Here is a 72,089-nt window from a genome sequence, read left to right as displayed (position 1 = left end):
GTGGTGGTGGCGTTGGTAGCTGTAGTAGGGGTGGTGGTAGCAGTAGAAGTAGCAGTAGTAGTACAGTGTAGTAGTAGTAGTGGTAGTGGTAGTGGTAGTAGCAGTAGAAGTAGTACATGTAGTAATAGTAGTGGTAGTGGTGGTGATAGTATAGGAGATGAGTTGGAGAGTGAGAAAGGGTTGTAGTGGAGTACCTCGATATTACGAACAGAGATACGACGAGTAGATGCCAAACGTTCCGATGAAATTTCTGCTATCCCGATTTTTCTTCCAGTTTGCTCTGGGTAAAATACAAATACAAAAGTGTACTCTACTCATGGTACAATTATGTCAACGAAAACAACCCATCCAAATATAGTCTTGCGAAATGTTCTATTCAATACTGCTATGGGGGGGGGGGGTCGATCACGCACAAATATGTTCACATCGGAAAAACTGATATCAATCGAGCTTTGCCGCATTATGTGAAATCGACAAGGCATAAAACCAAACCATTTGTGATTTCTGTAGAGCATTATGTGTGTGCATACACCATGGACAGGTATAAAGGGCTTTGTTTTGGGACTGCATGAAGAATATTCATTACATGTGAGCTATGGGAATTTACCTGCGGTATAGTCGTCGAGTTGCTAAAATTATATTTTCACCCCAGTAATGTGTATCTACTACACTGACGGACAAATAAAATGCACTGAGTGTTGGTAGAGTTGTATGCGGTTCAAAATCTTGAAAAAAAGAAGAAAAAAAGCGAACCAGTGGTAAACAACGGACCGAAATGTTGCCCGCTCTGCCAGCTAAAGCCTGTCTTGCCACCATGGTGCTATACCTGTGTGCTACGGTCAAAGGTAATGTACTGTATAGATTGTGTCTTGCCAGAGTGCCTTCAGTTATGCAGCAAATAACTTCAATATGTCAGTTTTTATTCGCCATTTCAGTTGCTGCGTATTCCATTGCAATTATTTGTAGAAAAGAAAAGAGAAATGTAGGAGAGTGGACGTAATAACTACTAGTAGACGAATAATGTCGCCGGATTTACAGCAACCCAAACAACACCGTGCAATTGCGGAAGTAGATGGAAAAAACAAAAACATTTTGACAATTTCAACAGCATGCCTTGCTGATTAAAATAACAAAATCCTATATTACACTTTATATATTAAAGATAATTATGCTAGCATTATAGAATAATGTAATTTGCTGTTTATTTGTATGTTTGTTTGTTTGTTATCTATACATGCGCGCAGGATTCACTTATATCGGTTGCTTCAGGGATAGCGTCCCGAATCGTTTACTGCCAGATCTGATCCACTGTGATCCCGCGCGATCTCCCTTGTATCGAGTCTGCCAGAGCCAGGGATGCGAACAAGATCAGATAAACTACTGCCAGTCCGTTGCCATGACAACGGAGATGTGTGGGAACATGTGTGCACATCAGAACATGAGATACTTCGGGCTGGAGGCGGGAAAGCAGTGCTTCTGCGGGGGAGATTTTGCTCCTGTCGAGGCAGCCGTGGCCACTGCATCACCGATATCTGACGTCGAGTTTTGCTCCACACCATGTCTGGGAAATTCCAGCCAGATTTGTGGAAGCGACTTGTACATCAGTGTTTATGAACTCATTCGTAAGTGGTATACATCTCTCGGCTTTCTGATCATTAAAACTGTTTTCACCCAACTACCCCCTCCCTGCGCCTCCACCCGTCCCTAAAATGCCGTATCTCTGTCCATTGATTACGCTACCGCTGCAGCCATTACAGAACTTATCCGCTGGTGACATACATTACCAAAAACTAACGACTTATTCATTTCGGCAACTGCTATAGCCAATCTATCTGCGTCATATAAAATCAACGCAGTATTTTCCATGAGTTTACACATAATGAAGACAAGAGGAAAATCAGACTTCTGAATTCTCGCACTAGGCTATCATGACCATTGTCGTTGTTTGCTTTCTGTGTTCTGCACTCGGCAAGAATTTACATGTTTATAATTAAACACTAACAGCTTTTTGGTGCGCATTCCGCTTATTGGTTCAAAATCAATCTTGGAAACAAGGTGAAGATCGCGAGAAAATATCTTCGCCACTATGACATTATTTTTACCTTTCGGGTTTTTTTTTTTCTAATTTAGCTCTAACCGCACTTTTGACGATAATGGACCAATTATGCTTCTACGTAACTTCATTTGAAAAACCAAGAATAGGTACAACCATTATATCATGCACGAAGTTACCAATCTTGTGCAGTTTGGAAAATAATATATGATTATTTCCCCCCTGGAGGAAAACATAATTATGTTTTAGAACATAAATGGTGTCTAAATTTATGACGACTGCCTTGGGGATCTGGGATTACTTTTGCATTTCATCCTCACTGTTGAGCATCGGGTCATATAACTTGTGGCAAGCGTGTTTGTGTGTATTATGAAGAGTTTTATCTAAAGAGTTTTAGCAGAACGAGCTATCTCCATTCTTGCTAATTTGAGATATATGTGATTAAAGCTGCTAAAAAAAGAAAAGATGAAATAATATAATATTTTTAACCATAACTTCTATAATATTTTTTGCTATGTTTTACAGATGAGGTCTCATTGGAACGATTTTATTTTGCTCTCTCTGACGATGGACACACTTCAAAATCTTGAAAGTGGCGCTTAACCCATTTTTTTTAAAATGAAACTCGTCATTTTTTAGTTCATTCGAAATCAACATGACAAGGTGAAAAAGAAAACAGCAACAACAGCAACAACAAAATACAGATGAAAACGAAGAAACTGCACATCCTAAATAAAGCCTCTTCTGTCTGCAGGTCCAGCCAGTACCGATTGCTTCAACCCGGGGTACGTTCCACACGGCGGACTGACCGAGCTGACTGGGTTCTACAATGTCACAGACATTGTCGATTTCTCCTCCGTCTGTCTCCCCCCGAGTATCAGGCAAGGTTCGCCAACCATTGTCTGCACACCGGCTGGCAATTGGACGGACCCACCGCCGACTTGCTCCGTGCGCTGCCCCAGACCCGAACCGCCGTCGGGGTCGTCGTTCAGTTCGAACGAGACCATTGCAGACACGTACGGCGAAAGCGAGACCGTGCTCTACGACTGCCTCCACGACTCGAACAAGACGGACCAAGTGCTTAGATGCGGTTACTATGGCAACTGGCGCGCATCAGTTTACTGTCCTGAAGCCGGTATGATATCTAGGGGCCTACTTTGTTTTTTGTTTTTTTTTTTTGCAATGACAAGTTAATATTCATATCACTCCGACAGAATCATAATTATTGTTGGTCTACAACGCTAGTCAGTGATTGGTGATGAAAAAGTGACTAATGCAGCAAGGATCCAAATCGTTATATTACGTGTATAGTGACATCACGTCAGGTGATATAATATCCCAGAATTTGACCGCCAACCGACAGGGCCAGAATGAAATAATGTGTATTCATGTAGACCATTGAACGTTACATTACTTTGACTATCGTTGTATATAGACTTGACAAAACTATTGTCCCTCGAGACAATATTTTCCCAGAGCGCTGCACGCTACGGGAGTGTACAGCTCACACTGGGGCATTAAGCATGGGCGTCACCAGGGGGGGTGCGTTGGGTGCGAACGCACCCCCCTTCAGATCCTAAAAAAAAAAAAAAAAAAAAAAAAAAAAAAAAAAAAAAAAAAAAACAGTCTGCGAGCGACCTCAACGCCGGACGCTAAATAATTATTCTTTTCTATTTTTTTTTTATATTTTGCACCAGGGACACAAACACACACACACACACACACACAAGAAAATCGTCGGCAAAAACAATTCGCACCCCTGGTTCTGGCAGCACTGATTTTATACATATCTATTAGTATTCTACAGTGTTTACTATTTATCGACCGTACTGTACATCGGTACGATACGGACCACTTCACGTTTGCATGTACGTGTGCTACTTACAAATATGTAGGGTCTATGTACGTTACTTCTGACCAATCCATATTGCCAGCCCAAGAGCGAACCTTAGCCTCATTTAAAAAAAAAGAAAAAAATGGAGGGGCAAGCATATTTTAGTTCCCCCCCCCCCATAATTAATAATTCCCGAAATGAGAAGATTTTCTCGCTTTTGAAAGAACACAAAAATGTTGCCCTCATAAAAATATTGGAAGGCAAGCGCACCATTTGCTCCACCCCACATAATCATAATTCCCGCGATGAAAGGATTTTCTTACTTTTTTGTTAGAATTCAAGAAATCTGTCCAATTATTTCACCCAAAAGCAGTGGCGTAACTACGGGGGGGGGGGGGGGGGGGGGGGTGCGCCCCACTCCCAATCCGCTGGTTAAAAAAAAATAAAAAAAAAGATTTACCGAAATAGTAGTTCAAGTGTTAGTAAACTGCTTTTGAATGAAAGGGTGATCCAGAAATAAGATATTTTTCTATGATTTCTTTTAACCATGATTAAGTAGGTATATAGTGTGAAACATTGTTCAAAAAGCCCGGACCCGACAAAAGATTGTGATTCCTGGATGGCATTCTGCATATACAAGCAGGATGTGCGCAGTGTACTCAGTACATCCGAACGAAGAGTCGCTACAATGTTGCGCAATGTGATGTAGAGTGTACACCTTTGCACCTTACGCTTCGTTATATCAAAGCTAGATCATTGCATTTTGCAGTGTTTCTTTACGTACTAGTCTATATAAAGATGTCTTGCATTGCCAATAAAAAGACTTGACCTGGGCTAATTCCTAACTTTTCCTTGTATATGATACACACACACAAACAAACACGCACAATTAGTTTAGGGGATGCTCTAAAGTGCAGATTTTGGACATCCTTTCCCCGCTTGGTCACTTCGACGCCACCTCGCTGGTCATACCTCCCCCAGTCATGAACATAAACCCACACCCTGGACTACCAGTGGCGGATCCAGGGGGAGGGGCGCACCGGGCGCCCCCCCCCCCCCCCATTTGATTTCCAAAGCGAAAAAAAATAATAAAATAGCTGCAAACGGCAGTTTTGGGACAGTAAAATGTCAATTTTTTCAAGCTCGCTCACTCCTCTCGCTCGCATTTAGTCGTAATGCCATTCTCCTGAAGTTGCTGCCAGTAATTGCCGGCAGTTGCGCTTGGTGCGCCCCCCTTAATTTCCAAAGCGAAAAAATATAGCTATACAAACGGCAGTTTGGGGACTGTAAAATGTCAAAATTTTCAAGCTCGCTCGCTCCGTTCGCTCGCATTTAATCTTTATGCCATTCTTCTGATGTTGCTGCCAGTAATTGCCTGCAGTTGCGCCCGGTGCGCCCCCCTAAATTTCCAAAGCGAAAAAATATGGCTAAGAACGGCAGTTTTTTGACTGTAAAATGTAAAATTTTCAAGCTCGCTCTCTTCGCTAGCTCGCATTAGTTGTTATGCAATTCACCTGATGTTGCTGCCAGTAATTGCCAGCAGTTCCTTCCGGTGCCCCTCCCCCTTAATTTCCAAAGCGAAAAAATGTGGCTAAGAACGGCAGTTTTTGGACTGCAAAATGTAAAATTTTCAAGCTCGCTCGTTCCGCTCGCTCGAATGCAATCATTATGCTCTCCTGATATTGCTGCCAGTATTTGCCAGCAGTTGCGCCCGATGCGCCCCGCTAGATTCTAAAGCGAAGAAATATAGCTATACAAACGGCAGTTTGTTTGTTTTTTACTGTAAAATGTCAAAATTTTCAAGCTCGCTCGCTCGCTCGCTCGCATTTCATTGTTATGCCGTTCACCTGATGTTGCTGCCAGTCATTGCCAGCAGTTGCGCCCGATACGCCCCCACCCCCCTCCTTCCTCCTTTATTTCCAAAGCGAAAAAACATGGCTCCAAATGGCAGTTTTTGGACTGTAAAATGTCAAAATTTTCAAGCTCGCTCTCTTCGCTCGCTCGCATTTAATTGTTATGCCATTCACCTGATGTTGCTGCCAGTAAGTGCCAGCAGTTGCGCCCGGTGCGCCCCCTTAATTTCCAAAGCAAAAAAAATATGGCTACAAATGGCAGTTTTTGGACTGTAAAATGTCAAAATTTTCAAGCTCGCTCGCTCGTTCGCTCGAATGTAATCATTATGCTCTCCTGATATTGCTGCCAGTATTTGCCAGCAGTTGCGCCCGATGCGCCCCCTTAGATTCTAAAGCGAAGAAATATAGCTATACAAACGGCAGTTTGTTTGTTTTTTACTGTAAAATGTCAAAATTTTCAAACTCGCTCGCTCGCTCGCTCGCATTTAATTGTTATGCAATTCTCCTGATGTTGCTGCTAGTAATTACCGGCAGTTGCGCCCGTTGCGCCCCCCACCCCTCCTTTATTTCCAAAGCGAAAAAATATGGCACCAAATGGCAGTTTTTGGACTGTAAAATGTCAAAATTTTCAAGCTCGCTCTCTTCGCTTACTCGCATTTATACATATAATTGCTATGCCATTCACCTGATGTTGCTGCCAGTAATTCCCAGCAGTTGGGCCCGGTGTGCCCCCCTTAATTTCCAAAGCAAATAAATATGGCTACAAACGGCAGTTTTTGGACTGTAAAATGTCAAAATTTTCAAGCTCGCTCGCTCGCTCGCTCGCTCGCATTCAGTTGTTATGCAATTCTCCTGATGTTGCTACCAGTAATTACCGGCAGTTGCGCCCGTTGCGCCCCCACCCCTCCTTTATTTCCAAAGCGAAAAAGTATGACTCCAAAGGGCATTTTAGGGACTGTAAGATGTCAAATTTTTCAAGCTCGCTCACTTCGCTCGCTCGCATGTAATTATTATGCCATTCACCTGATGTTGCTGCCAGTAACTGCCAGCAGTTGCGCCCGGTGCCCCCCTCCCTTAATTTACAAAGCACTAAAATATGGCTATATAACGGCAGTTTTTGGACTGTAAAATGTCAAAATTTTCAAGCTCGCTCTCATTTAATTGTTATGCAATTCTCCTGATGTTGCTACCAGTAATTACCGGCAGTTGCGCCCGTTGCGCCCCCCACCCCTCCTTTATTTCCAAAGCGAAAAAGTATGGCTCCAAATGGCATTTTGGGGACTGTAAAATGTAAAATGTTTCAAGCTCGCTCTCTTCGCTCGCTCGCATTTAATTATTATGCCATTCACCTGATGTTGCTGCCAGTAATTGCCAGCAGTTGCGCCCGGTGCGCCCCCCCCCCCTTAATTTACAAAGCACTAAAATATGGCTATATAACGGCAGTTTTTGGACTGTAAAATGTCAAAATTTTCAAGCTCGCTCGCATGTAGTCGTTATGCCATTCTCCTGATATCGCTGCCAGTAATTTGGTCGTTTCACACCGTCATTCCATAATCCATTTATAGGGGGTACAACCCCCTCCGGCACTTCCACACGCTCCCCCCACCCTTGCTCGCTCCCTCGCATACTAACCCCCCCCCCCCCCAAAAAAAAAAAAAAAAAAAAAAAAGAATGAAATCCTAGCTACGCCGGTGCCCCTTCCCCGCTTGGTTTCCCTCAAAAAACAGTAAAAGTCTAGGGATTGAGAGCTTCCTATATTCCAAATGTCTGTCAAAAAAATCTCGTAAACATTTAGTGTCAAAACGCACCCCCCTTGAAAAAAAGCTGGTGACGCCCCTGGCTACGAATGAAGAGGGAGATTAATGTGCGAACAAAACAGAACAAGGACAATAATCTATATCACTAATTTAGCAGCTACATCCTTTTCCCTCTCAACAGTCGTCGCTGTTAGGTTTTGAGAACATTAAAGAATAGATGCGGAGGATGCAGTTTCTTTCCTTTTGACTTCATGTCAAAAGAGGAAGATCTAATCGAAGACAGCAACGTCCATGATAGTGCGAGACTTGTCAAGCAGACGTCATGATCTCTTCCATTCATTTGCACATTATGGAGTTGTTATACTGATATTACTGCTTTAATAGTAAAAGTTTTGTGAAAGTTCAAACTTTCAATACTTTCTTATTTCAGATCAGAATTTGAAGACTCATCCTACCATTCTGTTTGTTTGATGTAGCTCTATTATTGATTCTAACATAGGCGCCGGAAGTGGGGGGGCAGGGGGGGCGGCCGCCCCCCCAATCCAAAAAGTGGGGGGGCAAAACGCATTTTTGCCCCCCCAAAAAGCCCCCCCCCCAAAAAAAAAAAAAAAATAATAATAGTAATAATGATAATAAAGATAAATGAATAAACAAAGAAAATAAAATAAATAATGTATATATATATGAATAAAAGGGAAAAAATATGGCTACAAACGGCAGCTTTTGGACTGTAAAATGTCAAAATTTTCAAGCTCGCTCGCTTCGCTCGCTCGCATCCAGCAGTTGAGTCCGGTGCGCCTCCCCTTAATTTCTAAAGCGAAAAGCATAGCTACGACGGCAGTTGTTGGACTCTAGAATGTCAAAATTTTCAAGCTCGCTCGCTTTGAATCGTTATGCCATTCTCCTAATGTTGCTGACAGTAATAGCCAGTAGTTGCGCCCGATGCCCCCACCCCTTAATTTCCAAAGCGAAAGATAAATATAGCTATAAACGGGAGTTTGGGGACTGTAAAATGTCAAAATTTTCAAGGTCGCTCGCTTCGCTCGCTCGCATTGAATCGTTATGCCGCTCTCCTAATGTTGCTGCCAGTAACTGCCAGCAGTTGCGTCCGATGCCCCCCCCCCTTAATTTCCAAAGCGAAAGATATAGCTACAAACTGGAGTTTTTGGACTGTATAAAATGTCAAAATTCTCAAGCTCGCTCGCTTTACTCGCTCGCATTGAATCGTTATGCCATTCTCCTAATGTTGCTGCCAGTAATTGCCAGCAGTTGCGCCCGATGCGCCGCCCCATTAATTTCCAAAGTGAAAGATAAAGCTACAAACCCCAGTTTTGGGACTGTAGAATGTCAAAATCTTCAAGCTTGCTCGCTTCGCTCGCTCGCATTGAATCGTTCTGCCATTCTCCTAATGTTGCTGCCAATAATTGCCAGCAGTTGCGCCCGATGCGCCCCCATTTATTTCAAAGCGAAATATGTAGCTAAAATTAAAACTCCAGTTTTGGAACTGTAGAATATCAAAATTTTCAAGCTCGCTCGCTTCGCTCGCTCGCATTTTATTGTTATGCCATTCACCTTATGTTGCTTACAGTATATAATTTGTCAATCGTTTCACACCGTCATTCCATAATCCATGTAAGGAAAACTTACAATATACCTCAATGACTGCGTTGTTGAATGTATCACATTCCGTAATGTATTGTAGTCTCATTATTGCTCACGCACACACGCACAAGCATACAGACCGTCAAAATTACTTTATGGTTCCCCCCATGTTTCGACCCACCGTACGCCACTTTACATATATCTATATCTATATCTATATCTATATCTATATATATATATTATATATTATATATATATATATATATATATTATATATATATATATATATATAATATATATGTTATATATATATATATATATATATATATATAATTATATTATATATATATGAATAATAGATGTGTGTGCGTGAGTGTGTGTGTGCGTGTGTATGTGTATATTGTGTAACATATGCATGGTCTAATCTTGAGCCCCCTCCAATGTTTGCCCCCCCAATCCAAAACTGCTTCCGGCGCGCCTGGATTCTAACGTAAAGATAACATTGAATTGCTCTGTAACTTTAATGGCGAAAATTCGATCGAGTCACAAACTGTTTCATAACAGGTGAGGAGTGAGATTAGTGCCTGGTAAAGTCGTTTGACCGTATAATACCCAACTTCTGCTTTCTGTCCCAAACAGCCTGCTGCACATCAGCAAAATCATGAGAGAGAGAGAGAGAGAGAGAGAGAGAGAGAGAGAGAGAGAGCTCTTGTCTCAGGATTTATGTTTATCGAACACTTTATTTAACAATCACTTCTCTCAAGTGGCTCATTTTCTCGTCCTTAAATAACTCCCCTCACATGTCCAGTCTTTGTACAGTTACATAATGACCCCCGTCCCCCTCCCCCCCCCCCCCCTTTTCAAGCACCTTTAACATTGAGGGTACAATTGTCATGTCGTTTGTAGCTCCATGATGAGACTGAAGACCTTGCTACTTCGTGGTAGAGCAATTATTATATCAGGCGCATTTGTCTGCGGTCACATTCGCATTGAATGTTGTTATGGCGACAAATCTGCTACGCTTGGGTGCTCCCGGTAGTCTGCTGTATTACGGCTGTACCATCGACTTATGTATCGAAAAACACAGACTCCCTGGCCTGTGTTCTGTAATAGCGGGCTCATGTGCGTGCGTGCGTGTGTTCGGTGAGGAATTAACATTCAGACGTTCAGTTTATGCAGTGCGTTTAATATCATTGTTTTAGCTGGTGCCTTATGCCACTGAAAATAGAATTTTTCATCAGAAAGATGTATTACAGAGAAAATGGGACAGTGTTTAATTGTGATCAATACGGATTTGGCAGCATTTGTATGTGAGAAGAATACGTCAAACAGCACACCACGGGAGTCTGACAAGTTTATATCTTTGGCAGGATATTCGAAAATGATTATGTGTTGGTGATTATTCGCTAACAAAGACAAAGGAAAACATTGGCCTCGACGCAAGTTGGTTATCCAATCAATGGAGTAGCTGAGCACATCAAAGTCAGGCACGGGTCAACGACTTCGCTTTTGTTTCATCGCAGCTTCAGTGTTTGTTCAGGGGCGATGGAGTTGTCACTAACTCTTTTACGCTAGCTCTCCAATGTTTACCATCATTCTGTGCTCACTACAGACAAACAAGCTTTAGATGGGCGATAGTGCGGAATATCATATCCTTTCCGTTGTAATGTCCTCATCATTTGGGATGTGCAGGTGGTAAGTGCATATACAGCCTTGTCTCATTTTTGTGCATAGATTTGTTCAAATTATACTTGATTGAAGAGTCAATTCTACGACATGAACAAGGAGACTGAAAAGCTAGGATAATGCAAATATGTTTACATAGTAAAAGTAAACATACTAGTAGCACATGATAATATAATTGTATAATTAACAGCTCCTTGCTTGCTCCTTGCTTGTTTGCTTCTAATTACTTGTCGTCAAAGATATGCGAACGTTTAAATCCATAACTAATAGGCCCTACTTCTTGTCCGATTTTGACGAAACTCTAGGCCTATATACCATTCTGTCAGTCCTATTTTTTGTCTCATGAAAGCTATCTTCAGCATGAAGAGGAATTGCGCTTTAAGTTGGCATATTGATATATTTTTTAATTGACTGATCTCTCTTTCCATTGAACTCTATTATATCTGTCCAGACGGAAGAAATGAAGGAGCGATCGAGCATCGCCTAAAAATAGCGAGTTTCGCCGCCATGAGCTTCCAAAAGGAAAGCAAGAAGACGAGGAAGCGGACTGGCAAGTTTGGAAAAGCGGGTAAGGTTTCCCCGCTCAACACGACCGCGGAACAAAATATGGAAACGAAGCCCTCGAGTGGCAACGGCAACGGGACGGACGTTGACGTCGAGAATGGTTTCACGAACTTATTGACGGAGGACCCGTCGCGGGCGAGCAGTGATGGCGGCGACAAATTCAAGGACGTGAAACGAAACAAGCGACTGTCTACCGCAGGAGGAACAGGTGATTATGCGAGTGTCGTGCAAGCTCTTTTTTTTTTTTTTAGATTGTTGGCTCCTGGTTTGAGTATAATACCCGGGATCTTTTTTTTTTTTTTTTTTTTTTTTTTTTTTTTTTTTTTTTTTTTTTTTGACGCTGTTTCGAGATTTGGTAGCTACCGAGACGTAAAATGTAGTACTTTAACTCCCTAGCAACGATACGTTTACTTTGCCCAATACTCGCCAAAATTCAAACTTTCCATCACGTACAATAACAAACATCAGATAAGCACTACTCAGGGAACTTCAAAAAACAGACAGACAGACAAACAAACAAACAAACAAACAAACAACAGAATAAATCGGATTAAGAAAATGGGACTTCTCAAGTGGTTTTCGGCACAATTTGTTTTCCTTGAGAGCACGTAAATACTAAGGGCAGCGGAGTACTACCTGTACATAGGCTTGTCCGTTCATCGCATTGATGCCATGGGAGTAAGGAAACACCCTGGTCGGAGGGTATCCGATGGGGGTACAAAATTCTCCACATTAACTTTAGTCAGGAAAGGCTGGGACGATGATCCGCTTGCTAAAACACAAATCTCCCCTATTGGACCTAATAGCCACGCCAACAAAATGGGTAGCACACGTGTCTGTCAACTACAATGTATATTGTGATTACCAAAACCGATCTAAGAATCGATCTTGTTATTGTCTTCTTTGTATGAGACCACCGCATACAATTCTCGCTATCGCCAATGACGTAAAAAGTACCCGGATGTGGCTTTCTCGTCAAGATTTAGTTCACTTGGTAGCAAGGGCACTTCCGGCGCGGGGCATAATTTGCACAACGCTAGCGTGCGCGTACGTGTACCTTACCTATAGCGCAGCGCCGACCACGGATACTAGTACATGTACTAGTACAGCAGGCCGCTGTACTGCCCGAGCCAGCGAGTGGCCAGGCCTGTCATACTCGTACACTGTAGTCCCCGCCGCCGGCGGCCGGCCTTTCTTGCTATAGCTAGCATGCATGCACCACTCACTGCACGCAGCGCATAAGCTAACACATACCGGTACGGCGTACATCACAGATCAGTCATCTCTGCATACGCTGAAAATATGCTGGAAAATATTCACCCACCTGGATATACAGTATATCGTCATGGAATGCCCATCTTTTTTCTTTATTTGTTCTCTGTCGAAATGTCGCGAACACAATCGGGAACGAACAGTTATCTCGAACTTATCCTGTCTCCAAAGCAATTTCTTCCAAGTAAGTACGTACAATGCACGTACGTAGGCACTGTGCTAGGCCTACTACCTAATGCTACTACCACTACTAGTAAGTCGCGCGTGCACGTACTGCGCTGTGGAGTCACCCGCAAACTTCACCCACGCTGCCACGTCACGTCTCGCATGCCAGTAAGGGTCCTATTTCTGCAGATTTTTTTCATTTATTGTCGTGCGAACAACACATGGCAGCTTCGCAGCAACAACCAATAGTTGTAGTAACAGCAATTTCTTAAGAATGGAGAAATTTCAAATCATATTAAAGCTGTAATTCAAGTCGAGAAAACCGGAAGTACACGTAGAATACAGTCGGTTGTGTGTGTAAATCGCATTAGTCACGTATCACGCGCGTACGAACGGAAGTGACTTTGCTACCGGACTATCCCATAATGCACCGTAAATGACGCTTAAATCAACATCCGGGTACTTTTTACGTCATTGGCGATAGCGAGAATTGATCTTTGTGACAGTCTGAACAATATTATTTGAACGCCTATGCGGTCTGCTTCTTTTTCCTCCCTTCCTCTAATTGTTGGCAGTTCAAGCCCCTGTCACACTTTGCTGGATAGGTCAGCCGTAAAAGAAAGATTTTGCTCATCCGTTGTTCAAATCGTCAATCCGGTGGACAAAGTGTAAATTTTCCTTTTTAGAGGAGCGTACATACACGGTCTAGCCGCCGAACAAAACACACCTTGGGCGATTGTGCACAGGACAGTGGAACGCGTGCAAATGCATGAGAAACGAATAAGAGCCGCATGCTCACAGGACAGAACGCACGAGGAACAAAAAATGGGTGACGCATGAACCGTGCGTACGCGTTTAATGTGCTGTACATAGCCGTTCCATCCGTCCCATTTCTTGCGGCAACGGACTCTACAGGAGGCCTAGCGGATGGAAACGCGTGGAAAACGACAGAATACGGTACCAGATACAGGAGAAAACGTACAACTATCGGACAAGGGTCAGATCGCGCTATCCGTTTTTGGCGAGAGAGAGAGAAAAAAAAAACATTTGCCTGTGCATGCACAAAGTTTTCTGGCCGCTTTGACGGAAATCAGCGGAAGATAAACCTACCTCCAAAGAATAAAAAGGAAATGAAACGCATTTTAACGGATATCAACGTATGCCAAAAATTTACATTCGTTTGAATGCGTTTGCCATATCCGGCAAAGTGTGACAGGGGCATTAGCAATCGGTTACCATTAGAGGACTGTTCATTAGTACAAGATCATACTTTAATGAGACCATTGAAGGGGCATTCCAGACGATTTTCATAATTACACATCCCATAGTACATAAATCATTGGCTCCATAGATTTTTGGAATTCATTGTGGCCCTTGAGCGGAGAAATTGATACTCTGAAAACCACATGCAAATTACACTGAACAAAGATGATGACATAGGAGCCTGACGTAATATTTTATAATTTGTAGTAATGCAATTCTATTCCATTATCACTTGCTTAACAAGTTCACCTGCGTATAGAACCATGGAGGTACAATGTTTGTTTGTACCTCCATATAGAACTTGCTTTCTCCTTTTATTGTGCTTCCATGAGCCCCTACTCATGCATTATTGTTGTGAGGCTGCCATGTCGTCATCCTTGTTCATTGTAATTTGATGAATACATTTTAAAGACACTCATATTCCTCATCCCAATCACCACAAATTCTGAAACTCGGCACTTAGTGTAACCAATTTATAGTTGTTCATGATATGAAAACTCTGGAAATCATCCGGAAGTCTCTTTTATTTAAAGGAGCTTTCCGTGAGAAATATTTTAAACCGTCATTGATATCTCAAATGCTCCACTCCTGACTGTCCACTGATATACATTGTATGAGGTCGCGTAGCGGCATGTCAGAATTTTCCAAGCGACAAACCCCTTTGTCCCAACTTTTTCTGTATCCGCCTGCAATGTCACGCAAATATGCTAGTGAATACGACATCTCGGACTTGTTTACTTGCCTACTTGTGTATGATAATGTGCCTGCTTTTGCTTCACCGAACACAGTGACTGATTGAAACATGTCTGTTAAAACCCGTTGAAGACTAAATAATAGTCCCAAGTATACTCGGGCAGCACGGTGTCTATGGATGGCAAATGCGTATTGTAGCAAAATCAGCCCGTCCTCGACGGGTTGATATTTTTTTATTTAGATATGAACCTTGCCAAGGTATGATCAATTAAATCTCTGTTGCACTTTCCCCTCCCCCTTCATCCCCCTCCCCCTCCCCCGACATCACCCTGCCCACTTCTTCAATCATTTCCGTCCTCGTATTATAGGCCTATACCTTCTTTTGTCCTGCCGTTAACATAATCTTTCTGAAATAATGTTTATTTTATTTGCGGCATACAGTTTCAACAGTTGAAAATAGAGAACCATTTAACATGACAAACCAAACAGACAATAAGAAAAAGAAAAAGAATATGCTCCAAAGTAAGAAAGAAAAGAAAAAGAAAAAGAATATCCTCCAAACAGACGAATAAAAAACAACAATTTACTCAGAACTCGGTGGGCGTGCCGTTTTTGTAGTCATGTGCTTCTAAAGAGTTAAAAATTGAAACAGCATACTTGAATTGCACTTATGAATGTTGGAGCTATAACTCTTTAAGGCAAACTGTGGGCCTGCTTATCTATTTTTGTTTGATTTTTTTTTTTTTGGTGTGTGTTTCACACAATGTACTATTATTTGATATCTCCTAGGATGAATCAGAACTTTGTTCATTGATTTCATAAGACAGTACTATGCCTTTTCCATATATTTGATATTTCGGGAAGCAATAAACGAACGTTTCACGCTCATGAATATACGTAATCCTGTCTCACCTCGTCTTCTTTAACCTCTTTATACCTGACATTTTAGTTCATGCTTTGTTTTCTAATCTACATGGGAAAAAATCACACATTATTTTAATTCAGATGTCGGCATCGATGCGAACATTATCTCTGGGCCAAAAAACCCGAACGTTGCCAACGCCGAACTCATCGGCTACTTCGGTCATCTGGCGATATCGGCTGACCCCAACATCGCCATCGACTTGGAGTACCTGGAGCTGATCCTTCGGCGGGGAGCCGACATCAATTGCACGGACAGCTACGGCCAGACGGTACTTCACGAGGTGAGTTGAAAATTCACTTTGAATACTCTGAATTACAGTGGTCCTATATGCTGTAATGGATTGGTATAAAGAGGATAGTGTGTCGAATGTTTATGTGGCATTTGTTTTCTTGTGCCATAGTCCCCTAAAGAAAACAGTGCACAATAAAGGAGGCCATACCGTGCGAAATAGTCATGATGTTGTATGCCAAATTTCACATATAGATTTTAAGAGTTAATAGTAGAATCATAAAGTGAATTTCTCATGACCGGCCTGAAAGAAAACAGGCAGAAACTCACTGAAAAAAGCAGAGAGAAACAAACTGTAAATCGGAAATATTCATCGCAATCCAAGCATTTTTTTTTCCAACCGAGACATAGAAAAAACGAGTTGGTCCTTCATTGACGAAATAGAAAGGGGGAGAGGGAGAGAAGGAAAACACGGTAAGAAAATTTCTGAAATTAAAAGCCAGTATCATGTTGAAAGTTTTAATGACATGTGCCATAATGTTATCATCCTTGTTGCTACTGCGCAGTGGTTTTGTTATGTTTTGTTTTGTTTCTCGTTTTTGCCATTGTCACAGAGAAACCGCAAAGTAGACAACAATTTTGAATTAAGTATATAACTTAACGAATTGTCATGACTTTAGGGAAAAAAAGTAAACCGTGATATAAATATTCATGCTGCTGTGGTATAACAGGTTGCACGTACATGGGACCCGGATGTTGCAGTGTTTCTCATTGATCGGGGCAGCCGGGTGGACCAGGCCGACTCCTACGGCAGGACTCCGCTACACGTCGCCGCTACCGTCAACTTTCCAGGGATGGTTGAAGTCCTTCTCGATCGTGGAGGTATATATCCGTCTAAGATACATGAATTATTTCTTGGGAAATCTAAAGAAAGATCTTAATAATTCAAATTCATGAAATATACTTTCGTCGACATATTTTCATTGCAACTCATTTACAAATTGCCCTACATCGACGTAAATAAGCACTGAATTGATTAGTGTTTTATTATATAGTAGCCATGATAAAAAATCATGTGCGTACATACTCGAGCAGAATTCGATCTACGATCACCTGATCACCGGACAGGCGTCATGTCCACTAGACCACCGAGCTTTCGCCCAACTACAAATGTTGGTTCTAATCCTTATAGCACGAAAAGCATTTCATGAATTTGAATAATCACACAGTATCCGCTGCATGCTAAGGATTAGAACCAAAGCTTGCTGTCGAGCGAAAGCTCGGTGGTCAAGTGGAGATGACGCCTGTACGGTGATTAGGAGGTCGTAGGTTAGAATCCTGCTCGAATATGTACGTCCATGATTTTTTATCATGGCTAAGACTAAAACACTGATGAATTCAGTGCTTATTTACGTCGATGTTGGGCAATCTGTCAATCAGTTGCAGATCTTTTGAAAATTTTGACAGTTTACAGTCCCCAAACTGCCGTTTGTAGCCATATTTTTTTTTCTTTTTTTTTTTTGCTTTGGAAATTAAAGGGGGGGGGGGGGGCGCACCGGGTGCAAATGCTGGCAATTACTGGCAGCAACATCAGGTGAATGACATAACGATTAAATGCGAGTAAGCGAAGAGAGCGAGCTTGAAAATTTTGACATTTTACAGTAAAAAAAAAATACCATTTGGAGCTATATTTTTTTCGCTCTGGAAATAAAGGGGGAGGGCGCGACGGGCGCAATTACCAGCAATTACTGGCAGCAACATCAGGAGAAAGGCATAACAATTAAATGCGAGCGAGCGGAGCGAGCGAGCTTGAATATTTTGACATTTTACAGTAAAAAAAACAACCTGCCGTTTGTTCGTATATTTTTTCGCTTTGGAATTTAAGGGGGGCGCATCGGCGCAACTCCTAGCAATTACTGGCAGCAATATCAGGAGAGCATAACGATTACATGCGAGCGAGCGGAGCGAGCGAGCTTGAAAGTTTTACATTTTACAGTCCAAAAGCTGCCGTTCTTAGCCGTATTTTTTCGCTTTGGAAATCAAGGGAGGGGGCGCACCGGGCGGAACTGCTGGCAATTACTGGCAACAACGTCAGGTGAATTGCATAACGATTAAATGCGAGCGAGCAAAGAGAGGGAGCTTGAAAATTTTACATTTTAAAGTCCCAAAACTGCCGTTCTTAGCCATATTTTTTTCGCTTTGGAAATTAAGGGAGGGGGGCGCACCGGGCGGAACTGCTGGCAATTACTGGCAGCAACATCAGGTGAATTACATAACGATTAAATGCGAGCGAGCGAAGAGAGGGAGCTTGAAAATTTTAAAGTCCCAAAACTGCCGTTCTTAGCCATATTTTTTCGCTTTGGAAATTAAGGGAGGGGGGCGCACCGGGCGGAACTGCTGGCAATTACTGGCAGCAACATCAGGTGAATTGCATAACGATTAAATGCGAGCGAGCTTGAAAATTTTACATTTTACAGTCCAAAAACTGCCGTTCTCAGCCATATTTTTTTCGCTTTGGAAATTAAGGGGGGGGGGGGGGGTGGAGCGCATGCCACCGGGCGCAACAGCTGGCAATTACTGGCAGCAACATCAGGTGAATTGCATAACGATTCAATGCGAGCGAGCGAAGAGAGCGAGCTTGAAAATTTGGACATTTTACAGTAGAAAAACTGCCGTTTGTAGCTATATGTTTTTTTTCGCTTTGGAAATTAAGGGGGGGGGGGGGGCACCGGGCGCAACTGCAGACAATTACTGGCAGTAACATCAGGGGAATTGCATAAGAATTAAATGCGAGCGAGCTTGAAAATTTTGACATTTTACAGTCCAAAAAACTGCCGTTTGAAGCTATATCTTTTTTGCTTTCAAAATTAATGGGGCGCACCGGGCGCAACTGCTGGCAATTACTGGCAGCAATTTTAGGAGAATTTAAATGCGAGCGAACGGAGCGAGCGAGCTTAAAAATTGTGACATTTTACAGTCAAAAACTGCCGTTTGTAGCTATTATATATATATATATATATATATATATATATATACAAATATATATATATATATATATTTTTTTTTTTTTTTTTTGCAGTAAGGGGGGGGGGGGGGCGCACCGGGTGCAATGGAGCTGCAGCAATTACTGGCAGCAACTTCAGGAGAATGGCATTACGACTAAATGCCAGCGAGCGGAGCGAGCGGAGCGAGCGAGCTTGAAAATGTTGACATTTTACAGTCCCAAAACTGCCGTTTGTAGCTATACTTTTTCGCTTTGGAAATTAAGAGATGGCGGGGGGTGGGGGGACGCCCGGTGCGCCCCTCCCCCCGGATCTGCTACTGGTAGTCAGGGTGTCGGTTTATGTTCATGACTGGGGGAGGTATGACCAGCGAGGTGGCGTCGAAGTGACCAAGCATGGGAAGGATGTCCAAAATCTATCTAAATAGTAAACACTGTATAGAATACACGTGTACTAGTAAATATGTATAAAATCAGTGCTGCCAGAACCAGGGGTGCGAATTGTTTTTGCCCTCGATTTTTTTTTTTTTTTTGTCCCCGATGCCCCCCCCCCCCCCCCCCCAAAAAAAAAAAAAAAAAAAAAAAAAAAAAAAATTACAAAAAAGTATTATTATTTAGGGTCCGGCGTTGAGGTCGCTCTTAGACTGAAGTTTTTTTTTTTTTTTTTTTTTTTTTTTTTTTTTTTTTTAAGGGTCTGAAGGGGGGTGCGTTCGCACCCAACGCACCCCCCCCCCCCTGGTGACGCCCATGCTATCTATCTATCAATTTATCTATCTACCTTATCTCTCCCTCCTGTCCACCGTATATGTGGACTTCGCAGCGGACATAGAGTACGCAACAAAGGGCGAAAATCAAACTCCTCTTCACTACGCAGCGCGGAACGACGCCTGTAAGACACTTCGAGCTTTGTCAAGAGAGGCGCCTCCCTGCAGGCGAGAGACTACAAGGAAGGACGCCGCTACAGGTCGCCGCAGAATACGGTCTGGATACATTCCGTTGTTCTCATCTTTCATTGATATTTGAAGAGTTTGTTTGCAAAAACCGATAAGTCCATTTTTGAAGATTTTGAAGTACGGTCTCTGTCATAAAGTACAAAATAATACCTTTTAAATGATATATTGGTCACTACATAAAGTACATTTTTGAAGTTATGGTCAAAAGCAGCAAAAATTTTCTTATTATTCTCTTTATTTTTCTTGAACTTTAATCGCAAATATCTCCATTTGGCAAATATGGACTTATCGGTTTTTGCAAACAAACTCTTCATTTCTTAAAGTATCATCGTCTTGTTATTATCATGTTTTGCATATTTTTATTCGCTGACAAAGTATTGTATCCCACTGTTGTGTACATCTAGGCAGACATGATTTCTAAGAAATTTGTCCAATAAATCATTTATGGAGATTCTTACAGGTAACTTAAAGGGCCTGTATCCTTTTATATTTCTCATTTTCTATCCTTAATTGCATGTACCTGGTACCACTGAAATTAACGTTTTCGGACGTATTTCCATTATCTTTACCGGTATCTCTCAATAAAAAGAAACCAACAAAAACAATTCAAAACAGCAACAGCAGCAACAACAACAAAAACATGAAAAACAACCAACCAACCAACCAAATAAACAAACAAACAAACAAACAAACAAACAAACAAGACCAATCAAAATAAGAGAAGAAATAGTCTATATTATATCCTTGTATAATATTCTGGTAAGACTTTAATACGAAATGGCTATAATGACACTGCCCTTTTGGAGAACATTGTGAACATTGAATACGTAGGCTAAAGACGCTTACTTACTGTTAGTTTATTACTCGTCCGTCCAGATCGCAGCGAGACAGCCAGACTGCTGCTCGAATCGGGAGGGACGGCGTCAGACACGGACGACTCCGGCCACTCAGCCATGCAGTTTATGGTCACGAAGATGCCCCACGTGGTATGTTTTCACTTATCAAAATTGCCTTACAAAATATTATCATACAGATCCGTTGAGGCTCTGTCGAATTAAGAATCTCAACGGGGACTGGTTATGACAAGGACAAGAGCTACAGATTGCAATAAAGTAATGTAATAACAGCATGCATTTATAATAATAAAGCAACTTAGTGAAAAGACGTCTGTGCTGTGTTTATCAAAGATATACTAAAAACAAACAAATAAAACAAACAAAACGAACAAAACCAAAACACACACACACAATGGAAATGTTGATATGATCCTGCCTTCGGAATTGTACATAATTTATACGCACCCAATTGCATGATCATAATAGTATGAAAAGGTATTCTAATCTACCTTTGCCTTTCGTTACCATTCATAATCTATAAGAAACCCTAAAGACAAAGATCGAAATGTTAAGGTTACTATAACTAAGAATTATTAAACATCCCTCTTCCGAACTGCTGCGGTTAGTGACTTTACACCACTTGTTAAATAAAAACGCGTAAAGTATATTCCAAAGACAAAAAAAAAAATGATATTGACAAGGAGTATCCAGAATGTTTTTGTCCCAAAGGACGCGAAAATAGTTGGGGAAAAGTCATAGCATTCATCAACAATTCATGCCGGCGCACTTTGGCGTCGCAAGGACCCACTCAGTAGCATGACGAGCGAGTTCTGAATTTGGACCTCGCACTATCAGTCTATTAATAGGTGGCTACCCCCTCCTAATCCGCCTCGTTGTAACATAGTTGTCCTGTATTGCAAGGTTGGGCACTCTAACAATCACCAAAGAAAGAGGTTATCATATATCTATCTCGCTACTATTTTCCTTATAGGCAATGACAGCGTTGAATCAATTTTACAACTGTGACCGCCCAAGCCGGAAGCAGTACTTTGACCTGCATCTACTGGAACCACTGAAAAAGAAATCGAACAGGAACGTTTATGCGCGGACAGTGGTAAGAACTGTGATCTCCCTTCTCCTGTACTATAGCTAAGGATGCTGGTATTGTGGAATGCGATCCCAGACATTCATGATCAGTTGTTGAATCATTCACGTCATTACAAGATTATATTATATATGTTAAGGAGCCCATCATCACTTTTGTTTGGTTGTATTATTGCTTGGTTTTATTATTGTTCTTTATTCCCCAATGCTCTCGTCGATCGTTCGCATAGGCCTACTATAGTTTCCCATAGAAAATTTGACCCTGTATAGTACTTCCGACTTAGTTATCCATTCGCATTCAAGTTAGACATAAGTTTACACTATCTTGTCATTTACAGAAAGCAGCGATCTGCAGTGTAAAGATCGAGAGATACAGTATATCTAGTAAGTTACCCCCTCCCAAAAGAAAAAAAACAACAACAACACAACCAACAAGCAAAAGCAAAAACTAGCAACAAACGAACGAAAATGCTGGGGCCCCGCGCAAACTGTTATATCTGTAAAGAGTTCCTTTATGACCTTTAAACCATTATTGCCTTATTTCATTAAAAGACAGGGAAAATAATATATCAAACGTTTTCATCACGTCCTTTTCCCTACAACTTTTTCTCGGTACGTGTATATTCATTGAAAATAGCTGCTATCTTATGTTTTTTTCAAAATATATTTAGAGATTATACCAAACTGTGACTTCAGTGGTTATTTCTCTATTCAGTTTAGATAAGTCATACTTTTTATCATAATTACTCCTGCTTTGTTCATGTTACGCTTTCTATACTTAACTTACCAATATTATTGATTTCATATATTTTCTTTATGCTTTTCATGACTTAATTATGAAAGATCTGTAGGTCTATTTACCATTACTATAGTCTTTGTTCACATTAGCATGATGTAAGCAGAGTCACCTCAGCAATTTTGATACCAATGTATTTTTAGCATCATTATAACACCGGTATACCTTACATTCGTTCGATCTGCAGCTTCAGTCCATTGTAGACTTCAACCAGCTGGAGTTGATTGTGCATCCCGTGATCAGAAAGCTCGTGGAAGTGAAGTGGACGCGGTTTGGCAGGTAATGCATGCAGTCTTCACTTTACACTTTTTGCGTCACTTTACAAGCGATTACATTATGCACCCCCCCCCCCCCCCCCACATACACACACAAAGAATTAAAAACGAAACCACTAAAAAAAATCAACATCAACAAAATACAAGACTACAATGATTGAACTAATTACGATGCTTATTTCGATGAAAATTAGAATGATATTGTGGTAATTAAGATTTATGAACGTTTTTTTTTCATTCTCAGCTGTCCTTTGCCTGTCATACGCGTGGGCGAGGATTGTCTTATAGAAGGAATAATGGTATGATGGGCGGGCAAATCGGAATTATTTCCTTTGCAAGGACAATGGTCAAGATCAATAAAATGAATGGGTAATCATTACTGTAGTTTGTCTCGATGTCTAATTTGATACAGGTCAAATGTCAAGGGGATTTTTTTTTTCTTTCTATAGAACACATGGTTATCAGCTACAGAAAAAACACGAAAACGTATATACAATTATTTATTTTTGCTCCATTTACTTCCAATTGTGTCTCGCAGGTTTGGTGCCTACAAACAGCTGGCCTTTAATTTGCTTTTCATTCTGATGTGGACAGTTCTGGCTTTAAGTCTGGACACGCCTTTCCGGTTTGTTCTACCCGCTGACATATGGCGTCTTGTCTTGGAGGTGAGGGAGGGTTCCCTCTACAAATCATTTACCAAGGGTTTTTTTTTAATGGAAATGATAATTTTGAATATAATGATAAAAAACCCGGCAAAGAATAAAGAACGCATGATAATCATGAGTATAGTTATATAAGGATAATCCAGCAAGGAATCAAGAACATTCGACTTTGTGAAAATAAGATGAGCGCTCGAGGGAAGTTATGAAATTCATTTTAAAAAAAATGAGGACAGCTCTTCATAATGTTTTAACGATTACATTTCTTGGGTATTTTTCTTTTTAACTTTCCGTGTGATTGATGTATAATCTCCATTCATGAGGATAAGATATAATATAGTTGTGGTATGCAGAAATATATTCTCCTTGATATATTATTGTGTTATTGGGAAAACTGAAAACAAATGAATCAAAAAGCAATTATACCAAATGAGACTTTGCGCAAGAAATGGATAGGTATAGTCATCTTCATCCAGTGACCACGAATGATAATGATAATGAAAACAATAATAATAATAATAATAATAATAATAATGATAATAATGATAATAATAATGATAATATCAATATTATATCATAATAATAATTATTATCATAATAACAATAGAATTATTAATACAAGCAATAATAATAATGATAATCAAGATAATAATGATAATGACAATGATAATGATAATGATAAAGAGTAATAACAATAACGACAACGATCAACGTGACGCTACCGCCAAGAAACTCTTCATTCCTTGTTAAATTCTGTTTACATTTTTATTGACTAATCTAATCCAAAAAACGCTCTCAGGAAATAATTCCAAATGAAAGTTCTGGTTTCTATAAGTTGAATTTCTTTGACTATAGCGCTTACCATCGGTGTGTTCATGAGTTTCGAGTTGTCTCTTTATAGGAATCTGGAGAATAACATTATAACAGTAATGATGTGCACTCGCCTTTCTTCATAATGTTGTTACTTTGCAGATCTCCGGAGTTCTATTAACTCTATTCCAGATTTTCCAAGAGCTGAAGGAATTCTTTGATTCAAAGGCAATCTTCTTGGTAAGACTTGTATATACCTACTTTGCCGTGACCTGCACATAAAGAACATTCCAGTGTATAGACAAACTAACAAAACACAAATAAGATTAAAAGTATACAGAGTGTGCAGAAACACTCATAAGATATTATGCAGTGAGTGGTATCAATTCATTGATGTTTCATGGTCTTCGTCGCAAGAAATTATTATCATTATTTGCTCAAATCCACCTGTACGATGTTCTTGGTAAGATGTTTAGTACAAAGCTAATGTAAAACAGTCCATCATAATAATGGTGAGGCACATTCTTGTCATCTCTATCGTTTGTGATCTGATATATCGATAAATACACACACACACACACACACAAACACACACACACACACAAACGCGCGAATGATTTTAGCGTTTGAGCATTGGATGATGATCGGGATGTAATGATCATGAGATATAGTTTTGTAGTAATATGACATTGAGACATATAATAGTTTTCTGAACAGACTATAATTTTTTTCACCGAAGAGAAAATCTTATTGGCATTTAAACATCTAGGTACAAATAGTAAGAGTCATTCTCTTTTGTTTATCCTTACTTTGGTCTTAATTGTACCCGTGCTCCTCATCCTGTTCCCCTCACTAGGCTTTTGTTGGAACCTACACTCAACAAGCTTTGCTTTTTAGTAGGTTCCATCGTATTTCTCTTCGCATCCTTTACTTTGATTGAAAATGACACATCGACCGTTATGTGTTACTTTTGTATTCCTATTTCTTCATGTATATATCCAAGCTGGACATTCTGTATTATATTTTGTTATATACCATGTACTTTCCATCGAGAAATACGAAAATAAATTGAAAAAATTGAAATGAAAATAATTCTACATGATACACATCGTATAAAATACACGTTTTGGCAGACAGCTACAAAAAGCTACTAGTCTACATAAAATGTGAATTGCCTAGATTTCAGCTTTGAATATATAGGCCATTATCGGGATAGAAGAAAAATCTGGTTTTTGCTGACGTGTATAATGTCAATTATTTTCTTTGCTTTACTTTATATGACAATATGAGACATTTTAATGATGTGTTTTGCGCAGAAAATTATCAGGATATAATTCTTTGAATACAAGAATCCCCCTTACTTCATATTCGAAAACTGATCTCACATAATTATGAGAACAGAAATGGAAGAAATGGCGGATGAGTGACATTAAACGTGACTACGAGTACGCCCATCCGAGATGGCCACAAGAAAAGCAATACCTGGACCAAGAGATTGCAGCCATCAAGGACAAGTCGCCATCCTACTTCGCCGATGCATGGTAAGTGACTCTTTAGGCGTGTCTTCATCAGCCCGAAGTTTCAAAATAGCGCGCTATCTTGCGGTCACCAAACTAGTCCGATGTCAAAATAGCGCGCTATCTGTGTAGTGAAGACGCAGATAGCGCGCTATTTGATCGGGAAAATTTCCCCCAAAATCTTGGTCTTTTCAGAACAGATACCACAGAAGATGGACCAACAGCAAAGTAAAACGGCCCTGAACAGGGTAAGAAAATGAAGATTAGCAGGGCGGATCAAGGAATTCCGTAAAGGGGGGGGGGGGGGGGGTGCGCCTTTACAACATTAAAAGTGACGCATGGCTCTGTGTATTAGTACAAATCAATGCATGACAATATTGACCAATCAAATCGCAGAGATTCTAAAGCCTATTTTCTGATACATGATATTTGTATCATGTCTGTGATGTCTCACTTTCTCTGATACCATCGTATCTTCCGATGCTGGCAGGAATGGATTCGACTGGTTCGTCTACATCTCCCTGCTCTGCGTCAGCATCCTTCACGTGGTCGACATCTTCATCGACTTGGACAGACTGAGCCAAGCCACCTTCGAGCTCTTCTCGATCGTCATCATTCTCGTCTGGATCAGACTGATGAAGAGCGTGCGAGCTTTCCGCTCACTCGGTAAACTCCTCACTCCGCATCCTCACGATTTGATTCGATCCGATTCGATTTGATTTGATTTAATATGATTTAATTTAATTTGATTTAATTCGATTCGATTTGATTTGATTTTATTTGATCGGACGTATGTTTCTGTACCCTTATAAAATGTACATTATTTAATAAGACACAAACGGCCTCCCATATCCGCCGCTGTGATCACCAGGTCTTTTAAGGGGTTTAGATTCGACACTTTTGACAAATGTCGTGTTTGCTGACTTTGATTAATTCACTGCACTGGAGTGGGTAGTGCCTTGATTGGTTGCGGATGGACTGCAACTCAAAATCTGCGCATATTTCATAAAGACACACACTGATATACAAATTGCCCTCCATCGACGTAAATAAGCACTGAATTGATCAGTGTTTTAGTAGAAGCCATGATAAAAAATCATGGGCGTTCAAACTCGAGCAGGATTCAAATGTACGCCCATAATTTTTTATCATGGCTACTACTAAAACACTGATCAATTCAGTGCTTATTTACGTCGATGGAGGGCAATAGTTTTGTCAATCAGTTGCAATGAAAATACCTCGACGCAAGAATTTCATGAATTTGAAAACACACACATTGTATAGTAACTTGGTACAACTATACTTACGTTTCTATTTCATATGAATAAGTTACAGTTGGTATAGGGACTTTCTGCTATTAAACCTGCATCAAATCACTTACCTAGAAATGTTACTCGCATGACTTTTCGCAAGGCTGAGGAAGGACGGAAAGTATTGTAACATACAAGATTTCTGCTCTGTCTGTACCTTGTTGACAACAAGCCCGAAATACAATCTCTTGGCAAATGTAATAAGAGTCATACACTACTTACATCAGTATAAGTTTGATCGCAAAGCGAGATAAGTGTAAGTCTTAAAAATCTTAAAGTTTTAAAGTTCATCATTAAGTATAACAAAATAAACCTTTCCACTCTCACCCTATTTGTTGAGTAACAAAGAATATTATGAAGTTATGACATCAATTACTTAATCTTTTTTAGGTTTTGTTTTTGTTGTAGCTGCTATCGCAAATATCTCACATTATTAAAAAAAAGAATGGCGTTAACACTTTTTGCGATTAAACTTTTCAATTATTCTTGTGATTTTTCTTTCTTTTTCTTCCTATATCTTACAGGGCCTTTCATTGTCATGCTTGGTTTGGTGCTCAATGACTTCGGCGTCTTCATATTCCTTTACGCCAACTTCTACATCCCCTACGGTGAGATTTGACGTAGATCTTGAAAATGGAAATGGTAATATTTACAACTTCGTGTACACTCAAACTCGTGTTTGATGTTTTCCCGATAAATAAAGCCTGGGTCATGAATTATAACTCTTTGTACACCAGTTGAGTGCTACTGCATAAATATCTTATAGGCCTAAGATCATTCTTTGTTAGTAATCCCTCATAAAAAGACACAACAATCAACCAAACATAGGGTACAAATAAGTCAAAGAAAGGAAGTGAAATAGAAGCAGTTGTATGCCTCAACATTGTCCCCACACATTTAACCTGTATCCCTATACGTCATCCCACCCGCATCACTACCCACATTCAGCAAACTTACTTAAATTTGAGACACAGATTAGGCCTATATCGTCTACTCGTTAATAAATAGCTACAATAGTGACCGTGATACAATCTTGTTCCATACATCAACACTATGATGCCATAATCTTGCTGTTCTGCTTGATTTCAACTGCATATCACAGTAAGCAAACTTTGATCGGATACAATAAATCTATTACGTGAAATATGATTTTATTGAAATTGACATCAATATTGTATAATAAACACACAAAGACTGTATCAAAGAGATCCTCGCCTCTATAAGTACATTCTAGATTGTACCGTTTGGGGAAAAAAATAATTATGTTGTTTAATCATTGATTGTGCTTGTTTTGACGACAGCCTGTGCCTTCTGGATGAATTTTGGTGGGGTGCGCGTTGCTAACGGAACCATTGCCAGCATGGCAACCGTAGACCAGATGATGTACAGTCTATTCCGGATCACACTGGTCGATGAATACGAATTTGATGTAAGTTTCTTTCTCCACAGTTTTAGCCCATCAATCATTCATATGAATAATAATGTATCTCTCTTGTTTTTGCATAGCCATTCAGAATCAAGAACTCTATTTATGTAGATTCATTTCATAGCTGTGGCGGCTAAAGTGGGCATCTTATCTAGTGTACGGAATAAAAGTTGTACTATTCTTTGTGTTGGTTTTGCAGTAGGCCTAGTAACTACACTGGACAGCAAAAGAAAGTACCCACTTCTGTCAAAAGCTGTACACAAAAAATCACCCCCTAGAAATAAACAATTTTTGTACACAGGTGTGCTACAATGGCCCTTACTAATCACATGCACATAGGCAAGTGAATGTCTTAATAACAAAGAAAAATTTGACATGCACAGCATGTTGGTCATTGAATCAAAAGTCCCACACAAAAGCACTTTCCACCATGCAAAAATGGCCACTGAATGGACAACATTTTTAAACAACCAACATTGATCCAAGGTCTGCAGGAGGAATGGACAGAACTTCCCCAGGACTACGCCAGATAGCTTGTCCAGAGCATGCGTCAGAGATGCCTGGAATGTGTCCAGGCATGAGGAGGACATACACATTATTGAAAATTGATGTTTGTGACTGTTTTTTTTCTTCGTCCTGTGACACTGAGTTTTGTGTAAAACTTGTAAGGCTCATTCTGTTACATTTTGTGACTTTTGATTCAGTGACCAAGATGTTGTATGTACATGTCATTTTTTTCTTTGTAAAAGATAATCACTTGCTATTGGGTATGTGATTACTAATGGATATTGCAGCATACCTGTGTACAAAAATTGTTTATTTCTAGGGGGGGGGGGGGATTTTGTGTGCGGTCTTTAACATAAGTGGGTACTTTCTATTGCTGTGAAGTGTTTTTCAGTTTAGTATAATCATATTCATGTGTATTAACTTATAAAAAGGAAAAGAGATCAATAGTGTCATTTTTTTTTTCATCGTAATGTTACCAGTATCATTAACATTAGTAGCATAATTTCATATACAATGTATGTGCATTATAAGCAGTAGTAGAAGCAGCAGTAGCTGCAATAGCAGTAGTAGTAATACTAATAGTAGTAGTAGTAGGTAGTAGTAGTAGTAGTAGTAGTAGTAGTAGTAGTAGTAGTAGTAGTAGTAGTAGATAGCAGTATAGTAGTAGAAGTAATCGTCGTGCTAGTGGTAGTGGTAGTGGTAGTGGTAGTGGTAGTGGTGCATGACGGTAGGAGGAACCAGCAATTCATTCCTGCATCATTATTGACATCCTCTATTAAAAATATTTGAAACTGATGAGAAAATAGGAATAATAATGATGATGATAATAATATTAATTATAATAATAATAATGATAGTAATAATAATGATAATGATAATGATCATAATAATAATAAAAATGATAATACATGTAATAATAATAATAAAAAATAATAATGATATTAATAATGATAATAACAATAATGATAATTATATCAATTTATAAAACACAAAACCTATACACATATATTCTTCTGCGCTGCAAAAGTTTCTGATAATACTCAAACCCAAATCAGTATAGGGCCTACACTGCCAGTAATCTTCCAGTTTATGTTTACTGGCCCTGACCTCTGCATACGTCTTTCCGCATTTTTTTAAATCTTTTCTTCCTATCAAATTGTTTTTCTCCTCCGTCTAGTTGATGCGCGAAGAGAACGCGATCATGGCGTACATCCTGCTCGTGTCATTCCTAACGATCTCCGCCGTCCTCTGCCTTAATGTGCTCATTGCCATGCTCTCTAACACATTCCAAAGGTATGGTAGTGGAGTTGGTAGACAGTGTACGTCGTGGAGTAGTAACACATTTTCTGCAACCTCCACCCCCCCCCCCCCCCTTCATCCTGCTATAATTAATAAGGTCTTCTTTATCCAGGGGAGCCTCTTCAATCCTGCCACTGCTGTACCAGGGGTTCCTGTCACTGTTATTACCTTAGTGTTGCTAGGTATTCATTTATACACCTGGGTCGAGAGGGACGTGGTGGGTAATAAGCATCTTCTCCAAGGACGTATGCGCACTGGGCGGGAAGAGAACTCGACGGGTCCTCAGATTGGGTGTCCGGAGTCTTATCCACCATGTCCACTATGCCATAGCGCCCCATTATGTAACGCACACACGCCATCAGCAGTAATTTACTCCCACCCACACCACATAAACACACGCTATCATAAGTCACTTTTTTGACATTCAATACAGATCGTCAGTGCTATTGATAAATGTGCTATACCACACCTGCTATCAAACTCCCATCAATAGTTCATAGTTTGCTGTCATTAATTTTCATGAAGTCTTGTCGATTTGTAATCCGGCGACACATTCATTACACTAATATTATTATTGTTTCAGGAGTTGATCATAATAAAAGCCTATAGTAAACTGTGCCTATCTGTTTATTAAAAGCAGATTACAAGGAAAGGAAAGGGAAGAAGAAGAAGAAGAAGAAGAAGAAGAAGAAGAAGAAGAAGAAGAAATAAAAAGAAGCAGGAGAGAGGAGGAGGGAAAACTAGTCACAAATCACTAATAGGCATATGAATATTGTTCATCGTGTTTACTGCCCTCTGCCGTCAGGATCTACGACAACGCGACAGCCATTGCCCTCATCCAGCAGGCAAAGATCACGCTAGCCATCGAGGACGGACTTTTCGAGAGGACGAGGAAAAAATACGACAAGTACATCCGGGAACACTGCAGCCCGCTCAGCGTCTACTACGACGACGATGTCGTGACTGAAGAAGGAGAGGATTTAAAGAAGGCTACTTTCCATATCCAGGTTAACCTTGTAGCACTTTATTCGGGTTTCTCGAAATTCTTCTTTTGGAAGGGTGCAGTATTTAGACTTAAAGGGATCGTACAGTTTTCATTGAGACCTAATTTCATGTTGCTAACATTTTTGGTGAGATAATGAGAAACCTCTTATGAAATATGAAAGATCATGTAATTGTATGAGGAATTCAACGTTTATTTGATGAAAATTGGTTTTGAAATGGCTGAGATATCCAAAAAGAGTGATTCTAATAAAGTGTGGCACCCACACTTTATTACGATCGCTTTGTTTTACTTTGTTTTTTGATGTGTCAGTCATTTCAAACCCGATTTCCATCAAATAAACTTTGAATTCCTCTTAAAATGGTATGCTCTGTACTATATGATAAGTGTTTTCTTGGTACTTGTATCTCGCAAAAAGTTAAAAGACCAATTCTCATTTCCACCAATATTGTACGTCCGGATAATTTTCAGAATTTTGCATTTGAACAACTTTTAAACGGTTTTACTGAGCCAAGTTTCAAAATTTCATATTAGGCGTTTTCACATCAGCCCGATGTTTCGAAATAGCGCGCTATTTTGCTGACTATTTTCTGCGAAAAATATCTCGAGCTTGGATTTTTATCGGGCTGATGTGAAAACGCCTAATTATTGGGATGAGGAGTAACAATGCTTTCAAAATTCATACTAAATTACAGTAAACAAGGATTGTGACACGCAGCTTGACATAAGCACATTACTATTTCTGTATATTAAATGGGTTAGTCAAATACCGGTTAGTGATTGGCTATATAGACACAGTCACGTGATGGAGGTACATTCTTGTAATGTATGTTATGTATGGTATGTTCCCAATGTCCCCCCCCCCCCCCCACCACACACACACACACACACACACACACTCTCTTGAAACTTAATTTAACGGAATTTATATTCCGAATGCTCTCTGCCTTTATTATCGTACAGAATTCTTTGATGGAACTGGAAGAATTTCTGCAGGATCAGAAGAATCCAGCCCAGATGCAAGGCATCGCGCGTCTGAATAGGAAAGTCGACATACTCACCGAGAGGAATAATGTCATGTTTGCGAAGATGCAGGCTGACATGGAGACCATGCAAGAACATTTGAAGAACCTCGTCGAACAACAGCAACAGGTGGCACAGGGGAGAGGGAACGATGATGATAGTGATGATGGGAAAGGAGAACAGAGTGATGGAGAGGACAGAGGAGGAGGAGGAGATGGAGGGGGAGGAAGAGGAAGAGGAAGAGGAGGATTAAATGATGGTAGTTATGACAACGGCGGAGGAGATGACAGAAAGAGAGGACAAAAAGGAGGAGGAGGAGAGCGAGGTGGCACGAGAAGAGGGAGGAGGAGACAAGATAGACGGAGGGATGATGATGATGATGATGACGGCAGTGACGTCAGAAGGAGAGGGAGACAAAGGAGGAAGACAAAGGATCACGAAGAGCTGAGTAGGAGCAACTACACTGACAGAGCCGAACAACAATCAGACACGAGAAGTACATGTAGTAAGTATAACATAATAGCCTGAAAGATATTACAGTCACTAGACATGCTAGAGGTGTGTGTGTAGTGTTTGTGTGTGTGTTTGTTTTCAGAATGATAAACTGTATGTGTGTGTTTTCTCGCGTACATACAGCTGTTATAATTATGTAAGTGTCTTTGCGTCGAGTGTGGCTTATGATCGTCCGTTGTGTGTTGTGTGTGGATGCCTGACTCCACTATCATTCGGAGGCAAAATGTCATCGAAAATTGTATGATACACGCTTCAAACTCCGACACAACTTGGACGGAACAGAGTTCAAAAAGGTAGCAAAGTCCCTCAATAAGATCTAATATAGTTTTAAAAGCCATCACAAAATTCTGTATTCCAATTGAATGCATTTCATGACATGGCCTATTATAAACTGCTCTGAAATACCACATTAGGAGTAAGAGCACATATTGGATGCAGATTATCCACTTTATGATTTTAATTTCTTTTTTTTTACCGATGCCAGGAACTTTGCATCTGTCAAAGAATTCAACCTGGGACATCGAAATCGACGATGATAACGATCCTACGGTGACCTCGCCAAGGTTTCTGCCTAAGCATACAACAGGAAGAAGAAGTTCTCTCTTTGATAATGCAATGGAATTTCAGCGTCTAGGGTAAGATATCCAATTTTGACTAAGAACATTATGAGGGATACAAGGGTAAGATAATATGTCTAAATGAAATGCGAACTGTTAACAGTTAATCTGTAAATTACGTAATGATTCCGATTCCGTTCGTGATTCGTTTATAGACATTTTTCTTTTTCGGGTCCTTTTTCGGATTAAAGAACCTTGTAATAACGAGCGTGTATCCTTTTCGGATTAAAGAACCTTCGGAATAACGAGCGTGTATCCTTTTCGGATTAAAGAACCTTAGCTATAGGAATCAAGAACCTTTACTCTATTTTTCATATCAGCGAGCCTTCGGAGTAACAAACCCTATTTCATTTTCGGAATAACAAACCTTCGGAATAACGCCACAAATGTTTGGATTACGAACATCTACGTACAGGTGTGGAGAGAATTTGTGTGCGTCGGAATAATAAACATCGTAGTCCTCCATAGTTACGCATTTGGTCTCGCAGGATTTACTTCGAATTGTGTTACAGTGAGTCAAAAAAAAATGAAACAGGGAATATCACAATGAACATTATGTTCAATGCTGCTTTTTGATATGCTATGGCGACCTCGACGGTGGTGCTTGAGTCCTGCACACACCCGTGCAATACATTATCTTTAAATACAGCCTTCTGATCTGATCGTTTTGTCATGGATTCGTCATTATAATTCTAACGTAATTCCCAGGGCTATGGTGCCTGTTTCGAGTTAAAGGACAGGGCAAAATAGGGTCACCTCCTATTGTTGTCCGTAATAGCATACTGGAGGTATACTCACTTCAATAATATGCTATCTACGTTTGACGCAGGCCCGGCTCATTGCTTCCGCCAATAACGGCAACGATGGAGGGTGGCGGAGACGCTGCACAAAGGTACGATATGGGATTCCGCTATACAGCAATCGTTAAGAGGATGCATTGCCTGAAAATTGGCTTTTGAAATCAAGAAAACGCATAAAACAATATCATTATCAAAGACAATTCTTTCAGTGACCGGACATCAAGATTAAACACAAGTTGTGGGCGATGCCCAGCTGCGTTTGATCTGAAGTTTTATCTGATCACAAAACCATTTTCTAGCTCTTATCACGATGTTTCAAGTCTGAGAAGTTTATTTCAAGGAGAGATTCAAGCCAATGGCGACCACTTCTTCAGTTCACGAGTTCCAATGCACTTGGTGCGGTGGTCGCGCATCACACATACAAGTCACCTTTTGACATCAGTGGCCGCAGCGTATAATAAAGCAATTGACATTAAACACAATTTACGATGGTTTACGAGTTTACAGTATTTTGAAAAATAATGATCACATCACTAATCTTCATCAGCTCAAAAAGCGTTCTTTTACACTAGTTCACAAACAATAGCTATTTTGTTCTCAATGCAGAGCGAGACTGCTTCGAAGCGACAGTAAGATGGAGCGGAAACTCCGGAGACAGCGTGAGGAGTACCTCCAGCAAAAGCTGAACAGTTCGCTCAATGCCACCGAAACGAGCTTCGTCGACGTGCCGCGCCCGAAGGACGAACCCTTGGCGGACATCATTCGGATGAGGCAGTCGGCATTACGTGGTGGGTTTCTTTATTGCCACACATTTGCAATTGCAACACATTATGTCACAAATTTGCAATTACAACTCCGCTTTGGATGACAAGTTTGTCGAACATTTGGAATTGCAACACCTCTTGGGTTGACGATCTTGTTTCTGAGGAGCCGGTGTCAAAATCGATCATTGGAACTTAGGGTAGTTGCCCTAGCTGAACTTACCTGCAGATTTCTGAAGACATGTTGCATTAGCATTCATTGCTCTAACATTCATCCTGAATTTGACAATAGATAACGATTCTAATTGGTTAAAAATGTCTGACGTAATTTTGATCAATGAGGGTCTACCACAAAGAGAGAGGAAACGAGATCTATATTCAGGTGGATAGAGTATGAATAAGTGTGAAACTGACCGAAAAGAATTAAAAACGCTGGAATTTCACTAACGTCATAATTTTGTATACGACAATAAGATCTATAGAAACGGCAAAGGCCCCGACACTTTCATGAGCGTAATTTATGTTATGCGCTGGGTGTGGCGTAAAGGTAACTATCCGGAGGAGTATTCTCGGATAATCAATTTTCCTATCATGAAAGCACATTATTGTGATTAACAACTTTGTTCCACCGTGGTTAGATCGTTACCTTGGACTAACCGACACGTCATTGATATGTTGGGGCTTTCTTCCGAAATTTGCTGTCACGTAATCCCATATGTTTCAATTGAGTTTACGCCATCCGTTATTCTCTTTTGTTCCCCTCCTATTTTCTTTCCATTACGTGTGTTCCCCTTTTCTCTTCTTTTTCTACCTCCTTTCTCCCCGACTTCAAATTGTCCTCCTCCTTTCCTTTTATACGTAATCTCATTCCTCCTGCTTTCACTATTTACTTGTTCTTCTTCCCCTTCACTCCTTCTCCTAACTCCTTCCCATTATCTGTCGTATTTCTTTTTGCTCTATCTTAATTCAACAGATTGATGCAAATAAAATGAGAATGCGGAAGGATTCCAGACACGCCTCCAACAGTTGTCCAAGACGATCGAGGACAAGGCCGTCATGAGGAAGACATTTCAACAATGTTTCGATGAATAACGATGGTCATCGCAATCATTCATCATCATCATCATCACCATCACTATCACCATCTCGCCATCGCCATCACCATCATCATCACCATCACCACCACCATCATCATCATAAGGTCTCATTTTGTCCAGGGTAGCCTCTACCAGTGGGCCCTGCAACGTACCACCCATTCATACACCTGGGTCGGGGAGGGACATGCTGGTTAAAAAACATCTTATCCAAGGGCGAAAGCACTGGACTCGAGTTTCACTGGCGTTCCGCCGATTGATAGTCAGGAGTCTTTAAATATCCACTATACATGCCACATGGAAGCAATGTTCTATCACAGGGTTGGGCTTTGCCCCCTGACCCCATAATGAGTACAAGCTAGGTTTGGATAATTTATGCGTACATAAGTATCAGTTCAGGCCGTCAAAAACAAAAGGGAAAATATTACAGAGTGCTTGCAGCAACTCTCGGCGATGGAGTTACATGTTGTATTAAAACTTTTCCGTGCTCCCAATGAAACTTTGTCTTACAAGTTTTACTTTTTTGGGTAAAGGGAAACGGAATTTACCACATCAGCGGGGATTGATGTAAATCCTGCAAATTATCTTAATCGAAATGTGTCATAAATGGTGCGTTATCAGTACATAATAGGATTATGTATCGCAGGACTCTTACACAATGTGACTATAAAGGAGTGATGCTACTATCTCTATAATGTCCATCTTTTGTATTATATGTATGATGTAATACAGTGTTCTATTCATGTGTGTGTTTGTACTATAAATTGTTTTATTCAAATGGACCATAAACTGTTTCAGAATAGGGTTACTCCGTTGTGCTTTTGTGTCCCGCATGTGCATATTGAGTGTGTGTGTGTGCGAGGTATGAGAGGCAAAGTGTTGACCATTAATATCCAAATTCAAATAATTCTATTTCCATCCATGTGTATATATATATATATATATACATATTTATATAATCTGCATATGTGTGTGTGTGTGTGTGTGTGTGTGTGTGTGTGTCAGCTTGTGGACATCACATAAATGTATAATAATTGTGGGTGATGTTAACAGGCATGTTTCACTGTGCCCTTACAGCATTTCTACATGTACAGGTACACCGAAAGATCTCTTTACATCCTTATGAAATGTGACAAATGCAATGCCAACAGAGACTTGCATACAAGAGAAACAATGAGCCAGACACTGTTGAAGCCACTTTGATGAAAAAATAATTATATTAACATGATTATGAACCATGAAACTCCTTCAAACTGAAGAAAACTGACGTAACATGTTCATCTCTTTTCCTATTCCAATCTCCCTGGCAGTCATATATCATGGCAAGTGAAATTTTGTGAATACGCATATTACATAAACAAGATAAACATGGACAAGTTTGATGTCTAACAAAACTGTAAGTCCTTGGGCAGGTACTCATCACAAGGGACAGGTTGATAATATTCTCCATACCACAACAGAGTTGTAAATACATATGTATGCACAAACCAGGCAACTTCCGTTAAAAAAAGTCCTGGAGACCGTCAGTTTCCTTTTGTTACAATGAAATGTTGTTATGACCAAATAAATGAAGCATATAAAGATAATTATAAAGATAATGATACTGGGATCTGATTTTTCTACTTCGTTGTAATCTATAACCGAGTCCGTTATAACGGGAATCCTCTGCACATACAAAGGAACAAATTTTCTTTATACAGTGTAAAATCTTCATACAGGTAACAAAAGGTGACAGCTTTGTACCACTAACTCTATAAATACAGAACACTCAGAATGAGAACAAAAATGAAACCTGATGGAACAAGTAATTATCAACTTCTTTGATGGGTATCAAACTCAAAACTAGTTTATATTACTCATCAAAATATTCATGCCTGTGTTTCGGATTGTGTAGCATATGACATACAGTGAACTACCGTTATAACAAAGTTCTCGGGATCAGCAGTTTTCTTTCGTTATACATGTGTATCAAAATTTTGTTGAAACCGAACAAGTAAGCGATAGAAATACATAGAGTGGATATTACAGCGGCCAGAATTTTAACTTTGTTGTAACTGGAATTTCGTTATAACCGTGTTTGTTATAACAGGGGTGCACTGTACTTAACATTGTGAGTACAAGTGGTTGCCTTTAACTTTCAACCCCTTCTGATGGTAATCCCTAGATATTATGCCTTTGAACAGGTATTTAAACCCATTGGCTATGGCAATCTACTGGCACCTGTACAAAGTTTATGGGAATTTTAGAATCTTGTTAGAAATAGGTATAGATGTGGTATTTTGATCATCAACTAAAGACAGACCAAATCTCTGCTTGTAATGTCTTGACTCTCTTGCTGCCCCATGAAGATTGTTACAGATTGATGAATTATTTTTGCTATTGCTTGCGAAATGAGAATGGAAATGCTACAAACATTGGCATATGGCAAGTTTAATGGTGGCATTTTTTTCAGTCTTCAAGAAAAGATACATAGAATTAACAAAATAAAATGGTATGCCCGTAAGCGAACACATAACTTTCATAGCTTCAACACCCTGAAAAAAATCCTTTCAAACTGTGGGTTCGCTGTACTACTACAATGCAAATGGAAGGCAGAGACCAAAATTCAAACACTGACAGAAAGATATGGCAGCCATCTCTTTAACTTTGTTTTTGTCGTTTTAAATTGAGCAATGACACGCATTATTGTACATGGGCAGCATTCCCCACATCTCACTTATGCATGTTCCTGCAAATCTGTCTGAAATGAATAACATTCATCAAATAGAAAATAAAAAGAAGACAGGACCACTGATGCAGTCAGATTCTTGCGAAAGACGCTTAGTCCGATTCATCTGAGGATCACACAACAAAATGATTCAATAAGATTGTCATGTCCCAGGAAGAGATACCAACACAAGTGCCTGTGACGTTGATATCTGTGGAGATTTTGCAGGAAAAAAAAAATTCAGTTTTCATCACTCTATAATCATCAGCAACAAAGTTTCATATAATGATACTTGACCCATTGCTAGGTGGTCACTTGACTTCTTTGTTCACAATCCACTATCTACTGGTTGTACACTACAGTGGAAACTCGATATAACGAGATGGTCGGGACCGAGTCATTTTCCTCGTTATAGCCGATATCTCGTTATATCAGTAGGCATAAAAGAAGGCATAAAATAAAGACATTAATTTGCACATGTGGGACTACCCATCATATTTCAATCAATACTGATAACTTGATATTGTGTGTGAGGGATACTCACCTTTATGGGTAAGAAGATGTTTTTCGCCAAGGAAATCCAATATCAAGAATGTGTTTCTTATTAATTGTAGATGTTTGAATTTGTAAATTTATATAGCTTGCGATTGTATCAAGATCGTCTGTGGATTGGTATGTGGTTATCGTATGGGTGTGTGTTGTGTGGAAAGCTTGAATATGGTCTGCGCAATGCTGTATGTGTATGTGACACATTCTGTATGTACATTATGACTGCATGTGTGTGAAGACGGGGAATTCCCTAAGTAGAAAGCCAATCACAGCATCCGATTGCCTCACACCTGCTGAACGTCATGATGATGTCATGTATACCGTCCCACCACATTTTCTGCATGTATCAGTGTGCGTGCACACACATACTTCACACGTACAAAATGCAGTGTGTGTACAAGACAGTTTTTGGCGCATCAAGCTTTACAATCTCGGAAGATGATAGCACAGGCGAATAAAGCTTTACCGAAGGCATTTTGCTTTACCTCGCTATAGCAGGTTTGATTTACTGTGTTTTTCTTTGTTTGGAAGTCACAAAATTTATCTCGTTATAGCAGTTATTTCGTTATAGCCGATCTCGCTATAAGAGTAGCATTTTACATAGACTTGTGTAGAAGGAAATTTGGGACCGAGAAAATTTCCTCGTTATAACCGATATCTCGTTATAGCAGTGTTCGTTATACCGAGTTTCCCCTGTATCAGCTTTGCGCGATGGAGTGTTGCATCATAGGGTAAAAATGGTCACAGAGACGTCTGAGTCTGTGAATATCTCACAAATGATCTGCCTCACTCGGTCCCACTTCAGGCCATCTAGTCCGCAGGCAATGCGCGGCATGGAGAGCGCCCTCACACCATGCTGCCGACAGTGCTCCATGGTTGCTTGCAGGCTCTTGCGAACCGTGTCATATGTTGGCTTCTGCCAGTATTTTTCTTTGGTTACCTGCAACAATTTGGGAACACACACATATCATAACATTCATCATCATCACTGATAGAATACCAAAATTCTGAAGAATAAACTCATCGAACAACAAACTATTGAAGGCATTTGTGAAGCCAAAGAATTTTCTGAAGATCTGAAATTCTACAATCTGCCAACCTACATCACCATTTGAAGTATAATGAACAGACTACCATAACTATTTAAGTAAACCATAACATTAAATCAAAATTGTACAGAACCTGCGTCATGTGACTACATTCTGTAATAAATCAGATATTCTAACTGGTTACAAAACTGAGAGGATAGAAGGGAACAATAATCATGCCTTGATTTAGAGCAATCACTGAACAATCTTTTAGGAAACTGCAAACTACCAAGGCATACAGCAGTTAAACAATGATAAGTAAAATGCTCACACTATCAACATATGTGACCCTGCATCACAAAACAAACAGGGAGCAGACTTCAAGCTTTAAAATCATGTGTAACTGAAATCAAATGGACTCTCCTAACCTATCTAAATATTGGAAAGAAAGCACACTCTCAGGAAAAGTATGAACTGAGAAAAGAGGCTCTGAAGTACAGTGTCTATGTAAGCGCTTAATCTTTACCTAGCCGTGCTGGCTGTGCAGCGAATGGGACATAAAAAAACAAAAAAAAACAAAAACGGAGTAACAACAATGAAGGGATTACCAGATTAAACTGAAATTGAGCATGCCTTATAAACACATTCTGTCCACAATTACTGCAAACTTTCAAAAGCAGTAGCATCATCCCTTAAAAAGTTATTAGAGTTGAAAGCGAAGAGTGTGTATAAGGTTTTTTAAGAAATGAAAAGGGGACTCCTAAAGACACCACTTATTACACTATTCTACCAAAAATTTTCAAAATAAACTGCTAAAAAACACACTTTCGTCCCGTTTTATTATCCCAAATTTTAGCATAATGTAGAAGACTTGCTCTTTCAGAAAATATGAAAAAGTCAGATCGGCTAGGTTGACCCATTTCACATTTTTTCAGTCCTCACACAAAATCAGTTTATGCAACTTTTTGTTCGTTTTGTGATGCTCAGTCACATATGTATAATATAAGTACGTATGTCTCTTTTCTCTTCCGTTCTTGTCTTTATGCACCATACACAAGTGTACAGTCAGCTTCTACGTTCATTACCCACCATGTAGTAGATGTAACGAGATCCCCTCTTTAGTACAGCTACTCCACCTGGCTTCACTCCTGTAAAATGGAAATCACAAAACAAAAACTAGCAGTCTATCTATCATACCAAGGAAGATAATCAGTATTGCATGGTCCTATGGTAACACTTTATTCTGAAGTACTGTAATTCAGGTTGCTTTCTGTAATTCTATTTTTTCTCCTCTTTTTTTTAATGTTCAAACTATACAGCAAAAAGCCATGAAAACAAAAAACTCACGTAATTGCACATAGGACTATCAGTGGGGATTAACTCACTTTCTCAAAAGCCAATGAGAAAAATAAAATAAAACATAACAAAACAGGGCTAAGTTTAAAGAAAACAAAAATGGTGAGGCTAGGGCCCAGCGTCAATAGCCACCAATTTGTCTTTAATTATGAAGGTGCTTTGCGCGCTAATTGACACAGACAACTTCATATCGTTGTACACAGTATCAAAAGTCCATTGCAGAGAAAGGGTTAACACTACACCTGCAACAGCCTTCAATGTTTACCTTGAGACAGCAGTTCTTTGACTCCACCAAATTTGTCCTTGAAGATTGTCGCTATGCCCTTGCCCATCCGAACATCTGCGCTGATGCAGTGGGCCAAACTGTCTGATGGCGGGCCAGCGAAGAGGTCCCCTTTTACTTCTTTTAGTTGAAATTGAGGGCCTGGTGCCTTTCCCTGCAGGTAAAATGACAAATGGCAACACCAAACTGTCCATTTCAATGAAAGAAAGAATGGTTTTTGGTGACATGCTTTGGTTAACCAGCATAGCATTCCATTTGTGGCAAATGCTTATCTCTGGGCCTACACTGTTCCTGAACAGTTTATCTCCCATGTCCATACAAGCAAGAAGGTGAATAAGTACTATATTTGCATACAATTGTACATGTGTCACATGTATACTAACACAAACAAGAGTTGATACCTGTACATCTTCAAATTTCTTACATCTGTCATTTTTGGATTCAAAACAGAAATGGATAGGCCTACCTTTTTTTTTTACATCACAGGCAATCTACCAAATCTCACACATTAGGTGTGCGATTCACACCCAAGGGGGCACTCTTCATGCTCACACCACTGACAAGCTTTTTCTCACACCTTACACACAAACATGTATACATGACAAACAAATCCCCCTAAAGAATACAATGTAAACGTCGATGTCCGACCAACCATAAAATTCACATTTTGGGCTTTAAAAAAAAAATCAGAATACATGTTAGCTAAATATTCTATTCAGGATGCACCAGACCATGGGAGGGGGACACCTGCTTCACACACCCTCCACCTCACAAAAGGTGGATCTCACCATTTGTTAGGACCTCTTTGTTTTTTTGCATGTTCAGCCATTTTGAAACCATTATTTTCCTTGAATAAACTTTGAATTCCTCTTAGCATTGTATGCTCTAGTTTAAGAGAGGTTTCTCATTACCTCACAAAAATTAAAACCTTAAAGGCATCATGTAGTTTTGGTTGAGCCTTAACTTCCAGGTTTTTATCATTTTGGTGAGATATTGAGAAACCTCTTATGAAATATGAAAAAGCATTTAATTTCAAGAGGGATTTAATGTTTATTTGATGAAAATTGTCTTTTAAATTAATGGTCGAGATATCCAAAACAGAGCAATCTTAATAAAGTGTGGGACCCACATTTTATTCCGATTATTTTGTTTTACTTTGTTTTTGGATGTTTCAGCCATTCCAAACCCGATTTTTATCAAATAAACTTTGAACTCCTTGTAAAGTGGTACGCTTTGTACTATTTCATAAGTGTTTTCTTGCTATCTTGCGAAAAAGTTAACGCCCAATTTTCATCTCCAATACTGTACCATCCCTTTTGTAAGCCCCATCTCAGCCAAAACTGTACCATCCATTTAAGCAATCATTTTTTTTACAGTGATCTGTGCATGAACATGAAATACAACCACCTCAGCCTATGGTGTTTTTCTCACATCTACACGAGCCAGACTGGACATCTTTCAATAGTTAAAGGGATTGTAGGGTTTTGGTTAAGACTCAACTTCGCATTTCTGACATTTTTGTTAGTGAGATACATGTAATAAGAAAATTCTTCCGACATAAGAAAAAGCAAGTAATTCAACGTGGAATTCGACATTTTGTTGATGAAATTAGTTTCGAAATAGCCGAGATATCCAAAAAAGAGTGATCCTAATAAAAGGTGGGACCCACATTTTATTCCGATCACTTTGTTTTACATTGTTTTTTAATGTCTCAGGCATTTCAAAACAAATTTTCCATTAATATACTTTGAATTCCTCTTAGCATTGCATGCTCTTTACTATTTCATTAAGTGGTTTCTTGGTATCTCACAAAAAGGTAAAAGCCCAATCCTCATCTCCACCAATACTAGGACCATCCCTTTAACTGTAAACACAGGTCTACAGACTCATGAAGGAAAGCATACCTCAGATTTGGAATGGTCTAACTCATCACCAGAGCCAGAGGCTGAAATCTTTCCATCGCTGGTGTCAGCGTCACCTGAAGCAGTCTTCACTTTCTTGCTGGATGACCCAGGATTCTTTACCAAGAACTTCTCCATACTTCAAGGTAGTCTGTACTTGAATGCAATGACAATTTGTTGGATTCAAAATCACATCCTCTGTCCATCATTTTGTCAGTATTATCATCACACTTATCGGTTGCTGATTACTAGTCCAGTCCAAAACTTCTTATTAACTTATTCTTTGCACTGTATTACAACTGGCTCCCCCCCCCCCCCCCCCCCCGCTCAACTAAAGAAGAAAAAGAAGGAGGAAAAGAAGAAGAAGAAGAAGAAGAAGAAGAAGAAGAAAGATAGAAAGAAAGAAAGAAAGGAGAGGTCTTCGTATGGTTCGTTAATTCAAGTGTCAATAACAATTAGAGTTTAGGACCCAGCCCTCGCCCTCTCTGGCTCCCATCTGCTCTCGAACAACTAACGTGTCGTTAGGTACAAATTTCACTTGCTCAGCAGTACATTTTCAGTCGCCCTGGGCTTAGGCCTACACTATTTACAAGCATAGGAATTGTGGACCCTCCTAACAGTAGAGCATGCAAATAAAAGTCAACAAAAATCAAGCCATCCTTTCGTTGAAAAAAAAATGTAAGCAATAACAACTATAAATGTCTATGACATAAATGTGCGTTGTCTCTCAAAGCAGTTTGCAGTTGAGAAGTCAGAACACACAGATTGCTGTACGTGGTGCAATAGCCTGCGGCACGGACAGTGCCACGCAGTTTATTAGCACAGCAGGGTGGGGGAAGAGTCTAGACGAAAGCGAGTTCGCAACGGGAAACGGAAAATATTCCATACATCTCGGTGATTCATGCGTTTGAGAAATGTGAAAATAAACCTGCTTACCAACTTTCATCCAATGATCTTGCAATGCGTTGCTAGAGTTCTGTGAGGTCAGGGATGTGGATGTGACCTCCCTCGTGAGTTCCCAGAGGTCGACCCGTATTATTTCGTACGCACTATTATATGCGGAGAATCTGATTCGTGGATTCTGAGGGGAACCTGAGTTCGGGGGTTTCCCCTTTATAGAGGGCGTGTGTCAAATCTCCTGAGCGGTGCCGTATACTGTATAATACGGCTCTGCTCCTGAGTACATGACGCTTACAAAATGATGATGTTATAAAATGTCATGTGAAATCGTTTGCTTGTGATTTGTCTTTTGAGATTAAACTCGAATCGAACCACAAAATGGAATCACGAGTTGGTACCTAGCGTTGATTCAAGAAGTGGCGAAACAGAACGCAGATTCATGCATGAAGAACCCAATAGGACATGCACCTACCAAGACTTAGACTTGAATCAAACAAAGGAAAATAATAGAATGATAACATGTCATTTTATTTCTTTAAAACACGGGAAAAGGGATTATCGCTATGGTTATGACTGTAATTATCATTATCAACCATGATTATCATTTTGATCCTATCATTATTGCTACTATTATGATTATCATTGTGTATGATATGATGATGAAGATTAGTATTAGTATCATTAGCATCATTATTATCATCATTATCATCACCATCATCCCCCGGGCCATCATAATTATTATCATCATCGTCGTCAACAGCAGCATCTTAATAATCACAGTCATTACCATCACTCCTTCGTTCTTATCATCATTATCATCACTGAGATTCTGGTGACAATGCGTCACATCATTATAAAATACGTTACTGTATCATCATTCGTCTCAGTTAACATCATAATCATCACGAGTCCTTGCAGAACACTCTTGTCATTATTCACCCGTACTCTATTGATGCCTGCCATATATCCAATCAAGTCAAGTGAAGACAAGTTGTTTTATTTTATCTCCAACAAACTGAGGATAAAATGAAATACATCCTCCTGAAATGTATGAAATAATGGTATGAATCTCTCGAGAGAAGAAAAATAATAACTACCATAAAAGTATTAAAATAATAGAACATTAAATGATAACTTCATCGGTGTGTAGAATAGTGTCCAAACAGGAAATGAATCTGATTCAAAGCTCATTGACGTTACCGTATGATTTTAATGGAGTAAATCAATCATCTAATATCGCTATACTTTATTGTTATGCTGTATATCAAGGCTGCAGAAGTTTCATAAAAGTGAGACGCTTTGTGCACAAACAAAAAAAGGCAATGAAAGTCATAAATCCCATCAACCCAATGTTGTTCGAAGTCTGCATATTATATACAATGCAATTCGGGCATGGCGTAATAGATTAGTATCTAGTTCGCCAGCACATTGACATTTAGTGCAAAATATTCTACAGTCATGACAGTGTATATTAACGAAGACAATAGACAGAAAACTTGCGTGAGGCTAGCCCCAAACAGCAACAACTGTGTACCGGTGGTGCATTCTTACCATTGATATGCATTGCGCATGTATGGAGGGTGGGTGGGAATATTTTGATTGTCACTCGTTCCTGTAGAGGAAAAAAATAATATCCATGAATTTAAACAGGTAAAGCGGACCACACAATGCCGCAAAAGTAACGTTTTTCAGCGAAAAAGTCGTGGTTAACAAGCTAGATTGTATGTGTATTCAAGTACATGTACTGCAGTCTTTGATGTTGCTAACGTGTTGTATAATATATTCAATAGACCGTTTTTTTTTTTCATTCTATTTTATGGATTTTTTTTCGTCCTGATGTGAGGAGCTATCTAACATTATACATTAAAATGCTTTGCAATATTTTGAATCCGGTTTGTTTATATTAGTTGCTGCTACCTCGAGTAGTTGTCGAGCAAACAGTATTTCAGGTTGTAAGGAAGACTGTTGAATAATGCTACGAGTGTGTAGTAAACCGGGCCATCAACAAGCTGTTGCTGTAAGAACAGAATCATTCTTTCTTATACAAATAGTCCGCTCTGAATGCAAAATTATGCATTAGGCTTACTGTGGATGTTTTCGGTCAGTGGATAGGACATGGGTCCTAATACTTAGACCATTCAAATTCCGTACATGCCTTCATCACAAACGTTGCCCGAAACAACCACAGAGCTTGCCCTTATTTATAAACGTAGTTCCACTTTGTGCATGAACGGACGGGAGGGAGAGAGAGAGAAAAAAATCATTTATTCTTGTGAAAACAAGTTTGTTGCTTTTAAACTCACTGAGATAATTAGGTGATCCGTATAAATGATGCTAGTTGTTAGCACATCCACCTGACAACAACAAATCGATCTTTCAATCCTCGTATATCTCTCAATAATAACATACTACTCGTGTATATCTTTATAATGAATGCCCTCAATGCAGAAAAATAAGAACAATTATGCTTTCCCGAATGATAATAATAAAAGGGCAATAATATGGTCACCTGGTAAACGCAAGTTCATTCTCTGTGTGAACAATATGTCATTCTATAGTGACGTCGGGTACGCTTGCGCATTAGGTCGCTTTGAAAGCGAGTGAAGTGTAAACGGTTTATAGTGACCTCGTCTACAGCCACTCTGTCTATTTTCCAATTGGTCTACAGGCAAATCGTCTATTACCGATTCGTCTAATACCCATTTGGTCTACAACTTGTTTTGTCTAGTACACATATTGTCTAATAGTCACTTTGCCCATTTTCGTACTGTCTGATACCCAACTCGTCTAAGGAGCATTTCGTCTACTGAGCAATTGATCTAATAGCCAAGTCGTCTACATACTCACAATGTCTACTTGTCATGTTGTCTAATATCCATTTCGCCTGCTGCCACTTTGTCTACTCCCACCTCGTCTACAAGTCATCTCGTCTACATTCACTTTGTCTAGTTATCATATCGTCCAACCCTTAGTTCGTCTGTACTCAACATGGTCTATACCCATCTGGTCTACACCCAACTGGTCTACACCCAACTGGTCTATTCCCAACTGGTCTACTCCCAACTGGTCTATACCCAATTGGTCTACTCCCAACTGGTCTACTCCCATCTGGTCTACTCCCAACTCGTCTACTCCCAACTCATCTACTCCCATCTGGTCTACTCCCAACTCGTCTATACCCAATATTGATCTACTCCCAACTGGTATACTCTCAGCAATTTACCCAAACTGATCATTCCCATCTGGTCATGCTTATAATGAATATACTACTTTGTCTAGTGTCCAGTCCGTCTCACTGTCGATATAAAAACAAAGGTGAATGGATGGAGTGTTGAAGTTTGGATATATAAATGCTGCATGATTGCTTCTGACTATAAATTACACATCCAGCACAAATGTAACACAGCTAGTTTTTCACACTGTGACATTATTTCTTTTTTATAAAAAGTAATAAAATTGTCATAATTAGAACAAAAAATTTAAACCAAATGGGGGCACCAAGAGTGTTCAAGCTATCTCAGTAGGAAAGGAAACTGGATGAAGTAGACTTAAGGAGTTTGGAGTAGACAAAAAAAAAAATATATATATATAACAAGTAGACCAGTTGGGAGTAGACCAGTTGGGAGTAGACCAGTTGGGTGTAGACCAGTCGGGAGTAGACCAGTTGGGAGTAGACCAGTTGGGAGTAGACCAGTTGGGAGTAGACTAACTGGTTATTAGACTAATTGAGTATTAGACAAGGTGGATGTAGACCAATTTTTTTATTGGCTATTAGACAAAATGAGCTGTAGACTATTTCATTCATAGACCTAATGATTAATAGACGAAATGGTCGATAGACATAATGGGTATTAGACGAAATGTGACTTAGACAAATTAGAGATTAGATTAAATGGTTAGTAGACGAAATGGCAATTAGACTAATTGGCATTTAGACAAAATGGTTGGTGGACGAGTTGGTAGTAGACGAAGCGAGTTTAGACGAGATGGCATTAGACTAGGTGAACAGTGGACAGTGTGGTTGTAGACGAGGTGCCAGTTTACCGTGTAAACCCAAATGAGAGGAAAAAAAAAAAACCCGGAGAGGTCATGATGAAAATTAAGCACATATCCTGCAAACTAGCTTGTTTGACAGTTGTAAATTTCTTCCAGACTGAGTGTGATTTCCATTTTAATGGACGACTGGACACACAAAATAAAGACCTGACATGGCATTTTAGACGAATTTCAATGACTTAAAAACCAAACCAAACGTCCGTAAAGCTCTCTCATTCCACTCTATCTCGCAAAATGAATGTTTTTCAAAATGCATCATGAAACAATGTCTTGCCTAAAACATAGACTTGAAGAGTTTGTTTGAAAAAAACCGATAAGTCCATTTTTGAAGATTTTGAAGTACGGTCTCTGTCATAAAGTACAAAATAACACCTTTGAAATGATATATTGGTCATTACATATAAAGGTACATTTTTGAAGTTATGGTCAACAGAAGAAAATTTTTTCTTATTATTCTCCCTATTTTTCTTGACCTTTAATCGCAAATATCTCAATTTGACAAATATGGACTTATCGGTTTTTGCAAACAAACTCTTCACTTGCAGGCGTAGCCTACATGTATACCAAGTATTATTAACTATAACAAATTAGTCGAAACATGTGTTCAGACTGGTGGGAAGTTCAGCCCTGTGATTTCACAACATATAATGTAATTAAGTTTGTGTTACATTTCGATAAGGGCAAACAGAGCTAGATCCATGCTGAGGGCACAATAAAAAAACACTGCTGTAGCCTTGCGTATAAACGAACGGTTGAAGTCGATGTATAATAGCTGATATGGAGGAACCGTGTGACGCTATAGTGGCTATTACGACGAACTGTAGGAGTCCCTAGTTGCGGCGGTTGGTGCCCTAGGTATATCCTCGATACTGTAATGCCACTGAACCAGTGGTTCAAGCTTGTTAAACATAGCCATTCCTTTCTCATCAGCCATACAAAACATATAATAATACAAATGCATTTAAAACATTTTACACTGCATTACTATGCCTAGTTTAATTTGCGTTAATGCCCATAAAGTTTACAATGTGACAATCGTCGATCATTAATCATTATGTGAAGTGTATTCCTCTCTCCTATCAGTGGTCTGATTGATCACTTGAATATACTGCACGCTCCGTGAAAATAAAAGTTTGTGATCCCATCGTTTTCTCTGCACTTGCGTCCTCAAGACAAGTAGGTCTACGTGGTTGTAATATTCAATGTACATAATGTATGCTCTGTTTCTGTGCCCATGCGTAAATCAGGGTACCTGGTATAGGAATTCAACTGGCTGGAATTCGGTGTGCCACGAAAATGGAATTCTGGCTAGATGCTCTTATTCAGGAAAGGTGCTCTTGTTCATGATGGGGTTTCAGGATTAGTGTTATCAGCAACTTTTTTCCTACACTTTTTTTTCACGAGTAGGGTATGGTTGGCAAGCAACCACTCATGGAGTGGAAAACTATGTAGGGGCCTATTATCTCAGATCATTATACAAATGGTAATCGCAAAAAAAAAGGGGGGGGGGGGAGGGGGAACATATAGAGATGAGGGTTCAACGACCAAAGCACAGTCCCTCTTCGGGAAACCGATCACAGCGCAAACTATCGGGCCACCTGAAGCCGAATTTCTTCATCATCGACCTGCAACCTCGGCGGGCGCGTTTACAGAAGGACTGGCACGGCGGGATGATCACTCCCAGAACGTTGCAGACAGGAAAGTGCACGGAGCAGAGGAAGAGCTGGAGATGTTTTGAACACTGTATTTTCACGAGCGGGTAGAACTGCTGAATGGCTACCATAGCCTCCACCTGCGACTCGTGGCCCAGTAGGTTAGGAAGGAAGGTCATGTTGTAGGGAATATCCATGCACATTGGAGCTTCGATGGTCTCGCAGAATTGCTCGTGGGATGAACCCGCAGTGAAGTACTCGCCTTCGCTGCTCTGGCAATGAATCTGCCTCAGACTGGACGTCGAGAGAAGTAGCAGCACTAGCCAAAGCCAAGCGGAGACCCGCCGTCCGTTTCGGTTGGTCGTCAACATCATTCCCCGCTCCACTAAGAGCTATATTAAACAACTCTTTGCAGTAGAACCACACGAATTCTGTAATGTTTGATGAATTTCGTAGAGGCTTAATTTTGTGAGGTGGCGGGAAAACGAGGTAACTGCGTATATAAACGACTCGAATAAAAGTCAGAACATTCAGCCGAAGAAGTGTTCAAGGCAGATAACAGATACACTGGACGGTCACGACTTCATTAAGTGTTCGTACTAGCCACACATTATTTATAATAAACTGGAGCTTTAAAGACTAATGTATACTCTGTGGAGGTCGTTCTGTGAGGAGGAAAATTCTCCATTGGACGCTTACCGCAAGAAAAAAAAAAGTAGGTTTGTTGTACTGTAAAGAACACTCGAAACACTTAACTAAAAAAAAAAAAAAACCAAAACATGCAGGTTGCCGAAAGCGCCTTACACGATTCAAGTGGAAACGGAACAGTGTTTGTGGCCTTCGTCAACACTTGAAATACGGCAGAGTGCAAATCATATACTACCTGGCCAAAATTGTAAAGAAATAAATCAGTCTTTAATGGGAAATTCGACCAGCCATTAACGGTAAAGTACCAGAACGCGAGAGAGGAAATCGTGGGTGTAATTAACTCGACAATACGCAATATTTAACTTCGTTCGTCTCCCTTCCCTTGTATCTCTTGACCTTTACAAAGCCCGCAGAATTTGTAAATGCACACATGTACCAGATACAGTGAGAGGTAGATTTTGCATTTGTCTTCACTTTTGATCTCCGTTAATTCCTATTTATATAGACTGTTTTTGACTTCACATCGTCTGTAAAGAAGACAGCTGTTGAGTATTAAAAGTTTCATACATGTCAAAGATAAGTCGTAGCACACACACACACACACACACACACACACACACACACACACACACACATTCACACACAAGTGGATACAATACAAAGGAAACTCCCTAATATAAAGTGAAGGTAGGGACCAAGTCATTCTTTCTATGATAGACACTCACATTTGCACAAACATAATTATAATAACAATTTTGTTTAATTGTTTTGTTTTTACAGCCAATCTCAGAGAGTACAGAAAAACATTGATCTGTATGGAAGGAAAATCTTGTTACATCAGCGTACTCCATCATTATAGAGTTTCCCCTACGCCCTTGATTTAAACAGTTTATGTATTTGCCTACGTACGGGTCCTCAGTTATCTGATGAAATAATATACTGATATGCAAAGAGTGACGGATTAATCACTGCACAGAGGGCTGTTACAAAAATTCTCTTAATACAAGTATACTCACTTGTTCATCTAACTCTTCTGATTTTGACACAAAGAAAGTAAAAGACAAAATGTTACTAATATGTCAGAGAAAAAAAAAACATACTATGTGTTTCATGTAAGTTTAATCATTCTGCCGATTCCTTTCTAAACCAATGTTGTATCAGCATATCAATGCAGAGTTTGACTGCATAAAGAAGTGCAATTTTCAATAATAATATGCAAGTCCATCATCAGACAATGCAAAATGAAACATTTCAAGTGATACCTAATTACTTGTTGCATAACAAGGAATACTCTTGAGGTGGCAATATGAAATATCCTGTATTATCTTATCTTCTTTGCTTCTGAGCAGGTTTAAAGGGATGGTACAGTATTGGTGGAGATGAGAATTGGGCTTTTAACTTTTTGCGAGATACTAAGAAAACACTTATGATACAGTACAGAGCATACCATTTTAAGAGGAATTCAAAGTTAATTTGATGAAAATCGGGTTTGGAATGACTGAAACATCTAAAAACAAAGTAAAACAAAGCGATAGTAATAAAGTGTGGTTCCCACACTTTATTAGAATTGCTCTTTTTGGGATATCTCAGCCATTTCAAAGCCAATTTTAATCAAATACACATTTAATTCCTCATAGTATTACATGCTCTTTCATATTTCATAAGAGGTTTCTCATTATCTCACAAAAAAAAAAAAAAAAAATAGAAACCTGAAATTAGGTCTCAACCAAAACTGTAAGATCCTTTTAATCTCAAATATCTAAAATTGATCCCAGAATAAAACTCTTCAAATATATCAAAAAAAATCGGTCCATAGTACAAGTGAATATGACAGCTTTTTGATGCCATGATCCTTGTACTTCAAGAAAAGAAAGAAAAAAGTACATACGACCTTACCTTCATTTATTCAACTAAGAAATGATGCCAGTTAGAGGGAAGGGGAGGATGTGCAGTTACTTTTATTTTTAACGGATCCTGCTGATATTGTATGCTGTTGGATCAACCAAGCTTAGCAAGGCAATAATTCTTTGCACCTGGGTTTAAAAGGATGGCATACAGAAATGTAGTTTGGGTTGATGTGGGACTCGGGTTTTTAACTTTTTGCTAGATAATTAGAAACTGCTTATACAACATTAGGGACCATACAATTCCAGGAGAAATTTGAAGTTATTTGATGAAAATCGGATTTGAAATGGTTGCGAGAGCCAAAGTAAAACAAAGTGATAAGGTCTCACCCAATACAATGTATTAGGATCTCTTAGTTTTTTCATTTCACACTTTTTTGGGGGCACTTTTTTTTATATTTTGTACACATGATAAATTGAAAATTGTGAGCTGATGACATCATCAGCTCACCAATTGGCACATTCAAATGAAATATTTTATATCATATTCACCGCAGTGTTTTGCAGCAGGAAGCAAAGTTTCATCATTATTTTCCCAAATTTTCCTCCACTTATAATCAGACTTTTACTGTTTTGCTTTAATGCATAACATTTCACTCTTTCTTTGAACAGACAAACTAGCCTTTCATTCCTGTTTTAGTAGAATAATTTATCAAATATACTATAGGGGTCCATGCTCATGCCATACAAACATCCTGTTTTACCTGCGGGATATCCAGACGTTGATATTGAAGTACAATCTACTGTTACTGTAGACTTTTGACAAGGCCTCGTGGCTGAAAATTGAGACTAACTCGGCTCACCGAGCACTGCGAGAAACGGGTGAACGCGAGAACGAGCGGCGCAACCACAACGCCTTTTGAAACCTGGGTTTTTTTCCCTAATGCCTCCCAATGAAGGCGAATACACACATATATTCACAAGTCAGATCACAGATGGTATGCTATTAAATGAGAACGTGTCAATGCTGCGCTGGCAATGCAGGCAGCTATGGATGAGCGAGCCGCCGACATGCACACTCATGCATATACCGTACATTAGATGTGACGACATGGTGAGCAGTGCAGTCGGTGATTGGCCGCTACCCTTTTTGGTAGCAGAATTGGCGAGAAACAAGGCTCAAGATAAGAAATTCATGTCAGGTTTCAAAAGGCTTGGTCTCGCATTCACCCATTCTCTCGTAGTTAGTTTCTTTTTCAGCCACGAGGCCTTGCCAAAAGGCTACGGTACTGTTACTGAGACTCTAGTGCATGGCAAGGCTGACCTCAATATTCTACCAGCCAATACAGTATGTTCATATATCAGCTTGAAATGGAAAGAGTTTCAAAAACAAGTTTTCACATGTTCCACCGAATGATTATCCTTCCTGTGAATAAAACCTAAAGCAATGAAGGATCAAGAAACATTCCTATTTGCTTCTATGACCTGAGAGGGTAGCATTGACTGACGAAAAATCTCTTGATACTTTGCATGATACTTTTAAGGCCCGTTTTCTGCAAAACGCTTTACATTTCTTAGGAAAGAAATCAGTAAGGCAAGTGTCATTTAGCCATAAATTTGTAATATACACTGTATTTAATTTCATATCCCTATCCACAGTTCACAGAGTACAATATCAATGTTGTGTTTTTGTTTTTTTCTGTTTCTAAAAATCCAATCCTACAATTGTCATTGATTACTCTATGCCTCTGAGATGTAGAATTAACTGCTCTACATGGGATTTAATACATGGTCACTTTACACTTTTGGCTGAACCCGCAGCTGCTAGAACATGAAAACTGCAACCCATGTATCCTCACTAGGGGAAGGCTTGACGTTATTCTTGTCTACCAATATTTAACCTTCATTTGAGAAAAAAAAAAAGTATGCCAATCATTTTCTGTCGACCATTCATCTCTGTTTCTTTCTTTTTTTCTTGTTTGGCAGGCACTTTGCTCTCCAATGAAAAAAAAAACCAACAAAATTGGCATTAAGAGCAGATTTCAGGTATTGCAGAAGGACATGTTAAAAACATTTCAGAGGGACAATCGCCCTCACTGCAACAAAGTTTGGCTGCCTGGATAGCAGCTTCCTCAGCAGACATGGAGAAGCATGAATAATAATGGACTGAGTGTTATCTGTACACATTGATGTTGCTTTCTGATGGGTGGTACAAAAGTGTAGTTGACAGGTACATATTGTATATATATATGCATGCAGACAAGCCCTTCAAAGTTTGAGAATTTCCCCTTCTTTTGTCAGATGAAAGATCCATCCAGTACACTCTGTCGTGAACACTTCGCTTCCATCGCGGGTCATTCCAGGTGTAGGTAGGCTCAACGAATACTTCAACTCCCTTCCTGTTGAGGAGAAGTATCGAGTAAACTTGGGCAAGTGTCTATGGGAAATGTCTGTTGCTGCGAAATCAACCCGTCCTGAACAGGTTAAAATAATGGTGATCATTAGATGGAGGCTGCTTACCATCCACCACAATTGCGCATTTAAAAAAAAAAAAAAAAAAAAAATCTGCCTTCTTGGATTGTTCAGTCCCAAGTAGGCAGTCATAATACGTCCCTTATGTACAAAATGGTCCGACTTGTTTTTATGTACACACAAACCAGGCACAAACTGTCTCTGGCTGCAGACTGTGAAAAGGCAAAGGCCAACGCTATAACAAAAGTGACGGAGCTTGTTTCTTCCCCGGCCACGCCTCCTTGGCATACTTCTTCTTCTTGGGACCCACAGGTCCCACTGCCACGGGGCCGGGGGCAGGGGCAATGTTTATGGCGGGCATGTGCCGGGCTGGCTCCACATCCGGTGCCAGATTGAGGGGCTTGAAGAGTCCGAGCGTGCTGCTGGCACCAAACGGGTTCATGCCCGTGGGCGACGTCGGTGTTGGCATCGAGCCCGAGTTGGGGTCATTGGCCGAGGAGGGCAGGTTGTCGTACAGGCTGGGACCATAGTTGAACCCTTGAAGAGACTTGACGGTGGTGTCCCCTGATGCAGATATCATGTCCTCAGTCTTCTTTTTCTGTTGGAAAATACCATTCATGTCTAGTCATTGCTTTACTTATTGCATGGTGGTCCCTTTCCAATAAATTGGAGAGCAATATTAGACAACATCATTTCCTTGAATGGAGCATATTGTATTCAATTAGTCAATGCTATGATAAACAAAATTTGTGGGCAGTTATTCTTTCATTTTCTCACAATGATATGCCGCAAAAAAAAAAAATATATATATAGATAGCAAACAAACTGGAAATGTGCAGTTTAACCTATTAAAAAAAAAAATCATAAACTACATATTAATACCTTTTATCTTACATTCATGATGTGTCTTTTGCCATGTAAACAGCTGAATATAGATAGATAATAAATTTCATCTTCTAAATCAACTTCAACTCCAATTAAGAATTTCTTTGCAACACATAGAACCCTGAAAAATCCGAACACATTATCAAAAAGTTGTCACCGTCTCTGAAAATATGCTAGACATTACTTACAATGAACATGAATTGACAATTGAGAATGCCTCTGAAAACAATTAAATGACCCTACTTAACTCTCATGAGTCTGCTCAAACATCCACACACGAGTTGAGGGAATAAATCTATACAGTGTAGCTTTACAGGGGTTGGTGTCGAGGGTCAAACACTGTTGTGAGGACTCACCTTAACTGGTATTACGGAAACCGACACAAGATTCCTGAATCGCCCCACAGAAGGGTCCACATCCTCTGCAGGAATAACAAGGATGATATGAACATTACACTCACATAATCAACACTACACTGACTGTAATTGCAGTCCATTGCAATCAACAGAAAAACAAATAACCAAACTTCAATGCCAAGTGACACATTTGGCAGTTAGGAGTTGGCGTCGTGGAGGATTAGCATTATTCATTTTGTCAACATAACATATTACATTGGTCTCCCCGAACACGTGTCACTGCTTGCTGTGCGAGGTTGCGATCTGATTTTTTTTTTCCTTTTTATGTAATACATTCTTACCATGACAATGCACTAATCGCCACTTACAGCTGTACGCGTACATATGCGCTGGTATCAGCCATGCTTATGTTCACCTCGCATATGTCGAAAAATCGCCTAAGTCCAAGGTCTTTTCAAGTTTCTCTTCTTTATATTCTATCGATTTGAATCCCTCACAAGTCAAAGTTTTTCTATAAAGTCAGAGCTATTTCTTCATTCCAAATAGATTTGACTTAAGCAAGGTTGACTGTCCTACTACATGAAAAAACTACTTCTACTCCTACTCCTACTACTACAACTACTACTACTGATAATATGATAATGCATAAAAATAACAATAAGAATAATAGATAATATTCATTTTGCACTAAATGCAAAAATTTATTTTGCATTGATACAGAACAAGTAGAGTTGAATCAAAATACAGAATTATGAACATTGTGTTATGTAAACAGCATAGGAAAGGAAACATGCCATGATCATCTGTCAAATTGTTCGAAAACTTTTTATCCTTCATTTGGTATTTCTCAGACATAGCTTTCCTTTACAGGTAAGGTACTATGGTACCAAATTTTCTGTCACCTCTTAAAATGTGGAAACAATGTAGCCATGACACAAGCCCAATTCAATTTGAATTATTCAAAAGAAGCCAACACCACAATCTTTGCAAACAGACTGACTGACACACAGACAGACCTTCTGATCAACCCACCGACAAACAGATTTCCATCTACATCCGCATCAAACTTTCCTTTGGTCTGAATGTAACAGCTCCTTGTGCCGACCCACATGCCTATAAGCCTTCTGATGCTTGAGTAGAGACTCCATCTCTTCATGCTTTTGGAGGGAGATCTCCCGCTTTGTGATCGTTTTCTAAAAATCTCTTGCTGTCCCACTAGAGTTTGAATTTCTCCCACTCTTTAACTGTTTGCCTCCCACTAAAGACACATTCTCCCAGCTTAAAGTTCCATCTTCTCCTGCCCAACATTTATATTTTGTCATGTACATGTATGAGTATGTTAAGGATTAAGGTTAAGATAGTACCAGACTAGAAATGTTGCTATGGTGACTGGTATGCCTCCGCCATAACGCATGGTTCTCCTAATATGTCTATAGTACAATGTCTTGACAATGTGTGATGACAGTTTCACATAATTGGTAAAATATCAAAATGTCACAAATGTGGTGAATGTTCACTTTCCTTCAACTAGGTTTAATTGGATGAATGGCTATATTGCCTAAGAGTGCAGGTATTTGGGGATTCGAGGATATTTACTTGACTTTTCACCCTTTTATAAGTTTAAATTAACCCTATTCTAACAGGGGGGAGGTCAATTTGACCCCCCCTCCACATTTCGTGCCGCGATTCCGCAACGCGCCAAGATTTAGCCGCGTCCTTTCATGACTTTTTTCTTTGAAGTCTCCCGCATATTTTGAGACCAAATTTGCGATGTCCGGGTACACCGTTCTGAAGTTACGTAATGTTTTGCATATGCATGTCAACCCGAAAATGGCTCAAGTTCATGATATCGTGTGCAAATCCAATGGTTAAGGCTCTTTGGTTAAATTGATATGAATTAGATTATTTCAACTTTTAACCATTGAAATTAATCAATTTCAATGTAGATAAGCTTGAAAAAGTGCCTGCAACAAATTTTGGCCAAAAAACAATAGAAAGCAAAAGGTAAAAAAAACAATGAAATACATAAGAAATTAACAAAACAATAAAACACAAAAGAAACTGATTATGATTGTGCTACTTTTTTACAAGAAAATTGTTCAATGTGTCTTGAGGAACTCTAACACAAAAATTTAGCAATCATTCAGTCTTTTTAATGGAGTTATACGTGAAAATATGATTTCATGCGTAAATTTTCATAATTAATTCACTAAAAATAGAAAATCAAAATTTTTCTTTTGTGTGATCATGTAATCTTGTAGTTGACATCCTACTCTATGTTCAGGCAAAATTTTGCGGTGATCGCGCGATTGGCGGGGTCTGAAGGGGGGGTCAAATTGACCCCCCCCCCCCCCCCCCCCCAGTAAGAACTTGGTCTCGAATAGCCCAGTCAGAATAGGGTTAAGGAAGAAGTGAAATTTAGCACTTTCACTTGTACTTTGACCTTTTGGCAAGAAACTTCAAAGAGAATCTCTAATGGGTAATACATGCATGCACTAAGTTTCAAGAAAAATCCTACATGCATTGCATAGAAAAGAGGGAAATAGTGAAATTTTGAGGATTGACCTTGATCTTTGACCCCTGCCCCATGACCGCTAAATTCCCTAGATTATCACTGCCAGTCAGTAAATGCATAGGTACTAAGTTTCATGAAGATACCTTGAACCATTTGTGAGATATGGAGAAAAACAAGGCAATCGCCAAATTGTGTCTCGCCCATTCGCGTACAAGGAATTAATATTTTTTAGAACTCCCAGAAGTTAATTGACCTGCTTATGACCTTTGACCTTGTGGTCACCTTCAACACCCTAAGGGACATTTACCATCCAAGTGTGGTCACAAACGGACAAAGGGATCAAAAGTAATGAGCCATAATCAAAACGCGCCATAAAAACTTAACATTGGGCCCTAAAAATTTGTTGACCCCTGTCTGTGACCTTTGACCTTGTGACGACCTTCACCTCCCCAAGGAACATCTTCCATCCAAGTTTGGTCACAAACGGACAAAGGGATCAAAAGTTATGAGCCATAAACGAAATGCGCCCTAAAAACTTAACATTGGGCCCTAAAAGTTTGTTGACCCCTGTCTGTAACCTTTGACCTTGTGGTTACCTTCAACTTCCCAAGAGACATCTACCATCATCCAAGTTTGATTGCCATTGTAGCAACATGTGCTGAGTTACGTGTGATAAGAGAGTCTTGCAAGTAAACTTTAACGTATGACCTCAAATGACCTTTGACCTTATCATGTGACCTCTTACTGCACTATAACATGAAGGTACCCCAGTGCATCCATCACCCAAGTTTGATTGCCATTGTAGCAACATGTGTCGAGTTACATGTGATAAGAGAGTCTTGCAAGTAAACTTTAACGTATTACCTCAAATGACCTTTGACCTTATCCTGTGACCTCCAACGGCACCATAACATGAAGGTACCCCCAGTGCATCTATGACCCAAGTTAGGTTGTAATCCAAGCAACTTATGTGAAGTCATTTGTCAAAAGAGAGTCTTGCACATACTCTTTAATATATGACCTCAAATTACCTTTGACATCATCACATGACCTCTGACAACACCATAACATGAAGATACCCCTAGTGTTTCTATCACCCAAGTGTGGCTGCCATTGCTGTAACAGCTGCCAAGTTATGCATCATAAGAGAGTCTTGCAGGAAAACTTTAACATTTGTGACGGACGACGGATGACGGACGGACGACGGACGGACGACGGACGGACGCCATTTGGATCCCTTAGTCTCACCTTCACCTCCGGTGGGCGAGACAAAAAAGTGAAATTATAACATTTTCACTTGACCTTTGACCTGAAACTCATGACCCGAAATGCTCTCTGAAGAATCTTTATTTGGTAGTTAATGTATAAACTAAGTTTCAAGAAAATACCTTTAGGCACTGCACAGATATGGGGGAAATAGTGAAAATTTGAGCATTTGACCTTTGACCTTGATCATAATGTGCCCACAAGTTGAAAGGCAAAACTTTGCCTACTCATACATATACATGCCAAATTTCATTAGGATACCTCAAACAGTTTTTTAGTTAAACTGCCCACAAAATTGATCACGGACAGAAAGACGAACTGACGGACGGACAACCCAAAGACATAATGCTTCCGGTGACACTTCGTAGTGGAGGCATAAAAATATCTGAGATAATAGTAATAATGATATTAATAATGTCTTCTTTATTTTAATCCAGAATAGCCTCTTCAGTGTTGCAACTGCTCTACTAGAGAGAGGGTCCTGCCATTATCATTGCCTAAGTATTGCCAGGTGCCATTCATACACCTGCGTAGAGGGGGACATGGTGGGTAAAAACAGCTTGTCTAAGGATATATAAAGCACTGGGTGGAAATCGAGCTCCGGTCCTCCAAATGAAGTCGTAAGCCTTATCCACTATGCCAAAGTACCTTAGAACCATTATAGCTTCCAGTATCCACTTTAGGGACTGGAACCCGGCTAAAAGGGACATCGTTATTCAAGCTTGTCACATGCTCTACAAGCACATAATCAATGTATTGTGTGCATGATCTCACAATAAAGAGTATCCCGTTTGTTGGGGTCAATGTGGGAAAATCTCCTGTTTAAGAGGAGCTTAGGGTGAGAGTCTCTCCTCCATGCATGTTCCAACCCTGTATCTCACCTGGATTGATGACTTCGTCTTCTTCTCCAAACGAGACATGCGAGTGCTTCCTCTTCCTCTTGGCCCGCTGCATCTCCCCCTGACTCTGAGTCTCCTCGAAGCCAATTGCGCCGATGCGCTTGTTGTGAGCCGTATTGAACTCTGTTAAATTCTGTTGCGGTTTCAGAAACGCAAAAGACAATACCAATGACATCTGTCATTCAAACAGGATTCTACATTGCACAGCATTATGATTAATGGCAAAACATAGTTCTGGTATTCCTGCAAAATTGTCAAATTTCGCTCCAAAATCTACACATATGCCTAGGAAATGTGTGGAATAACGTTGTAATAACAATAACATTGGGTGTTGACGAAAATGCGAAATATTACCCCAAAAAGTTGTTCCTCTGGATTGTACAGGGTTGTAATATGGGAGCACTTCGCGTTCTGGCTGACCGCAGTTATGGGCCGAGTTGATACAACGCGCGCATCAAACAACCTCTTTGGCGCGCCTACAAAATGAACATGCGCCTATGTGTAGAATATGGCGACAACAAACTGTGTATAAATTGTCTGAAATAGGGCCGAGTTGTCCCTGAGACGAAGTTAACCTGGATCCTTCTGGAATAAAAGTCAGTATACCAACTTTTATTTTTGATCTCAAAATACTCCGAAACAACTCATCACCGCAGCAAATCACTTCAGCCAGGGAAGTTTCTTGGTAGACTCTTTCGGTATATCACAAGCAAATATGAAATTATGCAAGAGGTGTTCTCAAACCTTTGAATACCAGAAATATGTTTTCACTTTAAACAAAAGGGTAAGGTTTAGGGTTAGAACAAAAGCATGTTGGCACGGTAGATCCATCTCCTTTCCATGCTACGATTAATGTAAAATAAAATCAGACAAACAGAACTGTAGGGGATTTGATCAAGACTACATGTAAAATAAGAAAATCAAAGAATGTTTATTTGCATGTTATTGTGCTATGAATTGGTCTGCGGGCTTACAATGCCATTTACCACTCCACACTCAATGACTATGATTGCTCACAGGTCACCTACTACAGTGCACTCCCATTTTAACAAACCCAGTTTAACTGAAATACTCATTCGGATGAAGTGAAAATTCAGGTCCAAAAATTCTCATCTAGATATTCTTATAAACTATAATGTACAACTATAATAAGATATCAATACAAAAAAAGAAGACAGCTGGTTCTGAGGACTTTCTTACACGGTAAATTCAAAAACATTTGCGGCACGAATTTGTTGCAAAGGAGCGGATAGCCTTTTCAGCTGCATGAGATTTGCACGAATCGCCTTTTGGCAGTCCTTGCATGGTGCAGACAAACACTTTCATGTGCATTATACTTTAATGAATTTTGGCTCCTAGCAAAAGTTTTATGCACACAAAAATTTATGGTTTTATGGTAATATAGGAGTCGCCTGCATCAGGAAAACTGAGAAAAGGGTCCTCTTACGTCCAGTTCATTCTCTTCCTCTGGCAGTCCTAGCAGCCCAGTGGAGATGTCCTCCTCCGTCTTGTCCATCACCTCCGCATCGGCTGACTTCATCGCCACGGTGATGGTCTGTGGCTTCTCCCGCAGGATGTAGGAGCGGGTGGAGGCCCCGAAGTGGATGATGCTGTCAATTGGGACCTGCTGGGGCTTGTTGGCTTCCAGACAGATAGAGCCTAGGAAGGTCCCATGTGCTTGAAAGGGAAAGAGCAAGACCCAGAGAAAGACCTTATACTTCAATATGGCACCACCAATGCATTGCAGTGTGTGCATATAATCCAGCTACTTTGGAGGCAAGGGTGGGGATATGGCTCAGTCGGTAACGCGTCTACCTTCACATCCAAGAGCACCAGGATTGAGTCCCCAAGTCTCACTGAATAATGTTGGGTGTAAGTATTCCATCCCCTCTAGTATAAACAGGCAAAAAACACTGTCTCTCAGAAAAGACATTAAACGGAGGTTCCGTGTGTGGATTAGCAACGGCACACATACGTAGAAGATAACGTCCTAATTAGGTGATCATACTCTCTCTCCAAACAATGAGAGACTTCTATATGATACTATATAAAAAGAAACCTGTTAAGTCGCAATTCAAATTAATGATTCCCATGTTGAGACTTTGCTTTTATGGCTATTGAATAATGAATTGCCCATAATTGACATGAAGAGACAATTATTACTCAGTGCTTCATCATGGCTAGTACAAGTACGTAAACACTGATTGAATTGTGTTTATTTAGGTCTATAAAGGGCAATTTGTCAGTCACTTGCAACTGTTTTAATAGTCCTTTGTCTAATTACTGTCCTGTACTCATTAGTGTTGATTGACGCTTCAAGTGCTACTATCATGTTCATACTGTAAAACAAGCCAACAGAAGTTTGCTGACACTGTTATTCTTCAACACGTATGCTGCCCACTACTGGTTTAAGATCAACATGCTGGCCCTAATATATTTATGGAACCTGTTTTTAAGACCCAAGTGTCAAACTTGTACCAGTGTTTCATGCAGCCAACATACATGTACTTACTGCTACCAAGGTCAACGATGAAAGACCTGTTGAGATGTTTGTGCCACAAGAGGGCGGCATGCACACGTGAGCATGAGGCATGGTCGAGGATAAAGTCACAGACTATTGAGTTGCGGCCAAAGAAGTAGCACTTCTTTTCATCAACCATCATTTTCTGAAATTGAATGAAAATACAGCACTGTAACGTCACAATTTTTTCTTTCTCTAGATTTCAAAGAATGCATGGAAAGAACAGCTATCTCTGAGTCTTACTACACATGCGGTCAACTTCTCATTACATTAAACTTAACAAATAATTATTTGACAAGCATAGTGTACAGTGTACTGTTAGGGCTATTTGGGATGGTGAAAGAAGATGTTGCCAGCCATTTTATTCGTCCCATATAGGCCCTTCTTTCAAGTCATATGTGACCCACTACAACAAAAGGATCCTAAAGTTGCTGACGGTTGAGACAAAAAAATTGAGTTTGAAGTCATATCATTAAAATCAGTCAAAACAATCGGTTTTGTGTTTTTTGCATAATTTCGTAGTCTAATGTTTTGTCTATTATCTGCCAAAATTTCACAGCTAAATGATTAAAGCAAAGGCAAGAAATCAGCGTTTTTTTGCGCCATGAATTTCTGACTTTAAACGTAACAGAAACATGTCCGAAGATTTGGATTCAGAGCTGCACCTACAATTGTAGACTCCCACCCTAGCAACAAGGGAGTGATCTTATTGGTCAGTGCGTGGCATTCTGCTTAGTGACTGGTCGTGCTTAGTGACTGGTCGTGCGTAGACCGCCTACGCTAAGCTTGAATGAACATCGCGGAGGTCGCTAGGAGCATGCCTTGTATTATCAAGCGGTGAAAACTGTCTCGCCTCCCCTTGATCATGATAGCGTCGGAAGGAAAACTTTGAAGGCGTTTTTCTCGAAACTCTGATTTCCTCAAGCACTTGACATGCACTTATATCATCGATATTTCTGCAACCGAGTACTTTTATGGGTTGTGCTATATAGAAATTAAAGTAGAAGAGTAAAGGAATAATGTCATGCCATTTTCAGAAAATTACCCTCCCCCGACTTTCGCATCCTTTTGTTGTACAGGAGTTGTAGCGGGTCACATATTTCCTATTTCTATTGCTCTGGCACAATTGCGATCAATGTTTCCAGGTTAGCATGCCTGTACAGTGACGGGGCGATCATTAACGGCCACCTGGAAACATTAGAGTGCACATTACTTGAATACGAGACCATTCTGAAGCAAATAATTTTCACACATGTACATGTACTCTTCAATGAATCCAACAAGGATTTGAACAATCATCCCCCAGCATTCCCACTGATCAGTTACTAGCCATCCCCTTCAAAGGAGACCTCTGGATGATTTTTAGATTTAACATTTGATCAACTATAAATTAGTTGAGGACAGAGTTTCAGAATTTGTGATAATTGGGATGAAGAATAAGAATATTTTCAAAATTTAGAACAAATTGCAATGAACAAGGATGATGACATGGCAGAGTCACCATAAGAGTGCATGAGTTGGGGCTCAAGGAAGCAGAACAAAAGAAGAAGGCATGCATAGATTATACACAGGTGAACTTGCAAGCAAGCGGTATTCACTGGAATTACACTGCTACATTTATGAAATATTTGAACCTCCTATGTCATCATCCTTGTTCAGTGTAATTTCTTAAAGATTTTTCAAAGTATTTTTTCTCTGCTCAAGAACCACAATAAATTCCACAAATCTATACATGGAGTTGTCGATTTATGTACTACATAATGTGAAATTATGAAAATCGTCTGGAATATCCCTTTAAAACTCTCATTCATTAACCAGGGTAAAGCTTAAATTGACACACCACTCCTGTGGCATTTACAATGTACACTGTACATGTATAACTCAAATCCTGCATGATTTAGCCAGTCATTTCAACCAATGGAATAGCTGCATTTTGCTTATAAGCCATTGGTGCAAAGTGTCTTTAGCATGCATGAGATTCTTCAAATAAGAGCTGTGCGGACTGGCTGGGATATTCATCACCAAACACTTTTAGCAACAGGCGGTAAGTCCAGGGCACAAGTTTTTACGATAAAGAAATTCAGCCAAGTCTTCAGCAAAGGTCCTTTGATTGGTTCCTGCGTTTTTCTCTGATGACTAGACTAGACTCCATCTCGCATGACAATCCATTCCTCACTTCTTTTTAATATAATTTTGTACAAGCAATATCAACCAGAAGATGAAGAACCTGAATCTCAAAGTACATTTGACATTCTTGCTACACCAATCCGTATGTTGCATGGGCCAACCTGGCTCAAAAGTGATTAGAGACTAAAAAGTTAGGAAAAGTCAGACTGATGGAGATTTTGCTCACCTCGATCATTTTGTTCTCCTTCATGACATCCAAGTGCAGACCTGCTGGAGCCTTTCCAGCCCTAGTGACACACAATGACAGAGTGGCACAGAATGAGTATTGAAAGAAATATATACAGTAGGGTTTACATGATCGAAATAAAAGAAATAGTACAATGAAAGTGAGTGGAAATGAGTTACAAACAAGGTAAAAGGGGAGAGGTTATAGACTGTGCTGTGACAACTGGGATCTCAGTTTGACTGAATTAACTTCCCGCAAATCTGCTCAAACCATCACTATGAGATATTGCACGTCTTCTTTTTCACATTGTCAAACTCCCACAAAGACATGTAGATCTACGACTGCAGTTCTGAGTACTATGTGAATTACTGGATTTCATGACTTTTACTATGGAGGTTTTACTTTACCTTGTGTTGTGATATTAAACATCCCCATGACATAGGTTCTAACGTTACAATCTACTGTATTTTCCCATACAGTATCAACACTACCCGATGCTGTTCTTTGCCGACTCTGACCCTCTCTCTCTTACGAGTCTTAATTGTTACCCAACTACTTTCTATACCCAGTTTGTGTGACAATCACAATGGTGCATTTGAGAGCTCTAGATCGCCTAGTGTAGTGAGGAGCCCGCACCTCGCCAGGGGCCTGAATACCGTCACCCTGTTAAAAATTGTTACGAGCGCACTGAACAATTATCTATGCCTGGGATTGTGTTCAGCACGCTTGAAACTTGGCAGAACTACCACAACCATTGACCGAAAGATCGGTCTGTATCTGTCCGTCAGGGAATGTTCCGCGGAGACTGCGTCTGGCTTCATGGATCCCCTGTCTACGGAGGACAGCGTTAATGGTAAGAGTCCTCCGGACAGACAGATCTTTCTGTCTACCACAACCAAGCAAGTTGTGGTGAAAACCGAAGAGTTTTTCGCGAAAATCTGAAATTTATAGTAGGAATACGTGTTGAAAGTATCATTACGGTCACCTGCACGCATCTTATACGTGTACATGTCTATGGGAGCCTCAGGGTCACCCGCACACATCTTTTACGTGCTTTGTCTATGGGAGCGCAGGTGACGAGTTGCGGGCCCCTTCCTTAGCGCACAGCTATTCCGCATCGTTCCCGTTTGACGACGATAGCTGCAAATTTCCATTATCAATCAGTGAACTTGAGTCTGAGATTCTAGCTTGGTTACATGTTCTATTGGAATCTTCAGCATTTTTCCTGTATGTGCGTAGGAATTCATAGAATTTCAGTGATGAAATGTGATTCAAAATATGCATAAACATTAACTATGACGAGGTGCGGGTCACCCAAGGGCCAAGTATCTCTAACTTGTTAAGTAGAATTCTAGGCCTAAAGTAGTTCTGGATCTTAGTAATAATCGTGACGTGGCTCTTCTTACATTTACATGCCAATGGTTACATCTTTTAGACCTCCACTACTGTAACACTATGTATGGAGTCTCCACTACAAGCTTAATCCCAATCGCCACGAACAGAAACTGTTATTGTTATAAATACTTGTTTATTCCAAGAACAATCATAGCACATAGACTGGAACTCACTCCCATCAACAGTTTCTCACACTACAAACCAGGACTCTTTTAAAGCAGCAACCCTACAATACATCCAGGAGCAAAGCAACTAACAATGTTAGACCCCACACTTGCACTTCTCTCTCCGCGCAATTTAACACCAGCGCACCCCCTGTCCGGTTGGAGCCTAAGGGGTGTTGGACAGTACATACGAAGAAGAAAGTTCAGCCGATTGCTGGTACCGGTACTGTACCACTACCAGTACGACGAGAGTAGGCCTACTCATACTCTCCCCTGCTGGCCAGCTACGGTTGCTGGGCATGGGGCCATATGGGGCTCGTCCTTGTCGGCGCCGCCGCTGCCGCGGCCGTTTACTGTGAGGATAAAACGCTGCGTGTACTGTAAAACCGCGGGTCCCACCGGCACAGTCTACTGCATGGTTTTCATGTGCCGAGCACTGTGCAGCACACTGCTAGTTACACACTGTCTGTAGAGTCTGCAAGCGAGATCAGACGCACTGCGCTACTTCAAGGGCTTTTTTTTTTCTCGGCATAACCAACAGCATTCTTGAGGATGACTGCACATTTTCGGCCACATTTTCATGATGTCAATTGCTACTGTTCCGCCAATATCACAACTACAACATACTCCCTTGAATGGATACAACCATTACGAAGACTTACCATGATGGGACATCAAAATTCGCCATGTTTCCAGATGTTGAATATTTTTCGACGCTTGTCGTCTGCTGCCATCTACGTTTCCGATCTTGATTTGCTCCTGACCTCGACATTTCCGAGGGAACAAATTGGCGGATCAAGGGAGGACCACACCCCCCCCCCCCCCCTGGCCCCCCTTTACATTTTGTTGAAACAAAAGAAATAAAACGAAAAAAAAAATATCGGGGAGGCGTCCCCCGGCCTTTACGGAATTCCTGGATCCGCTCTCAAGGGCGTCGGAAGTGGGAGGGGGGGGGGCAGGGGTGGCACTCCCCCCCCATACCAATTTTGGGGGCAAAACGAGTTTGTGCCCCCCCCCAAAAAAAAAGTGTCCCCCCGTAATAATCACTATTATTTAAAGGCCAAGATGAACAATAAAAATGTACCCTCTGTATGTTATAATCATGGATAGTCCTTCGCACTACATTTTTTTCACTATGTTTAATTGCCTAGAAATTTAAACGCGACTTTTGTACTCTGGGGTTTTTTTTGCACAAAAAGTCCATATCGCAGGAGGGGGATCCCCGCTCCCCCTGTTCGGTCGCTTCGCTTCCTTTGATCCCCGAAGGTCTCACGCCGTCAGAATAGATGTATCCCCGTATGTTCTAATCATAGTCCGCAGCACAATTTTTTCACTACGTTTAATTTTCCTGGAAATTTGCTTTTAAATGCTCTATAAGCGCGACTTTTGTACTGTTTTTACCAAAAGTCCCTACTATCCCCCCCTCAAAAACACCCTCTCCCAGCCGAGTCGCTTCGCTCCCTCACCGAGGATCTCACACCGTTGCATAAAATGTACCCCCTGTATGTTATAATCATATTCCTTCGCACTACCTTTTTTTCACTATGTTTAATTTCCTAGAAATTTGATCTTAAATGCACTATATAAACGCACTTTTGTACTCTGTTTCGTTGTTGTTGTTGTTGTTGTTTTGTTTTGTTGTTGTTTTTGTTTTTGTTTTTGTTTTTACAAAAAGTCTCTACCGTTAGGATCCCCCCTGCCACACCCTCCCCCTGTTCGGTCGCTTCGCTCCCTCGCCGAGGTTCTCACACCGTGGGAGGGGGGTATCCCCCATCCAACACCTCCCTCTCCCTGCTCGGTCGCTTCGCTCCCTCGCCGAGGATCTCATTATACCGTCAAATACTAGTATGATGTTACTGTACCCCGTATGTTATAATGATAGTCCTTCGCGCTAATTTTTTCCACTATGTGTAATTTCCTAGAAATTTGCTTTTAAATGCTCTATAGATGCGACTTTTGTACTCTGTTTTTACAAAAGTCCCTATACCGTAGTAGCCCAGCTCATACGTGCCCCCGTCGAGATTTTGTACCCCCCCCCCCGTCCGTCCTGTAACCGCCAAATTATTATAAAACAGAAGCTTGACTTCAAACTCGTCGATTATCAATCAGCTTTTTTCTGGTGTTCTTTTTGTGGAAAAAAAATGATCGTCTATGCGTGAAGTTGCGCAGGAATTTCACACACTGTGCCTGAAAAAAGAAAAGAAAAGAAAAAAAGATTATCTGCTGTATGATGGTTTTGAAAACTACAGACTAACCGTACTGGAAGCAGTATTCCTAGTACACGCATGGCCGGCGCCGTGTTTTCAAAAGTTTGTGTGTGTGTGTGTGTGTGTGTGTGTGTGTGTGTGTGTGTTTGTGTGTGTTGGGGGGGGGGGGTGACACTTAGACTTCTAGTGCCATTTCCGGGTTCCATCAGCTAGGAAAAAAAAAAACCCACTTTATACGCACTTCCGGGGTAAAAAAGAAGAAGAAAAAAAGTACTCGCCCAAAGTGGTGCCACCATAATTATATATTCCTTCGTATGATGCAACAACAACAACAACAACAACAACAACAACAACAACAACAACAACAACAAGAATAAGGGGGGGGGGGGGGGGGACTCCCCCCGTTCTGCCAGCCCTGCACGCAGCAACCAATACTTACACTTCGATCGAGTCTCCCCATCAAGCGGTACACAAATTGTCAGTAATCAGAACTCCCTTCCACGGAGTGGAGAGTATAAATTGCTTGCCACCCGTTTGGAGCTGCAAAGGAGTATAATATAGACGATAACAAATAAGGCATGGCCACATGTGGGTTTCCAGACTCGGTATAATTCACCAAAGCAGCTAATGCCCCAAACAAGACTTCGCCAAAATAATAGACCAATCGACTGAAGATCAAGATAATCATCAGCTAAGGAGCCTTTTGTTCTTCGCGACGCGGAGCTTCAGAGAGAGAGCTAGGGGGAGAGGGAGAGGGAGAGAGGGAGGGAGAGAAAAGAAATGTTTTGCGCCCGCGAAAATTTGCTTATCAAATTCGACCTCATGTCATCTGCGTTTTCGCGGTCGATTCAGGGACATTATTGCATCCGCTCAATATTCACGACGCTGAGAGCTGCTCAAACGGGGGCGCCATTTCACTTTTTACAGGTTGCGTCTTCGCCTAATTCACAGCTACTTAGCAACTTACTGACGCACGAAGAGCGAACGGCCAACTCCATGACATACTACATTGTACGTCGTTTATAATGGGCTTTAGAATCTAGTCTGCAATGATTTGTCATGTTTTGTCATGCATTGGTTTTTGCCGATCCACACACTGAGCAATATACCACGTCCGGTAAAATCCGAACGCATGGCCATGCGTCCGGTAAAATCTGAATGTAATGCTTGTCTTGTTAGTCTTCTTAGTATAGGGGCCTTTAGTGTTGTGGGTAAGGATGCATGGTGGGGAAAATGGTTGTATTTCATGAATTTCTATAACACAAATGATGCACAGGTCCTATTTCGTGGATCGGAGAGAATTGGATGCTCTCGTTTAACTTATTATTATAGAACACTCCAATACCCGCTCGCCGCGCTCGTGAGTGTAAACACTATTCAACTTGCGCATCCGATATTCTCACCGAGTCTGTCCTGTGCATCATTAAAGGTATACATGTATTAAACGACCGGGAGTCTCCACAGCGTAAAGACCTTACAATAGAACCTGTTAAACAATATACTCCCGAGTATACACGGGAATATGTACACGTGTCTTTGGGTGCGTTTATCAACTCTCGACCTTTTCTTGGCAGAAACAGGTTATCCAAACAGCTTTCAAGGAATTTTTACGAGTTGATAAACGCAAAGCTGTTTGAAAGCCCTTTCGGTAAGCCTTTACGAAAGGGTGCGTTTATCAACTCTCCTTTCTCGGCAGAAACAGGTTATCCAGACAGCTTTCAAGGAATTTTTACGAGTTGATAAACGCAAAGCTGTTTTAAACGCTCTTTCGGAAAGCCTTTTCGAAAGCCGCAAATTTGCGGCTTTCCAAACAGGTTTCGTAAACAGGTTTTCAGAAACCCGTTTGTAAAAGCCGTTTGAAGTTGATAAACGCAAAGCTCTTTTGAAGCGGCTTTATAGGTCGCCCTACTGCGGTTACGCAACCATACGTTTC

General features: G+C 40.1%; 3 protein-coding genes and 1 pseudogene across 3 annotated transcripts; 1 reads left to right on the top strand and 3 right to left on the bottom strand.

Annotated features, from left to right (window-relative positions):
- The first annotated feature begins 1,396 nt into the window (after positions 1–1,396).
- On the top strand, positions 1,397–36,083 carry LOC139720505 (uncharacterized; annotated as a pseudogene).
- A 2,936-nt stretch (positions 36,084–39,019) lies between these two features.
- Positions 39,020–44,161, bottom strand: LOC139720504 (ADP-ribose glycohydrolase OARD1-like). Its single transcript, XM_071631858.1, has 5 exons — positions 44,027–44,161; positions 42,105–42,276; positions 41,573–41,631; positions 40,230–40,395; positions 39,020–39,033 (listed from the first exon to the last, which is right to left on the bottom strand). The coding sequence occupies exons 1-5, from the start codon at positions 44,159–44,161 to the stop codon at positions 39,020–39,022; spliced, it is 546 nt and encodes a 181-aa protein (XP_071487959.1).
- A 6,355-nt stretch (positions 44,162–50,516) lies between these two features.
- Positions 50,517–51,002, bottom strand: LOC139720503 (frizzled-2-like). Its single transcript, XM_071631857.1, has one exon. The coding sequence runs from the start codon at positions 51,000–51,002 to the stop codon at positions 50,517–50,519; it is 486 nt and encodes a 161-aa protein (XP_071487958.1).
- A 4,828-nt stretch (positions 51,003–55,830) lies between these two features.
- LOC139720416 (nuclear inhibitor of protein phosphatase 1-like) lies at positions 55,831–68,639 on the bottom strand. Its single transcript, XM_071631777.1, has 7 exons — positions 68,612–68,639; positions 66,391–66,451; positions 64,029–64,182; positions 62,964–63,193; positions 61,499–61,649; positions 56,837–56,901; positions 55,831–56,193 (listed from the first exon to the last, which is right to left on the bottom strand). The coding sequence occupies exons 1-7, from the start codon at positions 68,635–68,637 to the stop codon at positions 55,831–55,833; spliced, it is 1,050 nt and encodes a 349-aa protein (XP_071487878.1). The 5' UTR covers positions 68,638–68,639.
- Between the last annotated feature and the right edge of the window lie 3,450 nt (positions 68,640–72,089).

This window comes from Diadema antillarum, unplaced genomic scaffold, assembly GCF_040938485.1.
Source record: "Diadema antillarum isolate AM-2024a unplaced genomic scaffold, OU_Dant_1.0 scf00000128, whole genome shotgun sequence".
NCBI classification, from domain to species: Eukaryota; Metazoa; Echinodermata; class Echinoidea; order Diadematoida; family Diadematidae; genus Diadema; species Diadema antillarum.
This window is presented reverse-complemented; position numbering and strand designations above follow the sequence as displayed.

What these genes read in the sequence shown, in the direction of transcription:
- LOC139720504 (XM_071631858.1), bottom strand. Translation starts at nt 44,161, where the DNA reads ATGGAGAAGTTCTTGGTAAAGAATCCTGGGTCATCCAGCAAGAAAGTG. An exon ending in TAGACCATTCCAAATCTGAG is followed by an intron (nt 42,277 to 44,026) that starts GTATGCTTTCCT and finishes TTTTACCTGCAG; the next exon opens with GGAAAGGCACCAGGCCCTCA. An exon ending in CAAAGAACTGCTGTCTCAAG is followed by an intron (nt 41,632 to 42,104) that starts GTAAACATTGAA and finishes TCCATTTTACAG; the next exon opens with GAGTGAAGCCAGGTGGAGTA.
- LOC139720416 (XM_071631777.1), bottom strand. Translation starts at nt 68,637, where the DNA reads ATGGCGAATTTTGATGTCCCATCATG. An exon ending in AGACGAAGTCATCAATCCAG is followed by an intron (nt 56,902 to 61,498) that starts GTGAGATACAGG and finishes TTATTCCTGCAG; the next exon opens with AGGATGTGGACCCTTCTGTG. An exon ending in TTTCCGTAATACCAGTTAAG is followed by an intron (nt 56,194 to 56,836) that starts GTGAGTCCTCAC and finishes ATTTTCCAACAG; the next exon opens with AAAAAGAAGACTGAGGACAT.
- LOC139720503 (XM_071631857.1), bottom strand. Translation starts at nt 51,002, where the DNA reads ATGTTGACGACCAACCGAAACGGACGGCGGGTCTCCGCTTGGCTTTGG.